We start from the raw sequence: 71,727 nt of genomic DNA, 5'->3' as shown, positions 1-71,727 counted from the left end.
GCAGCAGCTGGGAGAACCTTTTCATTCTGGCGGAGAATTATCCTCTGGGAGCTCACAGGGGGAAGGCTCAGAAGGCCAGTGACGTCAGGTGCACCTGTGCGCAGAGAGGCAGTGTCATCTTTATGCCAGTTACCATACCCCGGGGTGGAGGCCAGCACTGACATCTCCAACTTACAGATGGAGAAACAGAAAATTCATGGTATGGCCAAGGTTTCACACTGGCAAGTGGCAGAATGACATAAAGAGAGTATGAGAAACGGTCTGGAATTTTACAAGAGCCACAGCTATAGGTCTGGGGCTCGACATGCATCTGCCACGGCAATCTGAAGGTTCCACAAGACACGCACTTCTTTCAGCCCCACTTTACAGATGAGAAGATGCGGTTCAGTGAGTGAAGGGCCCCTCTAGGCGGGGCAAGTTGGCTCCACAGTCAGGCGCGGGCATCAAAGCACAGGAGCCGACCATTGTGCAATACTGCCTCTCTTAGGATGCCAGCCATTCTGCCTGGGGAATCCGGAGCAGCGCCAGAGGGCGGAGGCTTGGGGCTTCCTGGCTGTGTAGCACGGCTGCGAAAGGCTCTGGATGGGGGTCTACGGGCCCCCGCCCCTGACCCTGACTCCCCGCTCCGCGCCGCAGCTGCCCGGGCTCCGCCACCAGATGGCAGCAGACGCTTTACGATCGCTCCGCCGGGAGCCAGCGCCCGGCGGGGCCGGGGCGCTGGCCAGCGGAGGCCACCTGCGGCGCGCCCTGTGGAGCGGGGCCGCCTCCTCCCGCCGCCCGCCGGGCCTGCGCCGTCCGCGACCCGTAGTTCTGGTCGCTGGGGAGTCGGCCCCAACCCCTGCCCGGTCCTCTGGCAGCGGCCTTACGCGTTCAGGCGCAGGCGTGCTGATTGTCTTGGTCGAGGCCGGAGAAGCTCAACGAGCCAGCAACTCCCGCGGGGAGGACGCCGGGACAGGCAGTGAACGGGAGGCTGGAGGACAGGCCCGGCCAGAGCAACGCCCCTCGCAGCGCTCCCTCTGGACGGTCAGTTCACACTGCTGGTTCTGCTGCCGCCTGGACCCTGTGGGAGGGGGCCGTCACCCCACTCGACCCTCGAGGAAACTGTGGCTCGGACAGGACCGTGGTAGGCGGCAGGGCAGGACCCTGAGCCATCCTGCCCAAGCAGGGCCCCACACCGACGGCGCCCACAGCCTGGAGATGAACCGGAAATGACGCATTCGGCCATTTGGTCAAGAGTGGGTGCAGGCCCCCTGGGGAAGCCACAGGCACTTTCTGAGCCGCTCAAGGCAGCGTGAGGTGGGGCAGAGGGGTGGAAGACAGAAGGAGGGACGGAGGAAGGGAGGAAGGGACGGAGGGAGGGAGGGACAGGCCCCCACCTGGAGAGCGGTAGCAGTTTGCCCTGTGAGCCGTGCACATTGGCACAGAAGGGCGATGATCCGGCATTGTGAAGGGTCCGAGGACCCACCATTGTGCTCTTTGGCCTCAGACCCCCAACAGGCTCTTGCCCCAGAGCATCACTGCCTTTTATTTTGTTTTGTTTTGTTTTATCACTTCACTTGTATTGTATTTTTCCATTGTATTTTATTGTACCCATTTCATTGTTTTTACTCTTTCTTTTTTTACGGACCCGACCATGATGCTGGCACACCCCACAGCCTGCTCGCTCCTGCTGTCCTCTCCACAGGCCTGTAAATGCTGTGAATATGTGGGATGGGGGCTCCTGAGCCCCTGCATCTTTCTCTCAGGCAATCTGGTCTGCCCTTTGAAGAACCCAACAGCTCAGCCTTCAGTGATTTGTCCCTGCTGACATGGTCGACTTCACTTCCCAGACCTACCTGACCTCTAGTAAACAATAAACTCCTACAGATTGCTAAGAAAAAGGCAAATGACCCAATACAAAAATGGGCCAAGGTAGAACCAGACAATTCACAGAAGAGGAGCTGCAGATGTTGAGGAGACTCTCAACATGTCTAAGTGTCAGGAACATTCAAATGAGAACAGCACCCCTGCGGGTGACAAAAATTCAAAAGAACTATATAGCGTTTGGAGCTGGTGAGTTTGTAGGAAATAGACACCTCTAGAGGTCATTACTGGTGGGAGGGTGAATTGCTATGTCTTTTGAATTGTGCATTACTTAGTGCAGTTTTAAAATGTCTATGGCAGGATATATTTTACATATTGTCCCATGTTTTATTTCTCTCTACCTGATATTTCCTCCCTCCCCTCCTCCCTGTGTCCCTCCTTCACCCCCATCAAATGCGGGCAGCGGGGCCATTCTTTGCTCTTCATCTCAGGAGAGGAGTGGGAGGGTGAAGACTGCAAGCATTTTTCTAGCTTTCTTTTCTAAAATTAAGCCCTTAAGTAAACAGAGAAGACACTGGGTCCAGAGAGAATATTTGGAGAAATATTAGGAGAGCAGGGAGAGATTTAAGGAAGCGCTTCTCCCTACCCCCCGCTCCGCCCTTCAGAAAAGCTTTCTCTGGGCTGGGGTCCAGATGGGTGAACTGCACGAGGACAGAGAAAATGGCAGAGGATGACAAGAGCCAAGACGTTGGGCTGGAGAGAGCAGGGAAGGGCCACTGGGTGGTTGTACCTTCCTGCGGTGGACAGGCCCTCTCCTGAGATGCTGGGCTATGGCAGTAGGGTGGCAAAAAGGCCCCCCAGCAACCTCAAGCCCACCCCACACCCCATAATACAGAACCGTGAGAGAAAGGTGTCTGGATTGAAGGGTCCATGATGTCACTGAAGCCAGAATGGACCCATGACAGAGAATCACACATTCCTCACCACACCCCAAGGCCTGGGCATTTGGGGGGACCAGAACTTAGATTCAAACCCAGAAGAAGGGAAACCCCAAATTAATATTAGTTGTCTGCATGAAATTGAAATAAGGTTTTAGTAAAAAGATATTTTCCTTTCTTCTGCACCCAAGGGTCCCATCTCTAGCATAGATGTCTCCTTGACCCAGCAACGCCACTCTCCAGACTCCCTTGAAAATCTCAGCATATATTTGGGCAAGGATATTTCCTGCAGCATTGTGTGTAAGGCAACAAAACTAGAAATAACTCGAATGTCCATCAACATAGGGAAATAAATTATGGCGCCATAAGAATTATCTTTACATGCAGATGCCAAAAAATAAATAAAATTTAAGAGATTTTGCTAGGTTCTTAGATTTCAGATAAATATACCAAAATCAGTGGTTTTCTCCATGCCTAATATAATTGATTAGGAATAGAAATGGGGGGAAATTCCTGGACAATGTTCGCAAAATCAAGAAAACAATCAAGAATAAATTTAACAAGAAAAGTTCAGCATTTATAATGACAGCTTTTAGATATTATTAAAAGAAGATTAAAGGAATTATTTGCAAGATATACCGTATTTCTGCATAGGAAGACTTAGAATAATAACACATCAATTTTTCCCAAAATTATATTTCAAAGTAATTGGAATTACATTGGTCTCTTCTGTCTTTTATATATGCCATTTGTTTCATTTTCTTCTCTGAAACAATGTGGAAAATAAACCACTTGCTAATGGCAGAACTTTGGTTGCTACAACTCTTCCCTGATCTTTGGTCTGCTTAACTTTCTTTCTACCCATTATTGAATAATCGTTGGTAATCTGTCTTTTTCTAGAAATTATCCATTTTCCTCTAGATTATAAAATTTACTGCCGTAAAGGTACATACCATGGGGTCTGTGCTTGTAACTATCGATACTTTCCCATTTCTAATATTTTTGCCTTTTTTTCTTCTTTTTTTTCAAGATCACATATGAAGGGAGTCTATTTAATTGTTTGTTTGTTTTTCTTTTTCAGACGCACTTTTGGGTTGACCTTTATATTATTTTCAGTTTTCTGTCTCATTATTTGCAACTTTTACCTTTATTAATTCCCTCCTACTATGTGCATGTGTGTGGTGTGGCCTTTTTCTAATTCCTAAATTGAATACTTAAATGGGTTTTTTCACTTTATTTTTTAATATTAGAAGATTTTATTGACTATAATTTTCCTGTGATTTTTTTCTGTCCTTTAGGTTTTGGTGTGAAATGTTCTTCTTAATTCCGTTTTGGATCCAGATAATTCAGAAGAGATTGTTTAGTTTCCAAATATTACAGGTTTGTTTTGCTCAATGATTTTTTGAAAGGATTTTTAAAAAAATTATTGCTTTCTGTTTTCACTAGGATATGATCAGAGAATGTGACGTGTAAAATCTTGATTTCATTGAGATTGCCTAAGGTTTTGCTTGTGGGCAAGAAGTGCTTGATGTTTGGGACTGTCCAGGAGACATAAGAGGACAGTGTACACTCTCCATTTATAGAAGAAAACCTACAACAATTAACTATATTATTCAAATATTCTACATCTTTATCTACTCAGATCTACCCCTTTCTGGAAGAGATACAGGACATCATTATTCAAGAACAAGTGTACAAGGGAAAAAAAAGAAAAAACACTTTGAAGTGAATCCACTTAGGGGAAGGCAAAATTTCATGCAAAAAGTAAAAAGGTGTTATTGGCACTGTATGGTGACAAATGAAACAAAATATTGTGAAAAAAACATTTATCCAATATTTACTAAAATTTAGGTTATTATTGGAAGGATGTAATTATGTTTTACAACAAACAACTATAAATCTTGTGTGTACCTTTCCATATGTATGTTGTAGTTAAATGAAAAGTTTGCTTAAAAACATTAAATCTAATGTTGACTTTTTGGAAGTATAATGTTTTCAGTAAAACTGTGTGATAGCATGACAAGACACCCTTCATGTTTGTTTACAAAAAGTAATTGATGGCTTCAGCTATCGTCCTAAGGGCCTCCTTTAATCCTTTGCTATTTGTATCAGTCAGGACTGCATTTGACAGAAACCCAATTTAGCAACTTAAACAATCTACGAGTTTATTTTTCTCATATAACAGAAACACCAAGGGCAAATAGCTGGGCTGGGGCGCCACTGCCCGCAGGGAGCATCGCAGACACGGCTTCTCTGGCTTACTGTTCCGGCATCCTCTGGGTACTGCTTCCTTGCTTGCATTCTCAAGGTGGCTAATGCACCTCCACGCATCATATCCATGTCCCAGCTCAAAGAGGGGGCAGGACTTGTCAAAAATGTTCACGCCAGCTTAGGCTATTCCTTATTTATCAGGAAAACAATCACTTTCACAGAAACCCCACAAGCAGACTTTTATATCTGATCAGCCAAAATGTCATCACATGGCTACTCCTAGCTGCAAAGGAGGCTGAGATGTGAGATGTTTTAACTGAGCACATCACCACCTTGAACAGAATCGGGTGTTGTCAGTGAGAAGGGAATAAATATTGGCTAGCAGTTAAGTTTCTGTCACAATAATCAAACCATCTTCTTTTTTTTTTTTTTTTTTTTTTGCGGTACGTGGGCCTCTCACTGTTGTGGCCTCTCCCGTTGCGGTGGCTCACAGGCCCAGCCGCTCCGCAGCATGTGGGATCTTCCCAGACCGGGGCACAAACCCATGTCCCCTGCATCGGCAGGCGGACTCTCAACCACTGCGCCACCAGGGAAGCCCCAAACCATCTTCTTTTGAAGTACATTTTTATTTTTGGTAAAATTTCTCCTTTGCTTACTGCTCTTATTCAGTCAGTGGTTCTGCATGTGATTCTAGCAATTCTCCAATATCACTTTTTAAAATAAAATCCAAATATGATTCTTTAAAAAGGCCAATTAAAATTCTACATATTTTTTCTACTTCATAAAATCCTACTTTTAAAGAAAGATTTGTAGTTTCACTTTGCAATTGACTTGCATTATATTCTATTAAGGGACATTTCTAAGACCATCAAAAATGTTGATGCGTTTGTCTAGGATAGATGCTAACTGCAAACTGAGAGGAATGTTTGAGTGCAGATTAATTTTATAAAAGCTTGGTTCATTGGTACCTAGATTCAAATCATGGCTTAATCTCTTACTACCTGTGAAAATTTGGGCAAATTACTCAACCTTTTTGTGCCTCTGTTTTTTCATTTGCAAAGTGGGGATGATTTATCAGTTATCTATTTCTGTAAAAGAAACCACTTCAAAAAATTTGTTAACAACAACCATTTCCTTTTCTCATGGTTCTGTCGGTCAATAATTTGGGCTGGGCTCAGCTGTACTTGCATGGGGTTACTCATGCAGCTACAGTCACCTGGTAACTCAATTGGGTCTGGTTGTTCTAGGATGGGCTCACTCACATGTCTGGTGATTAAGGCTTGGCCACAAGTCCTCAGCAGGCTAGCCCGCTTCCACATGATGGTGGAAGTTTTCCAAAAGAGCAAGAGTGAAAGCTGCAAGGCCTTTTGACACCCAACTCAGAAGCCACGAAAAATAACTTCTGTAACATTCTATTGTCAAAGCAGATTTGCCAGACCAGATTCAACGAAGGGAAAAATGGACTCTACCTCTTAAACAGCAGAATGGTAGAGCCACATTTCAAGGGTTATGTGTACAGGATGGGAGGAATCATTACAGCCATCTTGGCAAACAGATAGTAATAATCATGTCACGTAGTTTGTGGGAGGGACTAATACATGCAAAGTGCTTAGAACCTTAGCTGGCACATAGTAAGTGCTCAATGTCTGTTGCTTTTTAGTAGTAGTAGTAATAGTGTTGGTATTATTTGTTTTATATGTGTCTTATATAAATAATACCTACTTGGATTTTATTTATTCTTCCCAACTTGATCGGAAAATTCATAATTATTGTGATAGATGATACAAATTGGTTTTAACTTCTTCAGATATATATATGTGTATATATATATATATATACATATATATATATATAAACTTCTTCAAATATATATATATATGCTGGTAAGAGGGGAATGATGGTAGGAGAAACTCAGGGAGGACTTCTTGGAGGAGATTATGCATGAACTGAGTCCTGAAGGGTGAGTGTATTAGTTTTCTAGGTCTGGCATAGCAAATTACCATAAACTTAGTAGCTTAAAACAATGGAAATTTATTTTTTCACAGTTTTAGAGGCTAGAAGTTCAAAAATCAAGCAGGCCAAAGTGTGCTCTGAAGGCTCTAGGGGAGATTTCCTCCTTGTCTCTTCCACCTTTTGGTTGCCCCAGACGTCCCTTGGTTTGTGGCAGCACAGCTGCAGTCTCCACCTCCAGCTTCACAGGGTTGTCTATGTTTCCTCCATTTCCTATAAGGACATTTGTTATTGGCTCTACAGCCCACCTGGAAAATCCAGGATGATCTCATCTCAAGAGCCTTAACTTAATTATATGTGCAAAGACCCTTTTTCCAAATAAGATCACATTCTCAGGCTCCAAATGGACATATATTTTAGGGGAAGGCCATTCAACCCACTACAGTGAGTAAGAGGTAGCCAAGCAAAGAAAAATGGGAAGGGTGCTCTCAGTAAAGGGATTGGCATAAGGAAGGGCACAAGGGCATGGCATGGCTTTCTGATTTGGGGAAACCACAATGCACTCTTACTAGATCATGAATTGTGAGGAGAAGTGTGGTAGAAAATGAGTGGAGAGGCAGTCTTGGGGGGCAGACTTAGCACCAGGGAGTTTAAATTGTATCACAGTGGTTCAGGTAAAGATGTTGAGGTCCTAAATGAGGATTGTAGGTGGGATGGGCATGTCTGAGAGATGAAATCAGCAAGGCCTGGGGAAAAATTAAACATGGTGGGAAAAAAATAGGAATGATTGCTGGATTTCTGGTTTGGGAATTGACTAGATGGTGACCCCATTAACCGAATTAGCAATAAGAAAGAAGATAAGGTCTTTTGGGGGGGTATATGTATGCACGCAGGAGGTGTAGGAGATTTATTTAATTTTGGACGTATCAGTTTTAAAATTCATATGGACACCCCATAAGTGAATGCCCAAATAAGAGCTGAGATGTGAAACTGAAGGTCAGAGAAAAAAAGGCCGGTGTAAGCCTGCAAGGACCGATAGACCATGACCATGGATGAAGTCACTTAAGAAGAGCTCAGAGGATAAGGGCCGGGGACCAAGGACAGAATTTTGGGGGATGCTGATGGTCAAAGATTGGGTGAAGTACATCAACCAGGAAAGGGTCATCAGAAGGGAAAGAGGGGAGCTCAGAGGACTCTTAGGATTTCTAGGAGCAAAGGTGCAGATGATTCAAGGAAGAAATGCTCAACAGAATCTGATGTAGGAGAGATCCAGAAAATGGCTATAGGACTCAGAAGGTCCACTTGACTGGACATGGAGATCATCGTCAAACTCTGCAAGTTCCTGAACAGTGGTAGAAACAGAAAGGCAGGCTCAGACTCTTTCCCTGACCTGAACTATGAGGATGTGAGGGCTTCTCAGGTGACAAATTCAGACTGCATGCTAGAAAAGACAGTCCTCTTGGTAAACTACCAGCTGGAGTTGATGAGGTGTATCTTGTGATGTAGATCTGCTGACAGCTCCAGCCACTGATGCCTGCAGGGGGGCCGTGGTGACCTGTCCTGCTCTTCTTTCTCATATGCTAATAATGGGCAACACGTAGACAGTGCCTTACCTCCAAGGCACTGTCCTCCTGTAGGCACTAAGTGCTTTGCAGATCTTTGCTCATTTAATCCCTACAACAATGAGATGAGTATTATGTTTATTTTACAGAGAACTGCGGCTTGGGAAATTCAACGACACACAACTCAAGGGCACATAACCATTAGGTAGTAGATCCAGCAGGATGCCAGTCAGTGCTGTTACTTTCATTCCACTGAGATTAGAAGTCATGAGAGAGTTCTAGCCAAGAGACTCACCCTTACCTTCCAACAAACAAAGGTAGCTGCTCTATCACAAAGCAGGGGGGCAATTCTCAATATGTCCAGTGACCTTGCAGATTCTCCCTCCTATAGCCCCCAAAGGTGCAAGTTACATAAGTCATCAGATATTTGAATTTAATTCTCTCACTCTTTTTTTTTTAGAATGTAATATATGTTCCAAATGGAAAGATATACCATGTTTTTGAATGAATACATCTAACATAAAACATATAATATCCCAAATTAATAAATGAATTTCATGAAATCCCAAATCATTCCCAGAGTTTTGTGTTTATATGATTTTTTAATTTGAGTAAAACAAAATAATCTAGACACTAATGGAAAACAAGTCTGAGAAAATGTAGAAAGTGTGAAATAGAGCAGCATTGAGGAGCTGGGACAGTGAAGTTGTCTTAATAGCTAAAAAAAAACTATTGTATCACACTAATATAGTCTTACATAGGAATACACAAATTCATACAACAAAGAAGATAAACCAGAAAATGGCTTAGAGACTTAAACATAAGATATGACACCATAAAACTCCTAGAAGAGAGCATAGGCAAAACATTCTCTGACATAAATTGTACCAATGTTTTCTTAGGTCAGTCTCCTAAAGCAATAGAAATAAAAACAAAAATAAACAAATGGGACCTCATCGAACTTGCAAGCTTTTGCACAGCAAAGGAAACCATAAAAAAGAAAAAAGAAAAAAAAGAAAAGACAACCTATGGAATGGGAGAAAATAATTTTGCAAATGATGAGGCAGACAAGGGCTTAATCTCCAAAATATACAAACAGCTCATACAACTCAACAACGAAAAAACAAACAACCCAACTGAAAAATGGGCAGAAGACCTTAATAGATATATCTCCAAAGAAGACATACTGATGGACAGTAAGCACATGGAAAGATGCTCAACATCACTAATTATTAGAGAAATGCAAATCAAAACTAAAATGAGGTACCACCTCACACCAGTCAGAATGGCCATCATTAAAAATTCTACAAATAACAAATGCTGGAGAGGGTGTGGAGAAAATGGAACCCTCCTACACTGTTGGTGGGAATGTATGTTGGTTCAGCCACTAATGGAAAACAGTGTGGAGGTTCCTCAGAAAGCTAAAAATAGAAATACCATATGATCCAGCAATCCCACTCCTGGGCATATACCCAGACAAAACTATAATTCAAAAAGATATATGCACCCCTATGCTCATGGCAGCACTATTTACAATAGCCAAGACATGGAAACAACCTAAATGTCCCTCGACAGATGAATGGATAAAGAAGATGTAGTACATATATACAATGGAATACTACTCAGCCATAAAAAAACAATGAAATAATGCCATTTGCAGCAACATGGGTGCAACTAGAGATTATCATACTAATTGAAGTCAGAAAGAGAAAGGCAAATACTATATGATATTCACTTAGATGTGGAATCTAAAATATGGCACAAATGAACCTATCTACAAAACAGAAGCAGACTCACAGACATAGAGAACAGACTTGTGGTTGCCAAGGGGGAGAGGGGTGGGAGAGGGAAGGACTGGAAGTGTGGGATTAACAGATGTAAACTATTACATATAGGATGGTTAAACAACAACGTCCTTCTGTATAGCACAGGGAACTATATTCAATCCTGTGATAAACCATAATGGAAAAGAATATTTTAAAAAGAATGTCAAAAAAAGAAGGTAAACCAGAAATCGATCCTAATACATATGAGAATTTAATATATAATAAAGTTGGTCTTCAAGTCATTGTAACAGAATGAAATATTAAATGGTGCTGCTGTTTCTGTATCTCCATCAGAAAGAAATAAAATATGACCTTTCAAACTATATTACAAAGTGAAAGTAATCAAAACAGTATGGTATTAGCATAGAGGCAGACACATAGATCAATGGAACAGAATAGAGAACCCATAAATAAACCCATGCATATATGGTCAATTAGCCTACAACAAAGGAGCCAAGAATATACAATGGAGAAAAGACAGTCTCTTCAATAAATAGTATTGGGAAAACTGGACAGCCACAATTCCATTTCTGCGTATTTTTCCAAAGAAAATGAAAGCATTAATTCAAAAAGATACATGTACCCCATGTTCATTGTAGCATTATTTACAATAACCAAGATATGGAAGCAACATGTCCACCAATGGATGAATAGATAAAGAAAATGTGATATATATGAAAGGAAATCCTGCCATTTGTGCATTTGTGACATGGATGGACTTTGAGGGCATTATGTGAAATGAAATGTCAGACAGGGACTTACTATACATTTGTATACTAAGGGCTTGATCCTCTGTTAAAACAAAGATCTCTTTGTATATAACCTTTTAATTATTATTTTTCTATTAAGTCTGCTTAAGAGTTTTTCCTAGACAAAATAATTTTATGTAATGAAATATGATTATCTTTTTTGTGTGTAGTTTTGGTTGGTAAAGTATGCCTAGGTTTCCCTTAGATTGCATGTGAAGCCTTTGCTCCATCAAGAACTGAATTTTGAATATCATGTAATTTAGAGGTCTAATTTTATGTTCTTCAACTTTATAATGTATTTACTTGTTTTGTTCATTTTTCTTGTGTTCACTACATTATTGTCACTTTGCTGCTTGCTCAGGTTCCTCATCATTGCTTCCACTATTAATTTGGAAATTCTCTGATGGTTCCCTTCCCATCCCTAGTAACCACAGAAAGCTGTATTTCTTTACAGATTGTATTAGTTATCTATGGCTGTGTAACAAATTACCACAAAACCTAGCAGCTTAAAACAACAAACAATGATTATCTCACAGTTCGGAAGATCAGGAGTCCAGGGGCAGCTTAGCTCATGGTCTCTCAGGAAGCTGTAATCAAGTGTCAGCCAAGGTGTGACTGGATCTGGAGGATCCTCTTCCAAGCTCACTCCTGGTGCTATTGGCTTCTGTCCCTTGTCACACCAACCTCCGTAGGGCTGCTCATAACAGAAAGAGTCAGGGAGGGAGTCCCAGCATATTTTTTGGGTTAGTCTCAGAGTCACAACCTCTCACTCTGTTATATTCTATTGGTTAGAAGTGAGTCACTGAGTCCATCCCACACTCCCTGGAAGGGGAATTAAGCTCCACCTCTTGAAGGGAAGATCATTGAATAATTTGTGGGCATAGTTTTTTTAAACTCCCCCATAGACCAATTAAATTCAAACAACTTGCCCTCCCATCAGAAGGTTTTCCCGGCCTGCTGAGATGAAAGCCCTCGGTCACCCCTCCTTCTTTCTTCCTCTCGCTGTTCTCCACTTCTCTCCCACCTCCAATGTCTAGATTTTGCTGAGATCATTCTGAATTCAATTCCAGGTCATCATTTTTGGTTTTCCTTGCTGTACACCAGTCCATCTCTCCAGCAGCTTCCTCAGATGTGGTACGACATGTAGCGTGCTCTGAAGCCTCGTGTCATCGCCCTGATGTGTGAATCATACCTTGAGTGGATATGGGATTCTTGGGTTATTGTCCTTGCTCTCAAGAGTCTGAAACAAATGTTGTGATTGGGTGGCAGGGTGGCAACAAGAAAGCTAATACTAACCTGATTTTCCTTTTCTTTCCTTTCTTTTTGTCTGGAAGTTTATTATTCAGGAATTACACCAGGGTCTGTCTAAGTATATGTCTTTTTAATTAATCTTTCCTGGAACTCTACAAGCCCTTTTAATCAAGGCTTTTCTTCAGCTCAGAAAATGTTCTTTAATTAATTGTTCAATTATTGTTTTCCCTTTATATGGTTTTTTTTTTTTTTTTCTTTTTCTGAAACCCCTCTCCTTTGAATGTTAGATTGCCTGGATTTGTCCTCCAAATCTCTTTCTCGTTTTGCACTGAGATGAGCTTTTCTTCCACTTGAACTCCCAGGACACTGACTTATTTCTCTGCAGTGATCACCCGTTTTCTGAGCTCATAAGTTGACTGTTTAAACTGAGAAGTCATTTTATTTTTTTGTTCCTGACAGTCCTCCTCCACCCCCATGCCATCCCCAGTTCATCTCTTTAAGGATTCTCACTTTTTTTGTTGATGTTCTCTTTCCTCCTCAGTGGGACCGCTGCCCTGGTTTCTCAGTGTGGACGTCCTCTCTCAGGTCCTTGCCTTCGCATAAAGGGAGTGCTTGTTTTCCTGGCTCTGCATGGCTGGCGGTTCCCTGGACACTGACAAAGATTCTCTCCTCAACCAAACTCGACTCAGGCTCCCCTGAACGCTTTTTCAACCAGGCTTTGGCTTTTGGACTTTGGTGTTTGTCTCTGCATTGGCCTATTTTAGCAAGAATCCTGCTAAGTCAGTTTAACCAGAACCCCCTGCCCTTGATATCTGATCACCCTCGAAATCTGGTTCTTCATCCCCCACCATCCCCCAGGTGATGTCTGGTCACCCTGGCTGCCTTCAGCAAGAATCCTGTTAGGTCAGTTTAGCCCAAATCCCCCTCACCCCTGATGTTTGCTTAGTAATTTTCCATCCACTGACCTCCTCACCCTGCTCCTTGGCTATCAATTCCCACTTTTTGTCATTGTATTCAGAGTAGAAGCCAATCTCTCTCCTCCAGTTCAAGACCCCATTGCAGTTGTCCCTACATCTATCTCGATGCCCTCCTTGAGTAAAATCTGCCTTATCATCTTCAACAAGTGTCACGCGTGGTTTCTTCTTTAACAACACCCGGCGGGGGGCGGGGGGGCATGCTGCTGGCATCTTCTGGGCAGTGGCGAACCCACCCTGCAGCTTCAGCCCTGGTGGGCAGCTTTGTGTGAACTGGTACATTGTTACCCTTCCCTGAGTGCTGGCAGTGTCCTCCCAGGCCACGCGGGTACACTGCCCACCAGGTTCCTGGAGGCCAGCAAAGATACACAGACTGCCAGGGTCCCATTTAGGGGGGCTGGGAGGGACTCAGGGCAGGGAGGGCCAGCGGTGTCAACCTGCCCCCTTGTGCTCCACTGCAGGCTGGCCTCTTGCAGCGCTTCCAAGGTGTGTGTTGGACGGTGGGGGGGGGGGGGGTACTTGGGGTGGGAAGTTAAGGAGAAAGACAGGCAGGGCCCTGCTTTTTTTTAATTTATTTATTTATTATTTATTTATTATTTATTTTTGGCTGTGTTGGGTCTTTGTTTCTGTGTGAGGGCTTTCTCTAGTTGCGGCAAGCGGGGGCCACTCTTCATCGCGATGTGCAGGCCTCTCACTATAGCGGCCTCTCTTGTTGCGGTGCACAGGCTCCAGACGCGCAGGCTCAGTAGTTGTGGCTCACGGGCCTAGTTGCTCCGCGGCATGTGGGATCTTCCCAGACCAGAGCTCGAACCCATGCCCCCTGCATTGGCAGGCAGATTCTCAACCACTGTGCTACCAGGGAAGCCCAGGGCCCTGCCTTTGAGTGTGTGCTGGGGCGTAGCCAAGAGGCAACTGGGAATCCAGGCTGGAAATCTGAACCAGAGGGCCTGGGGCATATTAGAATTGCCTGGGGAATCTTCTAATTTAGATGAAATCCCAGGCCGCACTTCAGACCAATGAATCAAATCTCTAGGAACGGGGGCTTCAGCATCAGCATTTAGAAACTCTATGCAGGAGGTTTCTGCTGGTCAGCCAGGAAGAGAAGCACTGGCCTAAGAAGGTCATTTGAACCATTCTTACCTAGATCTTGAGGGTGATGTGCCCGTCCCCCTTCTAATATACTGGTCACATTTACTTGTCTGTTTATATGTCAGAGAAGTCACCAACTGTGTCATATCTTTTCTGTGTCCCAGCACCTAGCACAGTGCCTGACACATCAATAAATAAACAAATGAATAAATCTGTATTTTAATATGACCAGAAAACTACAGCACTAAAAAGGCCCCTCAGGCCCATTTAGTCAATAGGTCCCATGCACACACTTTACAGATGGAGAAACCAAGGGCCTGAGTGGAACAGGGACTCCCAGACTCTCTCCAAGCCTAGAATCGGGGCTGGAAGGCTGCTATAGCTATGAAGCCAGTCTTCCCACCATTCTGCTTCCCTTACTTTTGGTCTCTTTTACATCCTTTATAAACCTGTAGGTATGTGAGAAGAGGTGCAGACAGACCATCATGCTACAGGCTGGGAGGCAAGGTCATCGCACCCCAATCCTCTCTTGTGATCTAGGAACAGGTCTGGGTATAAACTAAATATGGGCAACTTGAGTCCAATTCTGTCAACAGCTATGTGTTGAAAAAGTACTTTGTACCAGGACTGTTCCAGTGTCTATGTTTGGGATGTGGTAGATGGTCTCCAAAGATGGCAGCCAACGATTCCACTGTACCTGCGTGCATACACCACTCCTTCCATCAAGAGGAGTCTAATTCCCTTCTTGAATCTGGGCTGGCCATGGGACTTGCTTTGACAACAGGATGTAACAAAAGTGAGGCTATGCCAGTTCTGGGTCTAGCCATTAAGAGAACTGGCAGCTTCTGATTTGGGTCTCTTAGAGCCCAGAATACAATATAAAAATTCTAGCTACCCCGCCCAGAAAGGAGCTGAGCCAGCTCTTTGCCATTCCAGCCACCCCAGCTGAGGCACCAGACACAATCAATGCCATCTTGATGTTCCCCTTCCAGCCAAGCTCCAAGCTGAATGCTGGCATCAGAACAATGCCAGTCAACGACGCCTGGAACAGAACTGCTCACTGAGCCTAGTCACCCACGTGGTCACTAAAATAATAAATTGCTGTTGCTTTAAGCCACTAATTCATACTGTAGTTGTACCAATAGATAACGAAAGCATGAGGGGAGAAAAATAATAAACAATAAGCATAATAAATATAATTTATTCTCAATTATCCTATTTATTATCAGTGACTCCAATTCTTTGGCTTTAGGTAACTGAATACCCACCTTCCCTTCTCTTGGGGGTGACATCCCCATACTCAGAACCTTCCCTACCCAGCTCTCCCTCTTGTGGGCCTGGTCAGGTGGCTGAACAGTCCCCCAGCAGCACAGCCCCCAGACCTGGCCCAAATCTCTCTAGGTGTCTGGTATACAGTAGGTGCTTTCTCAATGCATTAGGCTGGCTCTGTCAGAAACTCCCCATCATCATCTTCACTTCACACTGTACCTACCCTTTCTCTCCACCAGGGGAAAGAATAAGTGGCGATAACCCCAACATTTCTCCAAACTGTGGGACACGATTTGCTCATGCTCTCTCCCTCCTGTGCCAGCCTTGCCTCCACTCCCCACACTTGGAGGACATTCTCTGCAGGGTAAGGTCTCAGGGCAGGAAGGCCAACAAGCAGCGTGTTACCCTAGTCTAGCAGCCTCCTGTTCCTCTTTTCTGCCCATATCCACTCACTCTTTTTGTGGTAGCAGCACTGCATTTTTCTTGGAGACCCACCCTCCCTCTCTGGGTCCATCTGACTCCATTCCCCACTCTGGGGCCGGCGCATTACTCAGCTGAGCCAATTAGTGTATTCTAACTGTGGCCTCAGTGATTGGTTCAGGAATGGGCACATAACCAAAGCCCATCCAATCAGAGCTACTCCCAGAAATGTTGTGTTTGTATCCAGAAGAAAGATTCCCTCTTCCACTGGGACTTCTCTTTGTAAGGATAATGTAAGCCTGGAGCTCCTTCCAACAGGAAGAAAGATTGCTGGAGAATGAAACCAACATGATAGGATGCACAGGGGAGAGAGACAGAGGCAGAGAGATGGACAGAGACACAGACAGGGAGGAAGGTGATGACACTATTTGAGCCCCTGGATCCAGCCGTTCTAGAAGCATGCTGATCTTATCAGCAGGAGTAACAGTTGCCTGAGGGACTCATCTTTCAGGCCTAGATGCCTCCCTTCATTATCAAGAGCATAGGACATATTCAAGGAAACCCAACATACTTTGCTGCCAGGTATATGCACATATTAACAAATATCATTTACAGTTGAACTAGTAAAGTCATTTTATCTGCACAGAAGTGATATGTTGGTAATGGGGTAGTGGGTGGTTGGTATTGGTCAAGCCTGTTCTGATTACAGCAGAAGAGACAAAACTGATTTCAATTGGCTTAAACAAGCGGGTCACTTACTGACCCACCTATCCTGCCATAGAAAGAACAAGGGTGGTTCAGTCTTCAGGACAGCTGGCTCTAGAGAACAGGACACTGTCGAGACTGTCTTAGGCTTTCTCTTTTCTCTTTGCATGTCAGATTATTCTTTCTCTGGATGTCAGGGAACATGGCCTTAGGCAGTCCACAGCTTACTTCCTCAGAGCACTATAGCCAGAGAGAACAAAAATCTTTTTCCTCTAACTCCAGTTAGAAAAATCCTGGGGAAGGATTCTGATTGGGTCAGCCTGGGTCATTCATCCATCGTGTGGCCAAGGTCAGAATCTGTTATCACAGTGGGGAGTCCAGGAGCCAGTCTTAATCACGTGTGCTTGGGGAGGAGGGGAGAACAGGGGAGAGGAGAGGAACGGAATTCCTTGGGTGGAGGTGGGGAGACTGTTTACAACACAACCAGCCTGAGGTCTAATCAAACAATAATGTTCAGGGCACGGTGACCTGAGTCTCAGAACTGGGTCCTGGAGTGGGTGTCCTTCCCCCCAGGCAGGGAGATGACAGCTCGATTAGGAGGGGGTGGCAAATCTGGAGAGGAGGCTGGCTGCCTTTGAGTTATGCAGAGTACAGTGTCATGGTATTTAAATACTTGCCACATTTAATTAATTAAATATTTCAACATTAAATAGGGAATCAGATGTGACTTAGTGGACATTATATCTCAATAGCCATTAGCCATTCAACAGCCCTCTGAATGGAACCTCTGCAGCCTTGGCCTCCCCTCTCCTGCATGAGAAAGGCCTCCAAGAGACACTTGGGGAGCATCATTAATTAATTAGTGATTGAGGCTGTAGTGGGCTTTGCTGTTTCAGAATGTCATGCTCACTTAGGCCGGGGTCTTTCTTCTGTTGGGTCTCAAGGCCAACTTTTAGGGAGGTGGAATAGGCAGGAGCCCAGTTCCGGGGCTCACACACACCTACACACATCTGACACCTCCTCTGTCCAAAAATAGTTCCGATGCCCCAAATTCCACTGTTAGAGATTGCTTCCTTGGTTTCAGGCCATGTCCCCTCCCCTTGACCTGCTGTTATCCCAGGGGTTAGGAGCTCCTTGACAGCCTCAAAAGGGGAGAAGTGCTTCCTTCAAATGGCGCAGCATGAAATGTGGTGACCTTCAGCTCCCCTTTGTTTAGTGCTCAAGGACCCTCTGATGCACCCACCCCCATCAGCTAGGGCGGGAGGGCATCCTGAAGACAGCGTTTTCTGGCCCATCTTGCAGGGACTGCAAGGCAGGCCAGCTCCTAGTTATCCTTGGGATTGGAGGTGTGCAGCTCTTCCCCACCCAGGCAGGGTAGGAGGCTCAGATGTGTCAGTGCCCTGGGTGAGGAGAGGGGCGGTATAACGAGGTCTCAGGCAGCTGCAGCCTCGGTGATCTTTCCAAAGGACAAATCTGATGGTTTGAGTGGGCTGGGGAATTCCCCACTGCCCTCAAGATAAAGTCCAGACTCTTCACTCTGACTGCCCTGACACTGCTACCCCTACCAGTGTCAAGCATCATCTTGACTCCCCAGACCCCATCCCAATATTCTATGTTCCAGCCACACCAGTCTTCTGTCAGTTCCTGGAAGCACCAGGGTCTGTGTTCTCTGGATCTTGGCATATTTTATTCCCTCTGCCTTGAATCCTTTACTGCCTTTAAGATTTTACCTAAGATGTCATCTCCTCCAGGAAGTCCACTTGCCTTGAGCATGGACGTAGGGATGGGGGTGGGGGAGGTCAGTCCCAGGCAGGGGCAGCTAGCTGGCCAGTCAACTGCCCCATTTAGCTTCCCTGTACATCCTTGGATCCCTCTGCTATGTGGACTGAAAATCTTAGGGACCCCAGACTGGAGGAAGGCTGGTGGCCAGGAGGAAGGCTCAGAACTGCCACGTACTGGCCTAAGAGGGCTGCCAGGGAAGCACAGAGGGTCCTTGAGCCCCTCCTCACCCCTTCTAGCCTCTACCTGGGCTCCTTTGAAAGGTATGGAAAGAGTGGAAGCCAGACCACTCAGAGGCTGCCAAGGACATTCTTTGAAGAGTCAGAAAGAAATGTCATGGGAAAAGAATCTGAAAAAGAAGAGATATATGTAAATGTATAGCTGAACCACTTTGCTGTACACCTGAAACTAGCACAGCATTGTAAATCAGCTATACCCCAATATAAAATTTAAAAATTAAATTAAAAAAATAAACAAATTTAAAAAAAGAAAGAAATGCCACAATGAGGTTTCAAGAGCCATAGCCTATTTAAAATATTTACAGTGAACAATCTAATACTTTTTAACACCGAAATACATGGGATGAATGATAACTGAAGAATGTATCTAAAAAATATTTGCTCGCAGAGCACTACGGGTGTTGGACAGATGTCAGCGTCTCGCCCGCCATCCTCTGACTCTACTTGTAAGCTCATTTGGAAATGACAGTCCCTGATGCCTACGTCAAGTGGCCCACACGCTCCTTGTATGGATGGAAAACTGAGGCTCAGAGCAGGGAAGAAGACAGCCCAAATGGGGCCTGGCAAACCAGGCTTCCACCGACCCCCAGCAGCTCCTCTCCTCCCCGCTCCACAGAGCTCTGCACTTTCCTGCAGCGCCAGCCCTGGCATGAGTCTGCCTCCCAGGGTTCTGGGTGCAGCCACCCCTCCCCCGTCCCTGGGGTGCCAGGCCATCCAGCCTCCTCTGCCTTGTATCCCTGCCCTTTATAAATATGCAGTGGGCCAGAGAGATGGGGGGGCTCTTTCTGAGGGAAAATTAACCACAATGACAAACTTAGTTATTCATGCAGACCATCAGCCTGTTATCCCTGATTATGCAGGACACAAACTGTGAGGATCTGAGTGACTGAGCTTGCTCATCAAAGGCACCATCGGGCAGCAGCCCAGCCCACCTTGCCCGCTGCCTTTGTACTCTCTTCTCAGCCCTGTGCAGGCCAGTGGGCCACCTCCCTCTGACAGCGCCTGTTCCTGACGCAGGGACCCCTCCTCACTGTATTTTAAAGGATTAATTAACCTTGTGAGATTGGCGGGGAAAGCTCCACCTGGCTATCTGCTGCATGAAAGCATCCGCTCACCAGAGTATTTTAAGCTCACAGTGCAGACCATATGGTATTTCAAAGAACAGAAGTTGAAAGTACAGTACATATTTATTCCTTCCACAGAGAGCATTAAAGGGGTTTAAGTATTTTATTAAAGTCTATATGTGTGGCATGTGTGTGCGCGTCTGTATGTGTGTGCGTGCGTCTGTGTGTGTGTGTACATGTGCTAAGCAAGCGGAAATATACTTGACGCATAGAAAAAATAAATTACACAGATTTATTTTCATCTCTCTGCCCCATAGCAACAGTGAAAATTTGGTCTATGTAAACTTGAGAAAACAAGAAATATTTTATCATGTCTTCTCAGCTCGTGGTCATTGCCAATTTTTCCTGTCTTTTCTGAAACAGGAACAGCTTCCTTGGTGTCAGGACTGCAGGCAGAGGGGAGGCAGGTCTAAGACAATAAAGGGGGCCAGGTGACACAGGCAGCCTGAGGTCCTGCCTTCCACAAGCAGGAAGTTCAAACACAGGGCCGCCCCACTTCTGCCCCAGGTACTTAAGCTCCCTGAACCTGTTTCCTTATCTCAAGCAACACTGCTCTCACAGGGTTGGTGTGAGAATAAAAAGAGAAATATGTGTAGAGGGCAAGCAGCACAGGCAGCCCTGCTTTGAAGAGTCTTGGATCTGGAATGTTGAGAAAATCTTACTGCAGAAATCTGTTGATTATATCCTATCCAGCATCCTGTCTCCCTTCTCTTGGGAACAGTCTCACCATTTTTCCTGAGGCAGCCCCCTGTCTGTCTCCCAGTCCAAATGGTTAGGTTGGAATTAACCTCATCCCTGACTATAGGGATTGCCAGCGGCCAAGGGTGGCCAGTCAGAGCCCTGCATCTCCCAGCCTCAGTGACTGGTTCAGGGGTGGTCATGTAACCCAAGAGAGACCAATGAGGCTCAATTCTGAGATTTTTGCTGGAATTACTGGGAAAGAGGCTCTCTTTTCCCAACAGACTTGCTAGGCTGGGAGCTTGGAGTTCACTGCCAACCTGGTCTAGGGCAAAAACCTAGTGATAGGAGAATCTAGGGCAGACGTAGACTCTGTCCAAAGGACAGCTCACTTCTCCTAGCAAAGGCAGAAATTAAAATTCTCTAAATAAATTAATAAAAGTTTTAAAGGAAAGAAATAAGATAGGGTTGGTGAGCAGGTCAGGTTTAGCTACATAAGGATCTATCCTCTCTTGACAAAGCTACAGACTTGATCCAATCTAGAAGGAGCTCTAGGAAATGCCAAGCTGCCCCACCTTTCAAACACCTCAGGCTCTTCCTGCAGTTCCAAATCTTCCCTGCTGGAAGCAGCAGTGAGTCAATGGGACCTGTGACCTGAGAGAAATGAGGCCTCAGGAACCAGAGTGAGACCTTCCACTCCCTGATACACATCACTTTTCCACAGAAAGAGACTCTCTCAAGGACAGTTTATGGTCTAAGAAGTTCATAAATAGCACGAGTATTGAAACATGAATAGCCTTTGAAATCTTCCAGGTCTCCCCTCCCCCACTATTCTACTAATGAATGAAACTGAATATTAAGAAGATAATAATTACTTTCCACCCAGTCTCCCCCCCAACCCATGTTTACCATCTTCAAGTCTTTCCCTTCATATATGTAGGAGAAAATATATTTTCAGACCACAAGATGTAAATGGGAAAATGCAATTTTCTCTAATATTCTATAAATGAGAATTGAACCTCCATTTTACTTGAAGGCAGAAAAGTTAATCTAGTCAGTTCCAGGTTTTCTCAGACACTTGGTGCTTTGTTCAGTCATTTCAGATTTAAACTTAGTTTAGAGAGCATGACAGTCCACTGAGAAGAAAAGCATTAGAGTTCAAGAAGACTGAAGCAGCTGGAATTTGCAAGACAGAGAAGCAGAGAGTAGGAACTGCACAGAGAAAGAGCTTCAGAAATCTGATTAGTGTCCCCTTAAGTCTGTGGTTGAATACTAAGCTATGGTTGAATAGTGTGAAACCTATTCCAGGTAAAGAATGACTAGGTTGCTGGAAGCTGGAAGCTGAACAATTTTTCAGAGCTCACATAGGGCTAGGAGAAATTTTACTTATGACGAGCCAGAGTAAATAAATAGAAAACCTTTAAAGCAGCCAGAAAAAAAAAAAGACACTGTGTGTACAGAGGAACAAAAATAGGAGTGAAAATTGACTTCTCGCTAGAAACAACATATTTTAGAAGACAATGAAATGACATATCTAAAATGGTTGGGGGGGAAACACTGCAACCTAGAATTCTACACTTAGCAAAATGATCCTTCAAAGATGAAGATGAAATAAAGATTTTTTTGAGACAAAAAAAAGCTGAGGGGATTTATTACCATCAGACCTGCACTGCAAGAATTATTAAAAGAAGTTTTTCAGAAGAAGGAAAATAATACCAGGTGGAAAGAGAATAAGGTAGAAATGGTAAACGTGTGGATAAATATAAGAGGCTTTGTTTTTCACTTAAACATTTAAAAAAAGACAATTTCACTGATTAAGCCTAAAATGTTAGCAATATATTGCAGGGTTTATAACATATGTAGAAATAAAACAGAAAAATTTCAAAAGGATGTGGGGAAGGGAGAGTATACTATTGTAAAGTTCTTAGGTTACTTGTGAAGTAGTAAAATATTCTTTGAACATAGATTACCATGATAATGTAAAATTGTAAACTCTTAAACAATGACTGAAAATAATGGACATTAAATAAAAATATATTTTAAATCCTCACTTAAGCCAAGAAGAAGGAAAAGAGGACCCAAAAATAGGTAGGACAAACAAAACCAGACAGCAATATGGTAAATTCCAACTCAAATTCATCAATAATTACACTAAATGTAAATGGTCTAAACTCTCTAAATTAAAAGAGTTTATCAGACTGGATGAAAAAGTAAAATCCAAATAAATGTCCAGGAAAAAAAAAAAACTTTAATCATTTGTTTGTTAAAATATAAGGATAGAAAAGGACATGCCACACAACACTTATCACAAGAAAGCTGGGATGGGTACATTAATATCAGACAAAGTAAAATTCAGGGTAAGGAATATTGTCAGGGCTAATCATCACACACAGTTAATCATGATAAAAGGATCATTTTATCATATAAAAATTATAAATATATATGCATCTAATAAGAGAGCTACAAAGTACATAAAAACAAAACTGAAAAAACTTTCAGGAGAAATAGAAAAATCCACTTACAGTTGTAGACTTCAATACTCCTCTCTCAGTGGTTAATAGAATAAGTAGAAAATAAGAATATAGAAGACTCGAATAATACCATCAAATAACTTGAACTAATTGACGTTTATAGAAAAATGCACACAACAGCAGAATACACATTCCTTTTAATTGCACATAGAATGTTCAATAAGATAGACAATGTGATGAGCCATAAAGCAACTCTCAACAAGTTTAAAAGGATTGAAAGCAAGAGTATATTCACTGACCACACAAAATTAAATTAGAAATCAGTAACAGAAACATATCTTAAAAATGTCCAAATATTTGGAAATTAAATAAAATACTTCTGAATAAATAAAATATTTCTAACAGATCAAGAAGAAATCACAAGAGATATTGAAAAAATTTTTGAACTGAACACAAAACCCAAACCTTGATTCTTACTTTATATCACACAAAATTAAATCAAAGTAGTTCATAGACCTGAAGATAAAAACTATAAAACCACTAGAAGAAAATATAGAATAAAATATTTGTGACTTTGGGGCAGGCAAAAATATTTTTAATGTCTCAAAAAAGCATGAACCATTAAAGAAAAAAATGGTAAACTTACACTTCATGAAAATTAAAACCTACCCTTTGAAACTTATTTTTAAGAAAATGAAAAAGCAAGGCACAGACTGACAGAAAATATTGTCAATACATATATCTGATGTAGGACTTTGTCCCAAATACATAAGAACTTTTACAACTCAATAATAAGAGGACAAATCACCCAATTTAAAACTAGGGGTGGGGATGTAATGTGCAGCATAGGAAATACAGTCAATAATATTGTAATAATTTTGTATGATGATAGTAACTAAATTTATCATGGCGATCATTTTGTAATGTACTAAAATATTGAATCACAATTCAGTACACCTGAAATTAATATAATATTATAAGTCAATTATACTTCAATTAATTATAACTAGGGAAAGATTTAAACAGCCAGTTCACAAAAGAAAGTATAAAAATGGCCATGGCCACAAAGCACATGAAAAGGTGTTCTGCTTACAAAGGAAATGCAAATGAAATCCATAATAGCAAACTACTACACACTCACTAGAATGGCTAAAATTAAAAAGACTGCCAATACCAAGTGTTGGTGAGGATATGAAGGAGCTGGAACTCTCATATACTGCTGGTGGGAGTGCAAAATGGTACAACTACTTTGGAAAACAGTGTCAGTTAAACATGAGATTAAATATATACTTACAATACAATCCAGCAGTCCCATTCCAGAAATTTCCAAGAGAAATGAAAACACAAACTTCTACATGAATGCCCATAGCAGTTTTATTCACAATAGCCCCAAACTGAATACAACCAAACGTCCATCAGTGGGTGAGCAGATAAACAAATTGTAATATAACCATACAATGGCATAACGTTCAGCGAGACAAAGGAAAGAACTACTGCTACATGCAACAGCACAGATGAATCTCACAGATTTTTTGCTGAGTGAAAGAAGCCAGACACAAAGTACGTAGTGTAGGTGATTTACATAAAACTAAAAAAGACAAAGCTGACTTACAAGGGCACAAAATGAATCAGTGATTGCCTGGAGTTGGAGACTCTGACTGCAAAGGAGCAAGAAGAAAATTTTTGTGGTGATGGAAACATTCTGTACCTTGATTGTGGTAGTGGTTACACTGATGTAACCCTTTTAAAAAACTTACTCAAAATGGGTGCATCTTGTTATAAATTATACCTCAATAAATTTGATTTTAAAACATACATATGTCGGGGATTTCCCTGGTGGCGCAGTGGTTAAGAATCCGTGCTTCTGGGACTTCCCTGGCAGTCCAGTGGTTAAGACTTCGCCTTCCAATGCAAGGCGTGCAGGTTTGATCCCTGGCCAGGGAGCTAAGATCCCACATACCTCAGGGCCAGAAAACCAAAACATAAAACAGAAGCAATATTTTAACAAATTCAATGGAGAGTTTAAAAATGGTCCACATTTAAAAAAAAAAAAAAAAAAAGAATCCGTGCTTCCACCGCAGAGGGCATGGGTTCGATCATCCCTCGTCAGGGAACTAAGATCCTGCATGCGGCGTGGTGCGGGCAAAAACAGACAAACAAACAAAAAACATACATATGTTACTCTATTTTTTAAAATAAATAGAGTTGAAAATGAAGAGAGAAAAAAAAACAGCCTAAGGGCCCATTCTTGGTTAAATCAAATCAACTTTCTGCACATATATAGCATGGAGCTCCATGCAACAGTTAAAGCAAACTAAAAGCACAGCTGTGCATAAGGAAGGGAGGTCCTTGTACCTATGGCTTTTCTTTAGGACTGACTATGAAGGGCACAGACAGATGGGCTGAAACTTGAGGGGGATGTGGAGTTGAGCTACAAGCTGAGCTCAAAGAACTTTTAAAGGCTTCTGGGCTTAGGTACTGTCCAGAGTCTCTGGGAGTCTGCAATCCCATCAAGAATCAGGATTGTCATTTGTCTGGTGCCAAGAAGGTTCACAGGTGCTTGCCGAAGGCTGCCTAAATGAGCACCCAAATGGTGAAGACAGGGTTCCAGGCCCCATTCTGCACTAACTTGCTGACTTCCCTTCTCTGGGCCTCAATTTCTCTATTTGTGACACGAGGAGGTTGGACTAGATGAAAGCTTCCTGCTGTGACACTAAACATTTCCAGGGGCTGTCTGCCCCTTCACTCGAAGCTCAAGGGCTGTACTCACACACCACCACCCTCCCAGACCAAGCCCCACAGGGAGTTTGTGTCCAAGGCTGTAAATGGCTGGCTGTCCCTATCCTGCAGCACCCCCTCCCACCTGGGCTGTTGCAAAAATTCCAAATCCTAGTGAAACTTCATAATTATGTAGGGTCGAAATGAAAAGGCATATCATATCACATCAAAAATGTTCTCCCCAAACTACATGCATTGTGATGTGTATCACAAAAGTATTTTTAAAAGCACCAACCTATAAACAATACAGCCTATGAATACTGTAATAACACCAGGAAAGTTCATGGTATAATGTAACTTTTGAAAAGCATATAACATTACATGTGCTTTATGATTACAACTTAGTGAATATACATAAAGACAGAGTGAAATGCTCCAGGAATCTTAATTCTTAGATGTACCTCAAACGAGTTGAAGCCTAAGACAGAATGAAATGACTTGTGCTTCTGAGAGCTGTAGCTCAACATCTCACATTATATTACCGGAAGTCCATCTCTTCCTGGACTATGTTTTCCCAGCAAGGGCTCTCCCCGTGGTGAGACGAGGATGGCAGTCAACAACTCCAGGCTTATCTTTTTACTGATCTAGTAATCTAAGCAAAAAGTGAGAGCCTCTTTCTGGCAAAAGTTTTGAATTTCATTGGCAAAACCTGAGTCATGCACCCACCCAGGGCTGGTTTCAAGGGTGCAGCCTCATAGGGCCCTTACCTTGGTTTAATGCTCTGCTGTAGCATCTTGAAATTCTTAATAATTTTTGAACAAGTGGCCTTGCATTTTCATTTTGTAATGGATCCTGCAGAGCTGATCTGGACTGAACCCAACTCAAATCCCACAATCTGAGAACAGGAGGATTGGTTCCCCAGTGGAAGATAGGAAACTGTTACCAGGAGGAAAGGAGGCTAAATGGAGGAACAGCAGACCTACACCACAGATGCTAACAACAGTTGGGATAGGGTGGTGCTGATTATTACAGTTTTCACTGATATTATTATTTTTCAATGTGGCTCTATTTCTCATTTAAATACAAAATAATTTAACATTGAATAAAGAAAATGCAGTTCTCTCTCTTTGAAATGAGAGTTGTCAGAGTTGTGGACTGGGGTAAGGAGACCACCTCCCACAGGGGGCTGTTCCGAAGCTTCCAGAGCTGAGCAATATCCAAAACAGTGTTGGTTCTAACCTACAGCCTGAAGTCTGGAAAGGTTGGGATGGAAATATCTGAATCTGACGGATGATCCCATTTGCCACCCACTGAGCTGCATTCCCTGGCCCCGAGCTTCTCCTGAAAGACCTCCAGACTGCTATCTGAAGATTAGAAAAGTGTGCAAAAATTCCTAAAGAATCCTTACTTGTCCATGCTGTTTGAGAAACAGACAGGGAAGGAGAGAACTGGTTTCAGATATCTTCTCTCCTTTGACTCCTCATGTTAACTCTCTGTGTTAAGCCTTATTTTTACTCCCATCTCACTGCAAAGAAAACTGAAGTTCACTGTTCTGGGTTTCCTGCCCAAATTCACATCTATAGGAAGTTAAAAAGGGATTAGACCCTATGTGTGTAAACTCCGGAGTCCAAGCTTTACTCTCTAAATCCTTTCTGCCTTGACACGGGAGCCAGATCTTGAAACTTCTGGCCTCTGTTTCTTTATGTGACAGTGAAAATATGCCTAATCCTTCACAGGTAACCTCAGGGCACCTTCCAACTTTCTCTCTTCCCTGCCAAGTCCAAATGCACCTCTTGGCGGAGGGCGCAGGAGGATCAGTGACAAAGGCTCAGAAACCTACAAACCCTCCCAGACAAAATGTGGATGGAAGTCCTTTTGCCTTGCTCTCAGTTTTATTCACCAGGTTTCCACCCTCCTCCCCAGAGGCCAAGAGCTGGGCAATCCTTGTTCACCACGAAAGACCCTGTCATTATCTTCACATACCAAATATTACTTGTCCAGTTCCCTTGTGGGAGATACGTACATAGCTGCTGTCATAAACGAACTGGAATGCCTTTGCCTGTGGGCCTCTGAGGAAGTTTCTCTAGGTACATATGCAAGAGCGGAACTGTTGAGTCCCCAGGTACAAGGCCAGGACCAGAGGGAGGCAGTGAGGCGCCCAGAGTGCATATGGACCTCCACGCGAGTGGAGGTCTGCCCTGACGGTGAGGGCCTCACTTCCGTCACCGTAGTCTGAGCTCTGCAAATGTACATGCATATTTAATTTCACTGCACCTGTCACACGCTCTCCCATCCCTCCATGGCAGCACTTCATACCATCTGACCCGCTGAGTCGTGTCAGTTGACTGGGGTAATGTGGCACCTCATTCCTTTACTTTGCATTTCTCTGATCACCAGTGAGGATACCTCTCCTCTTTTGTATACCTTAGTCATTCTGATTTCTCCTGGGAACAGCCTATACATATCTTTTGCCCAGTTTTTAAAAATTAGGTTTCCTTTATTTTTATTTTTTTGGACTGATTTTCAGGAGTTCCTTAATTATTCTAGTTATAGCCTAGAATATAGATATGTTGGTTTAAGGCATGAAGAATACCTTCTCCTAGCTTGTCACCTGTATGTTGATTTTATCTATAGTAGAGCAACATTTTCCATGTTGTTTCCATTTGGTGTCATCAAATCCATCATTTTCCTCCTCATGGATTAAGCTTCTGAGGTAATGATAAATCCTTTCTTATCACAGAGACTTTATCCTATGTTCTAGTTTATTAGCATTATATTCTCACCTTTAATAATTATTTAATCGATTTAGAGTTTACGTATAAGGTCTGAGGTAGGGATCCAATTTTATTTTTTTCTCCATTATAGAAAAATCAATATTCCCAGAGCCACTTACTAAATAATCTAGACTTTCTCTAATCATTTGTAATTTTTTCTCTATCACATACCAACTTTTATAAATGAATTTATTCTGGGCTTTCCAAACTATTCGATTCATTTATTTGTTTCTGTACCAATATCCCAATATTTTAATTACTATGGTCTTGTAATCTGTTTTAATGCCTATAGAGCAAGACCTTCCCTTTGTTCTTCTTTTTCAAAATTGTTTTAGCATATCATGGACATTAATTCTTCCATATACATTGTAGAATCAGTTTCCCAAGTTCCAATACAATCAGGTTGGAATTTTTTACTGGAATTGTATTGAATATATAGATCACTTGGTGGGGGGTTTACATTCTTTCAAGGTTAAGATGTTATCCCATTATTTATCTGTGTATTCAAGTCCCTTTAAAAAATCGATATATTTGAATTTTAGAGTTAGCCCCCTAAAGATCTTGCACATTTTTTGTTAGGTGAATTCCTATACTTCAGTATCATGCAAGTTGTCTTATTTTGATTACTTTTTCAAGAAACGTATTATTATTGTCAAGGTTCCCATTACTGACTTTATATTCTGATCTTATAAAGTTGCCTTTGTTCAATTCTTTTATTAGGTTAATTAGCCTGTTCATTCTCTAGTTTTCTATGTTGAGGATGATTTCACAATAATATTTGACAGAATGGATGGACCTTAAGGACATTAGGCTAAGTGAGATGTCAGACAGAGAATGACAAATACTGTATGAGATCCCTTATAGGTGAAATCTAAGTAAAAGAAAAAAGGAAAAACCGAACTCAAGCCCTGTTTGGTGGCTGGGGTAATGGTGATGTTATTCACCGAGGGGGAGATCTGGGGAGAAACAGATTTGGGGCAAGGTGGGTTCCACTTCAGATTTGCTTGCTCAGAGGGGCCTGTGGAACATCTAGTGAGGGGTCCAGCGGGCATCTGGATGGAAAGATATGGAGCTGAGGGCAGTAGTCTGGACTGGGAGACAAAGATTTAGGTGTAATGTGTCCAAGTGGTATTAGTGAATGTTCACAAAGCGCGTAGAAAAGTGCCCTAGCACATATGTGTTAGCTACTGGTAGAACTATCAGGATTATGCGCACAGAGACGGGAGTTAATACCAGAGAGCGGACCAGATCTCCCAGGATCAGCCTAGAAGCCAAGGGTTCTGAGGCCAGAGCCCTGTGCAACATCAACACTTAGAGGGGCAGAGGACGCCGAGGAGACAGCAGGAAGGGCGGCTGAGAAAGTCAAGGGGACAAAACCAGGGAAGAGGGAGCGGCTCTGCTGAAATTGTAGAGGAATGCGGGACTGAATGTGCCCTTCCGCGAATGACCGAGCTTCATCAGGTTCTGTCTCTCGGTAGCACGGTCTAGCAAACAGCGAACACACAAGGGCCCGCAGCAGTTCCGGCACACTGTGGCTGCACAGCACCGAAAACGCCCGCCACGCCCCCGGGACGGCCACGCCCCGGGCCCGACCTTGCGGAGCGCCTGCGCAGGAAGGGCCCCGCCCACAATCCCGCCCCGGGCCCGCCCCTTCCGCTGGGTGCACTCTGAAGGGCCCCCGCCCATGGACCCGCCCCCAGCCGCTCCGGCCCCGCCCCTTCCGCGGGCGCACCCCGCAGAGCCTCTGCGTTGGACCAGACCCCTTGCTCGCCCCGTTGAGGCGCGGATCCAGCGCAGTGCCCGAGCCTAGCCTGCCTAAGGAGTGAACGACCTGCTCAGTCTGCTGGGCAGGCGTCGGGGTGGCGCGAGGTCGCGCTCCGTGCAGCCAGCGCCGAACAGCCGCAGCCGACAGCTTTCAGCCGAGAGCCAATAGCCGCAGAGCGGCGAGGCGAGGAGAGGCGAGGCGGGGCGGGGCGGGGGCGGGGCCCTGGAACGGTGGGCGTGTCGGAATCACGTGGGTAAACACGCCGCACGTGGAGAGCAGCCTGATCCGTGAAGGCGGTGTTAGCTAGCTGTTCGCAGAGGGAGACTCGTCGGCTGCGGCAGCGCGCGGCCTGCGGGCTGGGAGGCAGCGGCCAGGGCCAGTCCTGCGTGCGCCCCACTGATGCTCAGTTCCTCGCATTTAGCTAAAACCCTGCTAGCAATGGCCAACACTGAGTCGGCTCGGCAGTGTCAGGCTCTGGCCTAAGGGACGTAATAAACCTTTGATAACTCGGTGAGGTGGGCGCCATCCTATTTCACAGATGGGGAAAGCGGAGCCGTCAGAGGCTAAGAAACTTTTCCAAAGACGTGTGGCCAGAGTCCCGACGCAGGCAGCCTGGCTCTTTTGTGTAGCGGTCGGGCTCCTGCTCCTGGCGTCCTGTTCCCGCCCCTTGGGGCTGGGCCTGGCCTGGGACACTCAGCGAAGCCGAAGATTCCCAGTTTGTACAATGAGGTAGTAGTGGTGCCCGCCTCCAGAGGACGCTCAAGAGGCGGCGCGCAGCATGTCGTCATGGTAGCTTCCGCCAGGGTGTCGGGGTCGGGGGATGGACCTGGTCGGGACCTCTGGCCCGCCTCCCGGCCCACCCGTCTCTTCCCGGAGCCGGGGGTCGTCAGCACCCCCTGCAGCGGCGCGCAGAGCACTCAGCGCTCCTACCCGGAGCCGACTTCCACTCAGGCATTCCTCCGTCCTCTCTCCTCCTCTTCCTCCTCGGCTTCCTTCACCTCTCTTCCTGCTCCTCCGTCGGCGCAGCGTGACCTGGAAGCGCAGCACTCGGAGTCGGCGGCCGCCTGGGGCCGGGGTGCCAGGGAGGGGCGAGCAGAGTGCACAGGATTCCTAGCAGAGCGTGTCCCGGGCACAGAAGCTAGGCTGCCCGGCTCCAGGGGGCTAACGATTGCTCTTCCGAGGTACATGCGGCCGGGGCCGCCACAGGGCCCGCAGTCCTCGCAGTCCCCGAGAGCAGATACCTGGGCCCCAACCCTTAACCAGGCCCGGGCTTCTCATGCAGTGCAGCCACGGACCCTGAAACCAGCCGTTGACCCCGAAACCAGCCCCTGACCCCCCCCTCCACCTCCCCCCCATGACCTTGGGCAAGTTGCTGAATCTCCCTGTAACTGTTTGCTCTTCTCTGAAATGGGGTTGTGGGAGAACTAAATGACTAAACCAGAGCCTTTACAACAGTGCCGTGCACACTGCTGGGAGCCCTCAGGACAAGACTGAGAACTTTGCTTTCCTGCTGTTTGAATCCGAGCCCAATCAATCCCTGAAGCCAGTTCTTCCCTAAAGATCTGTTTTAAGGAAGTTACTGTGAATGCACCGTCAAACGACTTGCCCAGGTTCATTCCCTGAGACACGTGGGGACAATGACACAAGGCTGTGTGGTGGCCCAGAAGCTGAACCCTTCTATTTGCCTCCTCCCAGCTTACTTACCTACTAGCCAGTCTCAGCATGTCTTTTTCCGATAATGCCACTTGCTTTGCCCAACCCCCATCCTTGGACCAAGGGCCACACGTTTGGCTGTACCTGTTCTGACAGAGCCTCCCTGAACTGCAGTGGGATGTTGGACTCAGACCCTTATTCTAATAAGGAGAGCAAATCTATGCACAGTGGTCTTCTGGGTGACAAATAGAGGCTTTGTGCGTGAGAGGCCTAGGCTTGGGGCTTTGGCTAGCGAGGACCCTCCTGATCTCTGTCTTTTTTCCTCCAGGCCAGATGGGAGATCTCACGAGCTGGTCTAAGGAAAAGGAAGATGGAAGCAAAACACAAGAAAACCTAGCAGACACCAGAGAGGAAAATTGCAGGGTTTGAGGGTGAAGCAGACTTCAGTGTTGGGCTGCTCCTACCCCTGAGGCCAGGTGTTGGGGCAGGCTTCCCTACCGGGGTGTCCAGAACCTTCCCTGCATCCCGGGCCTGGCACAGACGCCAGCACTGTGGAGTCAGGGATGCTGAAGGGATGAATGACAGTGGCCACACACCTGCAGTAAGAAGAACCTTGTTGGAAGCAGGATTTTTGCAGCTGTCTCAGAGCATGCTCACATCTTTGCTGTCAACCATCTTTTGGGAGGGTTTCATTGTTGTTTGTTTCTGTATTTGCTGCTTTCTCCAGACCAGCATCCCTTCACGCTTTCTGTGAAACCAGGTAGTTCAGATGGGACTGATTCCAACCCGGCTGGCTCCTGCCTGGCTAGTCAGAGCACTGCATCCTCCTGGCAGTGCATCCTCCTCCAGTGATTAGAGAAGGCACAGACATGTGACCCACACTGGACCAATGAGAATCATCCCCAGGACCTTGGCTAGGGATTGAGGAGGGGCTTACTGGTAGGAATATCAGCTTGGAGATACCAGCAGATGCCACATGGAGGATGAGGTCGGCAAAGAACAAAGCTGAGCTGAGCAAGGGAGATAGATTCTTGAGGACAGCATGCAAACACCCAGATCCAGCCGTGCCTGAGGCTAGATATGTCCCTGGGCTGTCCAGACGCCTGTATCCAAGAATTTCTTTTTTCTCCTGGCAGTTTGAATTGTGTTTCACTTGCCACTGAATATCTTTCTGTCATATGACCCTCTGGTGGAGCCAAGACCGCAGCCACCATTTCTGAATGAGAAAGAAGTGTGAGCCTTTGGGGTGCTGGGTCACACTGGACCCAGTCTACAAGTGTCTCTCATAGTCTCTGGCAGGGGCTCCTACCTCCTCTGTCTCTCTCCTGGCCTCCTGCTCTGGCCTTCCTGACTAGTGGGTCTATGGCCACCCAGCCCACAGATTACCTTGACTGTGTGTTCTCTGGGCTTGTGCCCTCTGGGTCTGTCTTGTCTATAACTGTATCCTCAGGACCTAGCATAGATGCTCTCAGCAAACATTGGTGGAAAGAATTAATGGGTCATCGAAGCTCCTGTGGCCTGCTGGGGTGTGGAGGTGGGGGTTTCAGTAAATCAGGAGCCCCAGAGCTTCCTGTCTCCCACCATGCCACCTGCCTTCGGCATGCATGGCAGCCTCTTGCCCCCACTGTTACTGACTACCTTACCTGAGGCCTTACTCCAAACCCTCCACCATTTCCCCACACTGTCTCATGGATGGCAATATGGCCAGTCTTGGGTAGTTGGGTGAGGGATGAATTTTCACTCTAACTCCCAGCCTTGGACCTCCCTGCCCCACTCCAAAGGCTCGGACACCCCAGAAACACTTCCAAGAACACACCCCGAGGGGGCATGACTGCTCCCCACCAGCGCGCCAGAAGGGGCGAGTGAGAGTGTCCAGGAGGGGAGGGCTTGCTGCCGTACACAGGCTGCATGCCTCCTGAAACGTGCAGCAGCACATCTTCCCAGAGAAAAAGGTAGGCCCAGAATTACAAGCTTTGTTATTTTTACTTTTTGGTGTGAGGGGCCATGTGTGCAGGTTTGAGCTTGTCTGGAGGAAACCACGATTTGTAGATGAAATTCAAAAGTAGGATTTCTTTGCAGGCTGTCACGCTGAGACTTTCTCCAGGAGCTGGGGCGGCAGTGCTGATATTTTTATAGCATCAGAGTGTGCCAGAGTCCAGCAGCTGCTCGGGCTGAGTGAGCACATGGGGCCCTCCAGCAGAGCATCAGCAAGCCCTCAGCAATGGTCTTCTCAGCGTGGGCTCCACTGAGGGTGCCAGGAGGGGCCTGGGTCACCAGCTGTGAGAATTGGCCCCCACTGCCTGGGAGGAGGGGTCCTGGAGGGTAGAAAGTCAGGTGCGGGGAGGAGGTTGGCAGTGCTGGAGCGTGGGAGCGGGAGCAGCTCTGGCCCCTCCATTGTCACCATCAGTTCCTCTCAAACTACCTCACCAAACATGCAGTTTGCGGACCCGTCCTCAGGATATGCCAATGCCCCCACCTTCAGCTGCAGGTCACCCTCAAGCCCCCAGCGTGGAAATTCCACAACTGCCTTGTCCAAGGTACAGGTGGATATGGCCACATTGGGACCCCTTCTAGGATATTCCCACAAACCAGGGCTACCTGCAGTGGGGATGGGGGGCGCATGCCAATGTGAAGTGAGGGCAGGAGAGTCATCCAAACCCCATTCTGAAAGCCCTTTGGGGGTATTCCAGGTGAGGGTCTGGTACGGGGATCTCGCTTTAACTAACAGCTGCCCACAGTCCGTGCACCACCCCACGCATCCGGGCTAATGAAGTTTACGTTCAGACAGTGGCAGAGGTGTCAGGTGTGCACACTTGTCTCATTCATTTGTAACAGGAAACATTGTTTATCGCCTGCACGCTTTCCTTGGGCCTCTTTCCTGGGCCAGATGCGCAGCAGCCCATTACGGGGCAGCACAGGAAGGAGAAGGAGAGAAGGACACTGAGGTTTATTACCCTGAAGACTGGAAACGCTTCGAGGCCATTGCTCACAACTCCTCCCGGGTTCCAAGGTGAAAGGATGACAACAGAGGTGGGCAAATAAATGATTCATGACACTTTCAGTCACTGCCGTGCCCCAAGCACACATACCCTTTCTAACTTATGCTAAATAACAAAATTTAGTAATAAGATACAGGGAGTGTGGGAGGAAAGCAATCCATAACCTCCTTTTTATTTTTCCTTTCTTCAAAAAGAACGCTTAAGTGAGGAATGTGATTTGAGGACCCCCAGAGGGGTCCTTGGCTCAGAGATACTGCTACACACACACACACACACACACACACACACACACACACACACACACACACACACACACACACACACACACACACACCCTACACACACACACACACACACCCTGCCTGTCTCTCCACCCAGAGGACTTATTACCCGTGTCAGAGTACCTGTATGTAGGGTTATGGCAAAGCAGAATGGAGGAGGGTGGGAGCAAGGCCTGGCCATTGCCGGGTGGGACTGCTGTTGGCATTGCCAGGGAGAGCCAGGGTACACAAATGACAGGGAGAGAGGCCCAGATGAGGGCTTCTAAGGCCTTGCTGGGCTCAGGCTCATGCTGGGCCTGAGTAGCTGGGCAGACAGAGCTTTTTTTCTTTTCTTAACAGAAACAAAAGGATGAAATCATTAGTGTCAATTGGGCACATTCAGCGTAGAATACTGACGTACCATTGTTGTGAGGATAAAAGAAATATAATTAATAAAACCCACCCAGACTGCCTTTTGTGCTTCCTTTGAATACTTTATTGGCTTCTGCATCTATCTCATCCACAGACGAGCCATCTCTTTCCACTGCCCTGGACATTGCTAAAATGAACTGTGTAGAAAATCACCCCTGGGATCTGGAAACTCATCTTGTTCAGTTATAATTTGTCTTCTCATGCCTCAGTTTTCCCCATTACAGAGGCAAATTTAGAGCATTTTCCAGTTGCATAGAGCAGAGTTCCATTCAAGAAAGAACAAAGCCCACCCCAAGGCTGAGGTTTCTGAGGGAGGCCTAAGGTCCCTCCCACTCAAGGTCATGTTCAAGCCACCTGGTAGAGCCAGTAACTTTTCAGGCACCAGCCTTTGGTTGGGGGTCCGTTTTCTGACAGCAGCCCTGGAATCACACCTGCCCCACCTCTGGCCTTGACATGCCCTAGCTGGGGGTCAAAGGTCACACGGAGAGTCACCGGGAGGCCTGGAGGCCCAGGGAGAGGTGAGGCAACTCTCAGCTCCTGACAGGCTTCCAGCTACCTGCTTGCCAGGCTGACGTCTGCCCTGCACACTGTTGCCCTCCTGACATCTAGAGAAATGAAACTCCTTTGCATGACAGGAAGTGGGGGGGGTCCCTAAAGTATGACTGCAAACCTGAAGCACCTCAAACTCATGTTTTATCACCACCTGGAAGACTAGAGTCTGAACAGAAACAGAAAGCAACTCAGCCCCTGAGAGGCACGTGCTTGTGGCCACACCGCCTTCTGGGTGGGTAAGGAACCGGAGGCCCGGAGCAGGCAAGTGATGAGCTGAAAGCCCCACAGGCCTTGGGGTGAGAGCCAGCTGAGACTCTCCCATACATCCAGGAGTCTGAAACTCAGCTGCCTGTGGGAGCCAGGCAGGTAAAGAACATGCCTTTGGACACCAAGACACTTTGTCCTGAATATTAAACATGTTCAAATATTCTGCGCTTCCAGGGAGAAATATGCTCTCTCTGCCACTTTTCTTGAGACGTTCCACTTTCTTGATCTATACTGTTTTCTTGCTTTTGATGGAGTCACAGGTCACCAAGTGAAGATCAACAGCAGTGGGCCCTGCAAGGCAGCAGGGAATGGTGGGGATTCTGGTTCTCTGCAGACTGACCGTGCTGCCCAGAGCTGGGGAGCCATATCTGTATGTGAGCTTTCCCAAGTTTCAAACGTTGACTCAAATGTTTTAAACCCCCATTTGCAGCCCAAACACAATAAAGCCCTCATGCCAGCACAGGACCTACAGCCCTGAGGTTCAGCCTCTAACCTCCGTCCTGTCTGCTGCAGGGACCCTCACAGCTTCGGTTGGGGAAGGATGGAGGACACAGAACTCCAGGGGAATCGCTTCTGACCAAGTCTTTACCTCACACAGATTGAATGTTCGCTGCTTGTCTCTAACAAGAGATAATTTGGTTAGGTGCTTAGCAAGAGAGACACAGAGAACTTTCTGGATGATTCAGGCTGTGACTGCTGGAATATATTAACTTTTTATTTTTTCTATTAAGAAAGGCACTGCTAGGCTGGTTCATCACAGTCCTGGGGAATGGATGGGTCTGTCTAGCTCTCTGATGATGCATTGGTGCCTGGGCGCTTGCTTGTATATCATCCCACCCTTGCAACGCTCCCAAAGACTCTTTCCTATTAATATCTTGGTTTTCAATCTTAATGTTGGTCTTTTGCAAGTAGAAGGTAGCCTATGGGGACTTCCCTGGTGGTGCAGTGGTTAAGAATCCGCCTGCCAACGCAGGAGACACGGGTTCGAGCCCTGGTCCGGGAAGATCGCACATGCCACGGAGCAACTAAGCCTGTGCACCACGACTACTGAGCTTGCGTGTCACAATTACTGAAGCCCGTGCACCTAGAGCCTGTGCTCCTCAATAAGAGAAGCCACCGCAGTGAGAAGCCTGCACACCGCAACAAAGAGTAGCTCCCACTCGACAAAACTGGAGAAAGCCCACACACAGCAAAGAAGACACAACGCAGCCAAATATAAATAAATAAATGAAAGAAAGAAAGAAGAAAAGAAAGAAAGAAAAGAAAAGAAAGAAAGGAAGAAAGAAAGAAGATAGCCTATGTTCTTCTGGGCATGGAAAAGAAGAAACTTAATGAAAGTGATTATACATGTAAGGATCAATCCATCTACACATGGAGAAAATGTTTAATGTGCCAGGCCCTGAAATTATGTGCTAAGTAATGAAATCAATTGGCAGGCCACCACTGAAAAATAAAAATAAAAAAGGAGCAAGTTTGTATGTGTATGTGCATTTTAAACTACTTAGAGATGATACAGTTGAATGAAACAACCCTGTAGAAAAACAGCAAACGTTTTCATTTATTTATATGCTAGTGTATGAACAGAAAACATTCTGGGATTTTCACTTTTTATTTTGTACGTGTTTGTACTATTCTAACTTATTATAACAAACATGCTCCACTTTTGTAATCATAGAAAAACCAATAAAGTTAAATAATAGCAATTTTACTGGGAAGAAAAGATAGCATTACCAAGTGCAGATGTGGGAAGACAGGAACTCTCACACTCCCCACCTGGGAATATAAATTGGCACAATTTGGGGGAGTAACTGACCACATCTAGCAAAATTACAAAAGCACATGCCCTTTGACATGGCAATACCACATCTAGGAATGTGCCCTAAGGAATTAACACACGTGACACACGTGTGCACAAGATGTTGACTACAGCACTGTCTATGATGGTGAAAAAATTGGAAACCTATATGTGGATCAGCATGGGAGAGAATGTATACGTTATGGTATATTCGCTCAAGAGAAAACTCTATCACAGTTAAAAATGAATAAACCCAACCCTACATGTGTCAACGTGGGTAAATCTTGAAACTAATGTTGAAAAAAATAGCAAGTGGTATTATGATGTGTGAGGCTTGGTTCCATTTATGTGAATTTTAAAAACACCCAAAGCAATGTTTTCTGTAAATCTATTGCTTGTGAATCCAACTATAAATGACAAAATTCCCAAAATATGTGTGGAAATCATCCATACTGACCTCAGGGTGGTGGTTTGCTCTGAGGAGGAGAGAAAAACTATGGGATTAGGGAGGGTTACCGGGGGCATCGAGTGTGTCTGTGTGAGAAGTCAGGGAGGGCAAAAGTTTTCTGAGGGAAGGTGGGGTCAGCAGTGCTAACTGTGGCAAAGATGCCCTGTGAGATGAAGGTTAAAGGGTGCCACGTGGCCATCATGGGTGGCCTCGGCAAGGTTAGTGTGTGGTGCGTGGGGACAGAAGCCCCACTGGAGGAGCCTGAGGGAGGAGGGACAGCAGGTGGACATGATACTTTCAAGGAGGCTGTCCAGGAAGGGCAGGAGAGAGATGGAGTTGAAGTCTGGGGAGGGCCAGGGGCAGACCTCGGGGGAGGAGCCTAGGGAGGCTAAGGGCACCTCAGAGCAAGTGCCATGTGTTCTTGGAGTCCCCATTGCAGGGCTACTCCCCTCCAGGGCCTCAGTCTGACAGCCTACCTTGGTATCACCAGCAGCATCAGCGGCAATAATAGCAGCGGCAACCATCTTTTATTGTTTCTTTTTAATGTGCTAGGTGCTATGCTAAGCATTTTTTATGCATTCTCCCATTGAATCTCCCTCTTAACTTCATGGGGCAAATACTGTTATCATCCCCATTTCACAGCTGAGAATTACTAGGCTTGGAGAAGTTAAGCATGGTGCCCAAAATCACATTGTGAAATGGCAGGGCCAGGTCCCAGCTCCAGGTAACTGCCTCCAGAGCTCAACGAAGAAATGACATCAGTGTGGGCCCCAGACAGGGTCCATCTCCTGCAGGAGGTGAGGTTCCAGCTGGCTGAGGATGCAGAGGTGCAGGGCCCGAGATCACTGTGGCCTGGGAGTGATGCATGGCAGTCCCTCAAGCAGGGCCATTTGGAAGTTACTTTCATTGATGCCCCTTCGTCTTCCTTTGTGCCCCTCGCGGCCTGCACGGTCACTTTTCTGTGGCACAGAAGCATGACTCTGGGCTTGTTTCCTCAACCTCTGTGTCCACATGTCGCTTTGAGCTCTCACTCTCCTCTTATACCCCAGCTCTGCTGCCAGGGATATCAGGCCCGTCTTGAGCTTGACGTGCAAAAGCCCTTTGTGATGTAGGCTTTGTCACCTCTTCTGCCTCGCCTCCCTCCTTCCACTCCACTTTTCCAGGCCTGCTGGGGAGGACTCAACAGCCTCCCTCTCAAGCACAGGTACGGCTCCCACTCCATGCTCACCTTTCACACCGCTGCCCTCTGGAGGATTCCAGCTGTTCTTCTGTCTCCCAGGCTCTCATGAGCTCTCGGCGGTCTGTGCCCTGCATGCTTTTGTCTCCAGGGCTGGTAGCGCCAACACACAGCAGGGGCTCCCAGGAAAGGCCAGCTCACACATCATGCCAGGGACACCAGCATCAGACATGAACCTCACCGCAGTCAGATGCTACACAATTTTTGGAATTGGCATTGATCAGTAAAATGATTTAAAAGGGGGGCAGAGGGAGTGTTTATTGAATAAAGGAGAGCATTGCCCTCCTGTCTGAGGCTCCTGGGAAATAGTACCTGTTAGCCTGTGAAGCTGAGCACATTAGAGTCTTCTGACTCTAAATTTGGAATTGGGATGAGGTAGGAAAAATCTATGCTCATTGAATACAAAATGCAATTGTCTGTCAGCGCAAGAACTAAAGAATCTGCCACAAATTATATTTAAGACTCTATTGTCACAGGCAGATTAGCTCATGCTTGATTTTAAGTATAGGCTTCTAATGCTATTACTCCTGGTTAGCTCTGCCTGGCAGGTAACCTTGTGGAACAAATGACTGCATTGCTTGAATAACATATTTGATCAAACAGGACAATTCTTTCAAAAATTGAGTTCTCTGTGGCAATTTGAGACCTGTAATCAGCAAATTAGATGATTACAGCAGGGATAAAAATAGTCTTCTAACAATGTCCAAGGTATAATTGTGATTTGAATTTCAAAATGCTGAACATGTGGTAGGAAAATGCACGGTTGGGTAAATATGACTAGACGTTATCAGATTTGATTTCTCTTTCCATCCTTGCTCTGAGGTACAGCCTAATTTTGCCCAAATAAACTCCAATCTCCTTTGTGTCTGAGTTGGAGAAGTGTAGCCTCACACTAAGCTCCAAATCTTAAAGGACCTCACAGTTTTGCTTACCGGCCTCAGGAACATGAACCTCAGCATCATTTATTCACCCACTGGTATGAAATGACCTCCGTGAAACAACGAGCTGTCCAAGTTCCATATGGGGGACCTCGGAAAACCTTCAACACCCACCACCTGAAGACCAGTGTTTTCTTTCTTGGGCATGGGGGACAGAGACCTGACAGCAGCTCTGATGAGAGCCAGTGAGTGAATTCTGTGAGCTGGGGTGGGATGTGAGGGTGTGGTGTGCTCTACCACAATCCAATCAGTCTTCATGGTTGCTTTTGATAAATTACTGTTTCTCTAGCTCTAACACAAGTTAAGTTAGACCGAGGGCCCACACTCCTGTTGCTTTTCTGGGTCCTTCCTGCTGACGCATCTCTGCCTCAGAGCATTTGTTCACCAGAGGTGACTAGAGCTGCCACTTCCACCCCTGCTATCTGTTTGGTATCACCTCGCCTCAGCTGGTTTCAGATGAATTGCAGAACAAACGTGATCTGGCAAATGGGTATAGAGCTGACCAGTGAGGGGCCAAAGTTTATACTGACTGCTAGCAAATGGAAGACGCTCCTTTAAGAGGGGAAACTTGATTTTACTTACTAGTGGCATTTAGGGTTTCTGACAGAGCCACAGAAAATACTGGCTACTATGGATTTCACTTACCCTTCTGGGATTTATCCTTTATTAGCACAGATTATTAAGAGCTGCCTGTGGCAACAGGGCCATTTAAAAAAATACTGAGTCTCCAGAAATGCTGCCCTCTGACAATTTACACGTAAGGCAGCCTCATCTCAGCATACTCAGTAACTAACACTCTCTGCAGTACAACAGCTTGCCAAACGGTCCATGAAGCATTTACCTCAAACATGCTTTCAAACCAGTGTTTCCTCACATTTGCCAAGCTCTCAAACTTATATAAAACTTTGAAAATAGAAATGTTTTCAGTGCCACATTTTTGCACAGAATGTCAAATATAAATTAACCACTTTTAGGATTTTTCAAGTCACAAATGATCACCATTAAAAATTCACTACTTATAAGGCAAGAGCATTTCTGAGATGAAGAAATAATTAGCTAGGAGTATCATTTGACTAAATACCATTACATGTAGATTTATAATGCATTTATTAAGAAAACTGTATTAGAACTGCCAGAACTATAACATCACAATGTGAAAAAGTAGGATCTCTCAAATTTCATATAAATATGGTAGATTAAAAGTGGCTGTTTTTCTTTCTACTTCAGATAGATTTTTGCAAAATAATAAAATACCAAGTTGAAATAAATGATATTTATTTGCTCATTCACCCTCCCTTAATGAACCCATACATACACCAAAGCATTGTGAGAAAATGAAACACAAGACTTGACAAGGCCATCACTTTGGGAATGTTCCACAAAACACGATGTGAACTGTACACACTGGGCCTTAAAGTGGTCAGTAACCTCCTCTGTTAGCAAGGCACTTGGTGATTCCATAAATGGTCAGGGAACAGACTATATACGAATATCACGGCCTTGAACTACATATAATTTTACTTTGCATTTTCTTGTTCAAAGTGTAGTTTTAGGCTACTATGTTAACAAGTTCTCCGAACAAAAAAATACTTTAGGTTAAGCTTTGGGTAAGGATGAAAAGAGTATTAAATAACACTAATTACAGATACTTTATGACCCTTGTCCTGTGCTCGGGAAGGAATCATACCTAAGAATCCTCTCGATGCAGACGTGACTTCACTACTATCACCACAGCCAGCCAGTGAGGCCGCCGGGAGCCACCACTTCACAGGGCACTGTTGGAAGATGCCAATCAGAGCCTCATTCTAGCTCAGGGGCCCTGAGGAGGCCTGTGAGGCTGCACCTGAAGCTCACTTCAAAAGTTTTCTTTTAATATATTTGCTTGAGAGGCTTGAGCTTTGAGAAGCATGAAGTTAAAAAAGAGAACCTGATATAGCCACATTCAAAGTTGACTCCTAACTTAAATTACCAGACATAGCTCATAAAACCAGCTGTCTCAAAGACAGTGTTCTATCTTTATTAAAAAACGGATAAACATAGCAGCACTTACAAAAAAACAGTTCATAAAAGGCATTGTACACTGTCAACTGATAGTATGGAAAGGGGAGGCCCCCAGCATAGCTGGTTGTGGGCTGCGCACCGTTAACGCTCACAACCACCTGTTCCACTTAATACGACTCGACCCAGAACAGCCAGGGGGAGACCAACAGCAACATGGCACTCCTCAACTTCAAGCCTTTGTTATTTGTGTGAACAGTCAATCAAGTCAAGTATCACCCTCCTTAGCAGCATCTGGAGCACTCATTGGTGTTCTGGAGGTGGCTGGTGTACTTGACCCACTTATTAAAAAAATCTAAGCATTCAATAAGAAACACTTCTCCCTGTCCAATGCCATCCACAGAAACCTTCTGTTGCGGAAGAGACATGCTCTTCCATTTAAATATCTGTAAAAGCAAATGCACGCCTCTGCTGCAGTAGACGGGAGAGAACTGGGGGCAGGCACTTCCGCACAGCTGTCTTTGGTGAGGATGCTGGTGTGGTCATGCTGTTCCTTGCCCACTGCTCTGCTTCTTACTGCTCTGTGGGGGGGTGAGGACCCCAGTGGGGAGAGGAGAAATCCTATTTTCTTCAGACAATATGGCTTTCTTTACTTGGGCTTTGTCCTGATGATAAGAATAAAAGCCAGAAATGTTAACATGGAAGAATGTATCCTTTGGGCTTCACTTACTTTGTGCTTTTTTCTACAGAGATGAGTGAAGGAAAAAAATAGCAAAGAACAATCTAAAGTCTCTGGGCTACATGATACTTAGAGAGAGGATCTGTTGACCACCATTTTTCTTTGCCATGGAATTAAAAGAATCAGAGTCTTTTGGGGATATCTGGAGCCTGTGGGAAAGAAAGTGAAGAGGCTGCTCGGGCAGTTTTAAGAATTTGTCTGGGAAACAAGGAACAGTACTGACCAGCAAATCCAAGCTGTTTATATGGGTCTGGATGTTGTGTGCATCTTCAGCAGGAACTCCCCTGAAGTGCTTAAGTTTTGAACTTCCTGTTTCCCTTATAACCATGGCAAATGGAACCATCCACTTGACACACTTCTCTATATCACACCACTGATACCCTGCAATGAAAATACATGTTAGGCTCAAATGAGGCCAACAACTGGTTTATAAGTTCAATACACCTATGAATGGACTGGAAAGCCAACGTACCTGAAACCTTTTGCATCAATTCAGATGAAGAGAAATGATACAAGGCAGAAGCAGCAAGTACCCCATAAGAAAATTCTAAGCAGCCGACATCCAGGACACAGAGATCTAAAAGCTATGGAGAAGAAAAGAACACTGAGGGACACGGCCAACACACATCCCTTCTAAAGTTACTCCATCTAGTGGTGGGGTAGGTCGCCCCACAGAGGTAATAAAGCCACTTACCTCTGCAATCTGTATGAAGATTTGCTGAGGATACTGCGGCAGGAGCACTTCATAAAAATCATTTAGATATGCGACCTGCATGTATACATTCAGCCAGGACACAATGGTCAGGGGACTTAAATGCCACTTAAGGGCCTAAGGGAAAACAGAGAGAAAAGAGACCAATGGTTGAAAAAAGAAAAAGACATTACTACTCCCTTTGGTCCTCTAAAGGAGTTCAAAATGCAGCCATTTCCCATGCCACAGTGTGTCCACCTAGAGAACACCTAGCCAGATGCACTCATGCTGAATATAGAAAAGATATTATGTAGGAATTTTTAAAAAGGACTGAAAAACTAACTTGTAACCAACCTTCATAATGATTAACTCCATGGTAAGAATTTCATCTCCTGAACAAGCCCCATCTGTAACATAAGCAAACTGGTGCAACTTTGGAGGATAGATTTCCTGAAAGGAAATAAAAGGAAGATACTACTGGCAAAAAGTCCATCTCTGATAGTTTTAACTTATAATGTACCTCCCAATTTATTCTTTTTAATATGCTGATATAGAAAGAAGGAAAGGGTACATTGATGGGATAAATACAAGAGCCACTCCAGTGGTTCAAAATGCATTAATTGTGAAAGAAATGAAACACTTACCCACATCAATCAATCAATAAATCAATCAAACTTTTACTCAATGGGGAGCTTTGAAATTTTCACCTTTTCAACATGTTTGAAAGCTGTGCCTATTCACCCTTCTAATCACACCAAAATTTTAATCCTCTCAGGTCAAAGTTCAATTTTTTTGATTAAAGGAATTATATTAACCTAAGCATTTTATATACTCATACTTTTCTTGGTTAATTTCTAGCTTTTTTGTGTGTGTGGCTGAACTTCAGAAGGCCTCAAATTAGAAAAATTTAGACAAATAGTTGACCTCTTCCCCTAATCTCAGTGGAGCTCAAGCATGTACTACATAACAAATATTTGAAAATTATTTACCTCAAGTTTGGCAGCAATAAATAAAGACGAAATCCCAATAAGCTGTAAAAGCGTTTTTACAATATTTTGTTGTGTTGCCATATACCGATCAAAGAAATCCTGTGCCAAGTAAAATGTCTCTCTGTGAAGTTTATAAACTTCACACACCTGAAAAAATAGTAAGTTTTAGAACAGTTACTTGAGAAAAAAGAAAGACAAAAAACTTGTCATGAGTTTGGTGAAGGATAATATAACCAAATCAAGAGAGAGAACCTGGCTTCTCTGAAAGGATGGTTACCTTGCTTGTCCCTAAGCACATGCACAATGAAAAACTGGAACTCAGGTATAAGGATGAAGTGTTCTGTGATCTATAATATAACAGCAAACATTCATAGGCTGCGAAAGAAGGTACATTCACAGCCTGTTAAAAGCAGCATTTCAAGGAAAAATGGAATTTTCTCAAAGAAAGGTGTCCCCCTTTATAAGTTTCATTATGACATGAGGAAAGAACTACCATATTTCTTCATAATGGGCACTATCAGTATGAAAGTTTGAAAGCTGGAACATACATTTATTTAAAGACTACAACACTAAAACACTGTTAATCTGTTAATCACAAGAGGCAAATGGTTTTTTAAAAACATTAAACAAAAGACTCGGAGATCTAGGTTCCAGCATAGGCTCCCCTTTAGACAAACCCATTTATCTTGGATTATCTCAGACTATAAAATTAGGACAATATCTGTTTTGCCTACCTCACAGGATTGCTGTGAGGCATGGTGAAATAGTGTACATGATGGAGTTGAAAAGGACCAAGGAAGTATTAGACCTCAATTCATTACTGTCATCAAGTGTCTGATTGTGCATTTAAAACTGCTGTTCCTAAACAGTATATCCCATGTAAGTACACTTCATGGGGTTAATAAGTAGAAAAGGTACCAAAGGAAACAACAAACAGAACATTAGTAGAAAACTCCATCAATCACCAAAGAGTGTTTCTGAAGTCCAGGTGGAGCCATATTTAGAGTTAGTTTTTATAAAATAACACAACTACAATAGGATTAGAAGTAAAACTAGAGCTTCTGTTCTCTAAGGAACAAACTTTCAGACTACTTTACCCAGCTCACCATTGGGCACACAGCATAAGCACTGCCTTTCTTATGTACAGACTTCTTGGCTGGGCTAGGGGCTGGGAAACTTAACATCGCTGCAGATGAGACTGCCTGTGAACTGTGGACTCTAGTCTTGTCCCACTGAAGACATAAAGGTTACCATTCTTTTCTATCCTTTCAATAGTATTACATGACTTTTTTCATTGACTTGCAGGGAAAATCATTTCTTTAAAGCATCAATTGCATCAATGGCATCAATTGCATTATATAAAACAGAACCTCTCAGTCACATCATCTTATGAGCTGAAGCCTGAGAGCTTAAAGCATACCACATCTAATGCTTCAAGGAACTATAAAATGTTCCAAAAGGCCCCTAAGGGCTATGTGCCATGGTGGGTCTGTGGACAACAGCAAGGCCAAAGAATCTGTACATTTGTACATTTTCTATGTTGACATTTTCAGGGACCAATAAAGAAAAGCAAATTAAGAATGATAAATATAGCTATCTTTTCTTGCCTACCATGTAAACTGTACTTATTTCTAATCCACACAAACTCTGCAAGCAAATATTGCTAGAAAACATTACAGATGAGAAAACCAAGACTCACAGTTAAGTGACTTGCCTGACTGAAGCACACAGACGTAAAATGGCAGCAGGGGATTTGACTCTAGGACAAGCACAACAGGGGTACACATACCCCTGCTAATACAGACTTCCTAAAGGGTACGTGGCACAGTTCAGTTTTAGGGAATACTTAGACACTCAACTTCCATATGTGCTTTCATAAAACAGATCTGCCTGAGATGTCCTTCCACATCACAGAAGAAAGCCCACTTCTCACCCACCCAAGGCTTACAGAGGTGTCCAGGAAGTGTCCTTAATTGAGCCACTACTGAGTCACCCACACTTCCTCCCAGAAGGAGGTGCACTGCCTATACAATATTACTTTTTATGTTTAACAATTATTCATCACAATTTGTAATACTTGTTATTTTGATCAATTATTGTAGAGAAGTATGATAGTGTGATCAATAAAAGATTTGAACAAAATATTTTGTTAGGATAAAATTCTGTGGGTAAAGAGAAATGAATCCCAAGGAGTTAAAAAGAAACAATGTAAATTTTCTGACTCAAAGATAAATTTGTTCATATATTTTTAAAACATTTGGTAGTGGCTATCAAATAGCTGTTATCCACATTCCACTGTGTACACTCAAAAGCAATTTGAGGGGCTTCCCTGGTAGCGCAGTGGTTGAGAGTCCGCCTGCCAATGCAGGGGACACGGGTTTGTGCCCTGGTCCGGGAAGATCTCACATGCCGCAGAGCGGCTGGGCCTGTAAGCCATGGCCACTGAGCCTGCGCGTCCAGAGCCTGTGCTCCGCAATGGGAGAGGCCACAACAGTGAGAGGCCCACGTACCACACACACAAAAAATAAAAAGCAATTTGAGTGTACAAATTGAAAGATCAAATATCAATATTTATAATTAATTGGAAAATACAACCTTTGCAACTACTTAAACTTTGAGAAAAAAATTAGATGCCAACTTAAAAATATCTAAGGGGTAAAGATACTTCAGAAATTCTTTTAAGGAAGTACATAAGCAAAAAAGTTAGGCCACTGTAGTATATATACCACAGTTCAGAGACACAGAACGTGTCAATGGAATCAAACACTTGAAGAAATTATAACAGCACAGAAGAAACTAGAAATGGCCAATGCTTCTAGTTAACAGGAAGGCTCCAGCTCACCTCCATTAACCAATCTAGAAGAATCGCTCGCATTTTAGGCTGCAGAAGAGGGTGCCGCTGCATAAAGTGCTTATCCCTCAAGTATGTCTTTTCCTTGTTTAACATGATTTTCCATACTTCCTCTCTATTTGCCCAGCTACAAAAAACAAAAGCAAGCAAAAGACAGGTGTCAGTATGCATCCATACTAGTGAGGCGGGAGTGCACACAGGGAGTGAGAGATCCAGAAGGCACTCAGCAGTCAGCTTACTTCAGTACAGGCAGTGGCGAGGCTCTAGATGGTGTGCAACTCTGAGGCTTATATGCAGAATTCGGGTATACGAGCTCATCCTCTTCTTTGTCAGGTGTGGGAATCAAGGAACAGGGGTTTTCACAGACTGTATTACTGTCCCAAGGCTGTAAAGAAAGACACATTAAAAAAATGTTTGATGTAAACCAGCTGTTTTTACATTCATTGATTTGTCAAACAGCCAGTAAAACAGAAAATGTCTTCACGCTGGAGAGAAACCTCTAGGCCTAAGTCAATATTCTGGCCTAAATTAAGATGGAGATAGCACGGAAGACACAGAAATGACTCCAAGCTTTCATTTCATTTTGTCATTAGCTTAGGAGTCTATGCAGTAAAATCTAAGAAAACTACAGTCAGTAGCATTTTACCCTCCACATCATCATCCTCATATGAAGTGATTGAGCAGCAAAATAGACGCAGGAAGGGTAAGACAAAATGCAAACAGCTCTTACGTTACCAAAAAAACAAAAGAATAAAATCTATTGGCAGCTCAGTAAGACACTGAGCATGACTCCTAAAGTGTGTTGTGAGATTATTTGGTCACAATTCAAAGATTTGTTTTTTTTAATAAGTACAACTAACCTAATGAAATGTCTTAAAAGTGAAAGACAATTTCCAGTAAAAGCATTTACATAAGCACTCCACAATCACAAGTATAAAAAATGTAAACTGATTGCCATCTATATTTAAAGTCTCCCCATTTTAAAACAAAACCCACCAAATATGACATCTTCCTTTGGTTGCAGGTCAAGCCAAAATTATTACAAAACGGGGACCTTTCCTTTTCCTTAACTCAAAATGAAACAAAAGGAGCATCTGCCTAGTTAAAACCGAATCAAGCAATAGTCACAGGATATATTAAAAAGTCTGTAGAGATAAAGCCTAGATATTCCTGAAGACCTCTGAGACCCACCCCAAAGCCTTGCAGAGTGATAAATGCTAATTGAATAAACCATCATTAAAAACCCAAACAAGGCTTCCCTGGTGGTGCAGTGGTTGAGAATTTGCCTGCCAATGTAGGGGACACGGGTTCGAGCCCTGGTCTGGGAGGATCCCATATGCCGCGGAGCAACTAGGCCCGTGAACCACAACTACTGAGCCTGCGCGGCTGGAGCCTGTGCTCCTCAACAAGAGAGGCCGCGATAGTGAGAGGCCCGCGTACCGTGATGAAGAGTGGCCCCCACTTGCCACAACTAGAGAAAGCCCTCGCACAGAAACGAAGACCCAACACAGCAAAAATAAATAAAATAATAAACTCCTACCCCCAACATCTAAAAAAAATATATATACCTATTAAAAAAACCCAAACAATGCTTCTTTTAAAGATTCCAGATACTTAATTTAAGTCAATTTTTAATATTTGGAAAATAATGTCATTTTGCCATTTAACATTTTTCCTTTTAAAGCTACTCTATTATCTTACTCTAAAGGACTATTATTGATTTTTAAAATTATAAAATAGTAATTTTATTGAAGACAGGGCATGTTAACAATCCTGCCAGTATGGAAGCTCTATAAAAAGTCTGAGACTCTTGGCTTTTTTTTTTTTTTAAAGCAGAGAGATCATTAATATTGACTAGAAAAGAGACAACGGAGAAGACTATATATGAACATAGAAACTTGGGCTCTAAGTGCTGCCTGGAAGATATGGGACAGGGTGGCTATCACAGCACACCGGTCACTTTCAGAGGAAGCCAGAGCACTTTCAGGGTACTGAGAAGAGCAAAGCAGGATAAAGCTCTTCTCCATCCAATGTGCAAAGAATTGGGCATGCAAATTAACCATGACAGCTCTTGCCAACAGCTGTTGGAGAAGGGCAACATCCCCTTCCAGTTCTAGTATCATGTGCTGGTAGTATTTCCTTGACTCAAAAAGGGTCACATTACAACTGCTTTAAGTTGCTCTTCATTCAACAATGAATTCTAGTTTTGAAAGCAGAAGCTGGTTGTCACCCTCTACAGCCACATGGCTGAAATAGCTGAGAGGAGGCTTTTGGAGATAAAATGGTAACATTTCCCTACCTGTAGTTCACAGAAAAATTGGGTGAACCACAAGCAGACAAATGGTTCCCAAAGTTGGCCTTTTAGGAACCAGTGGATGAAGCAGAATAATGAAGTCTGTATCATTTAACTTGAGTGTATACCATGTCTCAAAGAAAGCAAGATCAGTCTGACTTTAGGAAGGAACTGGGTAACAGCAAGACACCAACTTTTAACTGAGAATAAAACTACCTTATGCAAAATTATGTTCTGAGAAGTAACTAATAGAAATTCCAGGACTCCACTTCAGTAAAAAAGTTGGGTCTCATGCAAAAAATTGAACAACAAAAATGGATATATTAAATAGACTTTAGATAAAAGAGTATTATCTTCATTGAGAAAAACCTAAGGTAAGAATCAAAGGTTCCATGTGGTCTTGACGAAGCAGTTTCATGGAGTTGAGCATGAGGGCTACAAGTAGCTCAGAGCTGTTGAACAGGGCTGAACTATGATAACTCCAGAGAAAAATTCTGTGTAATTAATTGGCAAAAAGGTTGTTACCCCAAAATTCTAGCTTCATGAATCTACACAGAGAAATAAGACATTGATTGCTCCATAAATGATGGGTAATTTTCAAGCTATCTACTTTGCAAAATGTGTAGAAACCTGTTGTCATTAATCTCTGAAAAACCATGAAAACGCCTTCTAGTGGGAAATAATATGGCTATCACACATCTATCAACTCTCTGCAGTCCAAGGATAGGACCAAAGCCCCACCTTAGGCACCCTAGGCACAGCTCAGGTTATCTTTGAGAACAGAAACTACCCTAAAACTCCAAGAAGTCAACAGGGACAGCTTTGCTTCATCCTAAGTTAAAAACTTCAATTCTGGGCTTCCCTGGTGGCACAGTGGTTGAGAATCTGCCTGCCAATGCAGGAGACATGGGTTCGAGCCCTGGTCTGGGAAGATCCCACATGCCGCGGAGCAACTAGGCCCGTGAGCCACAACTACTGAGCCTGCGTGTCTGGAGCCTGTGCTCCACAACAAGAGAGGCCGCGATAGTGAGAGGCCTGCGCTCCGCGATGAAGAGTGGCCCCCACATGCCCCAACTAGAGAAAGCCCTCGCACAGAAACAAAGACCCAACATGGCCATAAGTAAATAAATATATATTTTTAAAAACTTCAATTCAAAACACAGGTGGGAAAATAACCAATCTTGAATTTCACAAAGTAGAGGTCCATTTTAGTAGAAATCCACAAAAATTAACTTGCTTGGTTTGAAGTCTTTACAGGGAGAAAAAAGGAAAAAAAGGAAAGAACTTGGAATGCACTGTCTTATTTCCTTTCCTAAAGTAAAGTATTTCTTCTTCTAATACAGTAAGGAAATCATCAAGCCATTGTTCAATATTCAGTGGAACCTCCCCAGAAATACTAATTACTAGGGTCTTATGTGCAGTAACAACTTTTTACAAATAATGTGCCCCTAGACTTTGAAGCCCTTCACTCTTCCAAACCCAGTTGCTATGGCTGTTGCTCACTGCCCTACAAAGTGATGTGCTTCCACTGCTAACCTAATCAGGACCAGTATCCTCAGCTCAAATACTATTCCTGCTCAGCTTTTATCTGCTATAGCGTCAGAAAGCCTAATCAGCTAGTTTGGAGATAGGCTGCTTCCCCTACTAGAGCCATAACTACAGTCTCCAGCCATTTCTGGAGGCAGAGAGATAATACAAGCTTTTTCTGCTAGGAACTTCTGATATTATGATGATACCATGAGCATGTAAGAAATATGGCGGGAACTCCATGAAGGAGGGGCAAGAGAAATGGACTAGTCAATTTTAAAAATGTGTTGAGATGCACATATCATTACACAGAATGTCCTCCTAATACTCTGGTGGAGGACAAATCAAGCTCCAGGTGACAGTGACCACTGTAGGTAATTGCTGGATGGGCTAGAAGAACTTTCAGAAAGGGGGAAAAAGTTTGAAACATGACCTAAAGGGGGTGGGAGCAGGGACGGGAAGTCCTTAAGCACCATGATGAAGAAACACAAGTGTGGATGTGTGCTTATGTGTGTACACACAAACCCCCATCCTCACAGTTACCCAAAGAGCTCTGTCTCAGGAGCCCTCCCCGCAGTTCACCAGCCCACAGAGAGGCTGTAGGACAGACTCCGCCCCTGGCTTGCATAGGACTCTGGGTTACTTTCTTCCTCTAACTGAGTCTCAGTTTCCTCAAGGGCAAAAGGAGAGGACTGAGTTATGTGAGGTCCATTCTGGTTCTTCCAGACATCAGCGCATATTTGTCATCTCAGGGATGTCAGTCAGGAACACAGACCTTCCTGGAATCTCAAGGCTGGCAGAGGTCAGTGCCCACTGACAGGCACAGCGCTCAGTTGTATGGACTGTGGCCACAGTTAGAGAAAAAGCCTTCAGCAGAAGGCAAGGAAATATGAGACTTAATGTGACCCCAAAAAAGGAGACCCTCAACTTAGACATAATCAGAAAATGTACCTACCTGACTGCCACACTGGTGTCTCACGGTCCTGTCAATTTTGGCAACTTCTTCATCTGGATCCTGCAAAAACTAACATAAAACAACCCACACCCCAAGGAAACACACCAAACAGCCCAAAGACAAAAACACAGAGAGAGAGAAAAAAAAGAAAGCTGGTAAGGTTATGAGCACCATTTCTGCCAAACGCACCCCCCTTGACCCCCTATCAATAAATATGTGGTCAGAACCCAGCCTGGTACCCAGGTAAGAAGGGGGGTGGGGGGGAATCCTCCCCCACCTGTCTCCTTTGTACTCACAACGGCCACATTTGCCTTCCTTTTCCTGGAGCGAACAGAGACATCGGTGCCGCTTTCCTCTTTCATGGTGCCGGGTTCCTTCCCATCCCTGAAAAGCCAGGATGGCACAGAGGTAAGAGTTCTCCCCAAATCTCGGCCCACCCCTCCCCCACCACTGCACACCTTCCCCTTCCCCGCAGCGGCCAGGCCACTCACCTCTCCTTCTTTTCCCTCGGCATGGCGCTGGGCGCAGGATCAGACCTCAGGCCTGGGGGCACGAAGCGGCAGTGGGGTGAGGACGGCCGGCGGAGGGGACCAGGGCCCGCCGGTCCGTCCCGGGCACCCCTCCCCCTCCCGCGCGGGCGGCAGCAGCGGCGGGAGCCTCCCGGGCCGGTCGGGAAAATGGCCGATGGGCCCGGGGTGGCCTGTCACCCGCGGCGCCGCCAGCGGCCCGCGATGCCGGGTCGGAACCCGGGGTGGGGGGGGGCCCTCGACGCCCCCCGAAACCCTCGCCGGCCCATCGCCTCCCTCGGGGCCCCGGCTGCCTCAGTCTTCCCCTCAACACCTCCCCGTAGCCTGTCCCTGAGTCACCCTACCGGGGCACCCCGCGCTGACGCCTCCAGGGACCCGGCGACCTGGCCTCGCCCCACCCCCACCCCGGCCCGGCCCGACCCGGGCGCTCCAGGAGTCCCAGCCTGCCGCGCCGTCCGGCAGCCCGCGGCGGGGTCCTTACCCGAAGCCGTCTCCGCGGCAGGCAGGCGGGCTGCACGAGCCGAGGCCGGAGGCAGGAGGCAGAGGCGAGCGGGAAGCCGGGAGGCGGGAGGCTGCGGAGGGCCGAGCGCGCGGCGGTGGCGGGATCCGCGCCTGCCCCCTACACCGCGCTGGCGGCCGAGCCGGCTGCTCCTGCGCCCGGCTAAGAGCGGGACATTTAAAAATCCCAGCGCGCGGAACGGGCCCCCGGCCCGCCCCCGCGCCCTCCCGCCACCCTCCGCCCCGCCCCGACCGGCTGGGAGCCCCTCAGCGGCCGCCCGAGGGCCCGGGCCCGCCCAGCCACCGCCCTCAGGACCGCCCCGTGTGGCGCTGGCCGGCCCCGGCGCTCCGGACCGCCAGGGGCGGGGCCAGCGCGGGGCGGGGCTAAGTGACAGGGCCTGCGCGCCGGAGAGGCGAGGCCCGGAGGCCGGGCGGGGCCTGCGCGGCTAGAGCTGCGGAGCCCGCGCGGGGCCGGACTCGTGGGCTGGCCCGCGCGCGCGGTGGGGCGGGGCCGCGCAGGCGGGACGCGGGGGAGCTCTGGCGCGAGCGCGGCAGAGGGGCGGGTCGCCGGGCTCCGGGGGCGGAGCCGAGCGGCGCTGGAGCGGCAAAAAGCCGCGTGGCCTGCGCGGGTGGAATGTAAACACGGCTGACGGCTGGGGTTCGGGCCCCGGCTGGGGTCTGCCAGAAGACCCGACGTCCGTTGGCCTCAGGCGCGCGCCCTGTCCCTCCTTGTACGTCCTCCCCGCCCCCGAGACGCAGAGTTCCGGGCCCTCAGTCGGGGCGGGGATGTGCCCAAGGTCACAAGGCCTGGTCACAGAGCCTAGAACCAGGGCCTCAGGCCGCCTGATCTGGGGCCCCCCGGGGAACAGCTGTTACTCCTGGACGCGCGTCCATCCCTCTGTCCATGCGTGCTTGCGTTCATTCAGCTGATAGTAGAGCACCTTCCGTGTGTGCCCCTTCCCCCAAAATTCTTCAGAAGACCTTTCTGATTCTGGGATTTCACGCAGACCTCTCTAGCTTAAGTGTTTACATTGACGGGCCGTAAAATCAAATCTACACTCCTTGTCCTACAGGACTCCGCGTGGACCGGCCCTCAACCCCTCTCAGACCATTCCTTCAACCCCCTCCCCTCACAACTCTTTTGGCCACCCTGTGTCTTTTCTCATGTCAGGGCCTTGGAGTTTGTTGTCCCCAGCTCTAGCCCCTTCTGGCTGCTCATCCTTCCCGAGAACTTCAAGGTCTTCAGTGACCACTTAATTTAGAGCACCCCTCTCCCCAGGAGTTCCTGTTCACCTCATTGCCCTGCTGTGGTTCCTTCACAGCCCTTGCCACCATATGTCTCTTGCTCCTGTCCATGTTTGGTGCTCCGCTCCCTACCTTGTCTGTCTTGTTCACTGCTGTATCCTCCAGCTCTTGGCAAAGTCCCTGGAGGAAGGGAGGCACTTAAATCTTACTTGTGAAGGAATGCTTGAAAAACACAATGACCAAGCCCCTGTGGAGTTTACAGGCTAAGAAGAGAGACAGGTATTGAACAATCATCACTTGAAAGTACCTACTGTACTAAGCTTCTAGAAGAAGCATGTAGCAGAGGGCTCCTAAACACTCCTCAGCCCCTTCCTGATTTACAGTCCCAGTCTTGGACCTCCTCCCTCCATGACTGTCTTCTTGAAGTTAGAGACTAGACCTTATTGGAGGGCCTGACTTGTGTCATCCTCAGAGGTCCCTGCTAGCAGATTGTTGACCTTCCAGGGGCTCTGAGGTCAAGGCTGCTGAGATGACTTGCTCAGATTGGCTTAGGTAGGCATGGGAACCCAGGCTCCTGAATTCCCAGCCCTTAGGTAGTAACAATAACAGGTATCACAGACATTTCCAAAATAGCAGATTGCCCTAAATCCTTCAACGTATTATCTCAACTAAACTTCACAATAATCCTGTGATGTTGATACCATGATTGTCTTATTTCACATATGGCATCTATCTACTTCTTAGGGTCATTGTAAGGATTAAGTGAAATAATGCAGATGAATTGCTGAGTACAGAGCCTGGCACATAATAACTACCAAATAAATGACAATTGTTTAACAATGATAGACAAGACAGTTTTCCATAGTGGTTGTAGCAATTTATACTCCTACCAGCAAAGAATAAGAATTCCTGATGTTCTATACCCTAGCCGATATTTTCGTCAGTGGTAAAATGGATAAGTAAATTTTGGTATATTCATTCAGTGGAATACTACACAACAATAAAAAGGACAAACCACTGAAATATACAGCAATATGGATGAATCTCACAGACATAATGGTAAGCACAAGAAGCCAGATACAAAACAGTATTCCTGTGTGATGCCAGTTATTAGAAGTTTAAGAAAAGACAAAAACTGTGGTGACAGCAATAAGACCCCTCTGGGGTGGGGGTTCTGGGTACCACCATACACATGTTTCATATCTTGATCTGAGTGGTGGTTACATGGCTGTGTACATATATAAAAGTTGAATCACATTTGTGATTTGTGCACTTTACTGAGCATATGTAATACCTAAAAAATAAAATAGTTATTTTTTTTTTAAATAATTTAAAACAAAGTAAAGCAAGACTTTAACAATCCCTGCCCACTCGGGAACTTCCAGTCTGGAAGGGAGGCAGTCATGTAGGTTGGCAGTTACAGTACAGAGTGATAAGGGCTAGGATGGGAAAATTCTGGGGGCTACGAATTCACGTGGAGTTAGGGGCAAGGGCATCCAATCTACTCCTGGACACTAAGAAGGCTGCTTGGAGGAAGCAGCCTCTAGGTCGGAAAGATGAATGGATTTGGCAGGAACAATGGAAAAGTTATGTCTGAGGCAGCAGAAACAGCCTGTACAAAGACTTGGAGTCTTCAGAAATCAGTGATGGCTACTCGTCTGGAGCAGTTCACCTTTGGCTCTTTGAGTTCATTTCATTCTGTGTCCAAACATTGACACAGCCTTGAGGGAGACTGTGCATTACACTAGAGGTGGTGGAACAGCTGCTGTGTAGGGAGGACAGCACCTGCCCTCTCCCATGAGACTTTGGGAAATTCCTTAACCTCTTGGTGCCTCAATTTCCTCATCTGTAAACTGGGTGTGATTTTAATTATTCCAACCTCCAGAGTTGCTGTGAGGAATAAATGTATTAATACTTATAATGCATTTGCTATAGTATCTGGCATAGAGTAAGTGTTCAATATGTATCAACAATTATTATTATTATTCATTAAAAAATTGGGGGCATTGGCTTACCTTCATATGTGCTTTAGGCCCTGATGATGGTGGAGGGTAAGGAACCAGGATACAAGCATTAAGAAGTAATCCCATGGGGGGTGCACGGGGAAAGTTCTTCCCAGATACGATTCCTTAACCCAGGGCCCCCAGGCAGCCTTCAGGGTCCCAGGAAACTGCCTGCTGACAGTGCCGGCCTATCAGGTGCACTTTCCTGGGCAGCTGGTGCATAACTGTTACCAGCTCCGTGCAGGCACCTCACAAAAATTAAGGAGCACTGGAGAGGGCTGATGAGGGAAGGTGTGGGCTGTGACTGGGAGTGGAGCTGGCCCAGGCTTTGCTCTCAGGCAGAGCTGGACAACTGTGGCTGCCTGGCTGAGCCAAAGCTGGGGGGTCTTGTGAGGCTACACACAGGAAAACCAGAGGAAGAGGGGTCAGACTAGCTGCACCACTGCACCGGTGTGGGCTGTGGCATCGGGGCCAGGCAGGATGAGCAGGACCCAGGGCCAAGCAACTGAGTGTGGGAAGGCCTCAGAGGCTTGGCTCCTGTCCTCCCACAGCCCTGGGGATCTGTCTGCACAGCCTGCCAGGTCAGCCGGAGTCCCAGGCCCAGCCCACTCCCCAAAACTTGATTACTGTTCAGATCAAGCTCACACTGCTGTGGATTCCGAGGGGGGAGATTAGCAAACCAATAGGTGGCCCAGCCCTGGCCTAACCCTCTCTTACACGGGAAAGCAAGTCCAGTCAACACTTTAGACAGAGGCTCTGGTTAATTAAAAACTCCAGTGAAAACTAAAACCTTTAAACTGAGTATATGATAGAATAACGATGGCAGCTGACAGTTATGGATTCTGTCCTAAGCTGGGGGTTGCCAGGAACAGAGTCAAATCTGAAGACACTTCAAGGAGTGGGAGTGTGTGACCAGGTTGCTGGGGGAGGGGCAGTTATGCGGCAACAAGCAACCCCCCAGCATGGGCTAAGACACAAGAGTGCTTTGTTCTGTGTCTGACCACCATATTCCCAGCTTTCAGCTAAATCGCCTCATCTTGGGTTTTCTGAAGGCAGGCACAGCTGCAGGACACAGAGCAGGGGCTTGGAAAGAGGAAGCCCTGGAATCTTTTTTCTGATCAGGGACTCACATTTTCCTTGCAGCACCACACTCTTGAACTTGATGGGGGAGGGGGACTTGGCCAATCAGGGCACTGCATTCCTGACTGTGTCATTGGTTCAGGGGTAGGCACGTGACCCAGTCTGGGCCAGTGAAAATCCTCTGGAGTTGCTAAGCTGATGGGAAGAGGTCTGGAACTAGGAGGCCATCTTGCCACTCAGGGCGACCTTCCTTAGAGGGAGGTCCTCTGGGGGGGGGGGGCGGGGTGCACAGGGAAGCAGAGCCAGAGGAGAGGGGAGGCAGCCTTCTGATTTGTTGAGCTCCTGGATCCAATCAAGCCCAAGACCAGATTACTAGGAACTTTCTGGATGCTGGAGCCAATTATTTTCATGTTTATTTAGACAGTAGGGCTTGGATTTCTCATAACTTGCAGTCAAGAGAGTTATGGGTGTCACTTGTGCCCATCAGAGGGCCTCTGGTGGTCCCCTAGACCCGTGCAGGCCCTTCTTGATAAGGTCTGTAAATCCACAGTGGCATGGCTGGCTGGCTGGCATGTGGTTCTGGTGGTGCCAGACCTGGGCCATGGTCTCAGTTCCCCAGGAATCCTGACTTCCATGGTATCTCCCTCCATCACTCGCTGACATCAGGCACCTAGAAATCTACTTGTTAATCAGTCTGGCAGCCTCGGGACCCCCAAGAGTAGGTGGGCCTGGGGTGGACTGGCTTGACTCTGCCCTCTAGGAGTTCCCAAGAGCACCTCACACCCTCTGGGGGCAAGCGGACACTAACTGAACAGGACTCACTCCTAACATGACCAGATAGAGGTCACAAACTGATGCTGGTGGGCCACAGAATACTAGCAAAAAGTTGAATTCTTGTACACGTGAGGGTTTCCGACTCGTTGAGCAACAGGATTATTTGGCAAAGTTGGGCTCACATCTGTGCAGGGGAACGGCACGCTGCTGACCTCTTTGGGTGGGGCAGCTTCGCCCTATGTCCATAATCCTTTAGGTATCAACATCGGCCACGTAGTTGCCTGACCTTGAGACCCTGCTAGGAATTCAGAGCTGAGCCAGAGCCTGCATAGCAGGGTCTTGGATGAGAGAGGTCAGGATTAAATAAACAAGAAGAAAAGAAGGAAGAAGGCATGGAGGAGGGGGTAGACTGGGATGAACCCAGGCCTAGAGGCCTGAGCATTCCCCAGAGCCCAGCACAGAGTCTGGACAGCCAGGTTTGCTGAATAAATAAATGGATGGATGAATGGATAGGGGGCAAAGGTGAGAGGTACAGAAAGCCTTTTCCAGATGGTGACGGGAAGCTGAAGAGGCCGGGTGCATGGAATAGGGAGCACATTCTTTTGCCGCAGCCCACGTGGGGCTGGTATCAGGGTCAAAGAGGGCTCGGCACAAGTAACCTCCACGATCAAGGCTGGAGCTTCCCCACCTCCCACCCTCCCACACTCTCTTCTCTGTCTGAGAGCCTCTCTACCTTCAACCTTTCACTATGAATTATTTTTCCCACTTAAATCTGTTTATATGAAAAGGGAAACCTACTGTCCCTACCCTAAATGGAAAACCAGCATCACCAGCCACAAAGAGAAGGGAAGCATCGAAGTGTTGATAACCACAGACAGGACAATGTGAGGCAGGCCATGAGCCTGCGGCCTGATCTCTTTCTGTTTAAAACAGGAGATGACAGTATGGGTATGATTCCATTAATACCAGGTACTAGGGTGGTCAAATTCGGAGAGACAGAAAGTAGGAGGGCAGTTGCCAGGGCTGGGGAGGGGGGATGGGAGTTATTATTTAACGGGTACAGGGTTTCAGTTCTGCAAGATGAAAAAGTTCTGAGGATGGCTGGTGGTGGTGGTTGCACAATATTGTGAATGTAATTAATGCCACCAAATTAAACATTTAAAAATGGACAAGACAGTAAGTTTTATGTTATGTGTATTTTACCACATTTTTTTTACAGGAGCTGAGCAGACATTAGAGAGGTTTCAAAGCCATCTCCTTCAAACTGAGCCTTTCTCCTGATTAAGCAGAACACGTGAAGGAGAATTGAAACGAGAGTGACTCACCATGTGACGTGGTATTATTTCAAATTAATATGTAAAACTGTGGTCAGAGGAAGAAAAGGGATAAGTAATGGGCCAGGGGTATAGGAAGGTGTGTGGAGGGACAGCCCCTCTGCAGTGCGAGCACTCTTGTGTCCTGCAGGAGGATGCCCTCGGTGGCTGCAGGCTGGCGTGTGCCCGTGCTGGGGAGACAGGGGTTGCAGCTGCGGGGTTCCTAGCTCAGCGTGATCTTGGGGAAAGCACTTCACCTCCTGCTGCCTCAACTTCCTCCTCTGGCCAAGAGGAGGTAAAAGGGTGGCCATGAGGCTGCAGCGAGGCACTGTGTGGGAGAGCACCCTGCAGGCTCTGTCACCCGGCTTCCACAAGCACCCCCCTTCGGCTCTCTCTGATCAGTTTTGGTGAGGAGATCTATGAATTTGGTTCCAGTGTCTGGGACGGTTAGTTGATCAAACTCCCTGTTTTCACATCCTTCATGATGCTGGACAGCAGAGGAATTGGAGATTGTGCCATTGTACTGGGCCCATGAGGTGCCTCGTCCACAGTTAGTGCTCTTTAAGTGTCCGTTGACTGATTTCAGGGAGGAATTCTGTTCCAGGGGCATGTAGGTTGAACAGGCGTCCTGCCCTCAAGGTGCTCACCCCCAGTGGAGGAGAAGAACAACCCACCTGTCATCACACAGCAGCAAGAGAAATGCAGGGGAGGGAAGAACCTGGCAGGAGGGGTCCTGGTCCAGCTCAGGGAGAGGAGAGGGGCAGGAAATGGAGTCACTGATACTGCCTTTCTCAAGGTCAGCAATGCCCTCTATCTTGCCGACTCCAAAGGGCACTTTCCAGGCTTCGTTGCACAGCCCTCTCAGGACTGTTGGGCATGGTGGCCCACCCTCTCCCTCCTGCGAACACCACTGCCCTCTCCTGGTGTCCTTCCTCCTCCCTTGGCGCTCTTCCTCGGTGCCTTTGCTCCTCCTCTACTCAGGCAAAGGAGTTGTTCTCCCTCCCTGGGTAGTCTTACCATCTCCAGCTCACGTCTCTGCCCAGCCCACTGGACTTCTCCACTTGCCAGTCTCCCAGTCTCTCAGTGTAAGGTGCTCAAACGTGAACTCTGGTTATCCCCCCCTCACCTGTTCCTCCACCTGGTGCCGCCATTCACTCAGTTGCTTAAGCCACAAACCTGGTATTCGTCTTTGATTTTTCCCTTTCTCTCATCCTCTGCATTGCATGCATCAGCAAACCGCAACAGCTCTCTGCCCCCCAAATATTTCCAACCTGTCTACTTCTCCCCTTCTCTACCCCATCCTGGACTGAGCCACCGTCTGCTTTCTGGACAGCTGCAGAGTCTCCTGAACTGCTTTCCCATCGTCACTGCCTCTTCCATGGAAGAACTAGTCATCTCAAATTCACTTCCGGAAACCCGATCAAACATGCCCCTTCTGAAAACCATTTGTCAGCTCCCCACTGATTGCAGGAGCATCGGGCCCTGCCTGACTCAGCTCCTGATATTGCCCTCTCGTCCTGGGGCCCTGGGTCCTCTTCCCAGCTCTGCCTCTGCTCCAGCCTAGCAGGCTCACAGTCCCTTTCTCTGCCACGCCAAGATCTCAGCTTCTTTAGTGTGTTTGCACCTGTTCTTCACCCACTCCCCACTCTCCCTCGGTGACAGACTCCGTCTCCTTCAATATCCCCTCCTCAAGGAGGCCTTCCCCAGCGACCCCACTGAAATTAGGTTGTCTCCATCGCGGGAGAGCTACTTTCAGTTTTTTTAACTTTTTGACCACGCCGTGAGGCTTGCGGGATCTTAGTTCCCCAACCAAGGATCGAACCCGGGCACCTGGACTGAAAGTGCTGAGTCCTAACTACTGGACTGCCAGGGAATTCCCAGAACAGGTATTTTCTTTCTCACCTCTCGCCAGTTTTCTCTTGGCATCCTTTTTTGGTTTTGTTTTCTTAATTATAAAAATTTCACACATACACACAAGTAGAGAGATAATAGTACAATGAACCCTCATACACTTAGTCTACAGATTTAATAATTAAGATTTTGTCATATTTGCTTCAAGCCTTCAGCATTTTTTCTTTGCTGAAGTCTTTTAAGGCAAATTCTAAACATTATGTCGTTTCACTTTTTACATGCTTGAGTATGCATCTTTTAAAAGTATGGTCCTTTTCTTACATAACCACAATGCCAGTAACACACATATAGCAGAATGGACAATTCTTGGTGTCGTTCAATACTCAGTCTAAAATCAAGTTTCCCAGTTATCTCAAATATGTCTTTGAACCATTGGCGTGAATCATAGCCTAAACAGGATCCACATGCTGCATCTGGTTCCTGTGCTCTTTGTTCTCTCTGCTCTAGAGCAGCTCCTTCTTTTCCACATTTGCCACAGAAGCCAGGTCAGCCTCCTGCAGGATCATTTCATGTTCTGGTTTTGTCTGTTTGCTTCTCCATGGAGCCATCTAACGTGTTCCTCTCTTCTCTGTATTCCCTGTGGGTGGAAACCCACTTAAGTTCACATCTGTAGGTGATGCCACGTGCTTGCTGTGTCATCATCCCTGGAGGCCCACGGTGCCCTGCTATCACTTCTCGTGTTGCTGAGACTGACCAGTGGAGTCAGGTGGTGACAGCCTCCTCCCTCAGTTGTACAGCTTCCTGTCAGCCCTTCACCTGTTAGTTTCATCCACTGATAAGTGTTTCCTGAATCAGTTATTTGATAAGGGTTTGCCAAATGGTGATTTTCTATTTCTTTCATTTCTTCCAAACTAGAGGCACACCCAGAGGGGAAAGTATGTGGGAGCAGTCCACTCTGAGGCAGGCAACTGGGGTGGGGGCTGTTGTCTGTAAAGAACTTTAAAAATAATGAAATGGACTAAAAGTCCTCTGCTCTTATCAATACCATGGCCTTGCCATCCTGAATAATGTCAGTGGTGGACCGCTTCTCCTCGAAGGGGCAGAGTGCGCCTGCCCAGCCCCCCACGAGGTACATCACTGTTCCAAATTTACTCACTGGAGTCTTCTGTAAAGAAATTTTCCATATCAATTAGGGCTATTTGGTTGCCCTGAAAAAAAGCTCATATGGTGGAATAAATGCTGAATTCTCTCCTTTTTTAAAAAGTAATTAATTAATTAATTTTTATTTATTTTATTTTTGACTGTGTTGGGTCTTCATTGCTGCGTGCGGGCTTTCTCTAGTTGCGGCGAGCGGGGGCATTTTCATTGTGTTGCACAGGCTTCTCATTACGGTGGCTTCTCTCGTTGCGGAGCACGGGCTCTAGGCTCACAGGCTTCAGTAGTTGTGGCACATGGGCTCAGTAGTTGTGGCTTGCGGGCTCTAGAGCAGAGGCTCAGTAGTTGTGGCACACGGGCTTAGTTGCTCTGCGGCATGTGGGATCTTCCCAGGCCAAGTCTCAAACCCGTGTCCCCTGCAGTGGCAGGCGGATTCTTAACCACTGCGCCACCAGGGAAACCCTGAATTCTCTCCTTTTAATTAAGCCCCATATTTTCGTTCTTCATAGCACTTGAGACATTTCATAATTGTGCGTTTGTTTACTTGCTTGGGGCCCTTCATCCTTGAGGAGTAAGCTGCACAAAGGCTCATAGGAGGCACTCAGTATTGACACATTTGAGTGAAAGATTCATAAATGAAGGCCAGGAAGGGTGAGCAGACAGTGTTAGAGGTGGGGTGGCAGAGGAGAGTGTTTGGGGAGAAGACCCAGAGGCTACAGACATCAGGGCACATCCTGGGAGCGACAGATGTCAGGTGTGTCTGGGGTCAAGGGTGAGGTGGGAAATGGGGAGAGCTGAGGCTGAGGGGGGCCCAGGAACAGGAGCCAGAGGAGTGCCCTCTCTGCCATGCTTCATGAGCAGCTGGACTCTATTCGAGGGACGTGGCGCCATAGAATCTCTGTGGCCACCCCACCAGCACACACCTGCCCCATGGCCTCCCAGATGGAGCCCGCTCCACGGGAAGTACACCCAGTACAGAGATTTGGTTGTGCTCTACGCTAGCTAGTGCTCGCCTTGCTCCTCTCTAATTGCTCTGTTTTCCTTCCACTTCACAAGTGGGTTGGCTAGTAACACCAAAGTCTGTTTTATGTACATATAGATAGCAAACACAAAATGTGTGGTAACGAGAGAGACTATAAAAAAAAAAATGTGTGGTAAGCTGTGTTTCATCTTTACGTTACTAACACACAAAAGCAAGAAAGCTCCAAGTTAGACCATCTGCAATTCAGCCGAGTATGCAGCGAGCCATATGGTGAAAACATGAAATGGAAGACAACAGAAGCGCATCACCCTGCCTTCGTCTGAAGACTCCCTCGGCAAGCGCCCTGCTGTCCTCTCTGAGGCTGGCCAGCCTTCATCCATCCATCCATCCATCCATCCATGCATTAAAGCTTCACTGAACTCCTGTCACATGCCAAGCACTGTTCCTTCACTAGCAATAGAGGAAGCATGACAGCAGAGATCTGTCCTCAGTGGGGAGAGAGGATCAGGACAAAAGGAAGTAAACCAACATGTGAAAAAGATGTTTCCCACCGGTTATAAGAGCTCCTGAAGAAGTGACTGGGTGATGGGACAGAGTGAGCAGAGCAGAGGCATATCACCTCAGCTACGTGGCTTCAGGAAGGTCTTTCTCAAGAAGAGGTGTTTGAGCTAAGACCTGAAGCATAAGAAAAATGCAGCAAGTAGAGCTGTGGGGACAGTGTTCCCGGCAGAGGGAACAGTGTGTGCAAAGGCCTAGAAGTAGGAAAAAATTCAGTGCTTTAGTGGAACAGTAAGAAGGCTGGAGTATAGTGAGTGAGGGGGTGTGGGAGAGAGAAGGTGGAGGGAGAGAAGGCAAGGTGGCTGCTGTGGGGTCTTGCCAGATGCATGTAGGAGGAAATCTGGATTTTACTCTAACGTTGTTAGAAGCCCTTGAAGGGTTTTAAATAGGAGAGTGGTTCATTTGATTTACATGTTTAAAGGCCACTCCGCTGCTGAGGAGAGTGTGGACATGGGAAACAGGCATATCCTGGAGCACAGGGACCAGTGGTCCAAGACAGGCAAGATGGCAGCTTGACCAGAGTTGGCACAATGTGGTGTGGACACAGGGGTCAGATATGTTTGCAAATAGAGTGAGAGCAGGCTGCCCATCGCCTGCTGAGAATGCAGACCTATGGCCTTGGGACCCTGGAGGCTGACAAGGGCCAGACAGCGGTAGCTGGGCAGAGTGTGCTGTGAAAACAAAGCTCTCTGCAGGCAAGGTGCCCCATCTGTGTCATTCTTTGTGGAAGGCCTAGTTTTCTTTCCTGTCTCCTCACCTCTGTGGTCATAATCGTATGACCGCAGGCCATATGATTGACAGGCCATAAGAATGACAGGCCACTGTCATTCTTCTGGCAGGTGGAGATCTAGGGAGGGGAAGTGACTGCCTAAGACCACACAGTGACAGGGGCACCTCTGGAAGATCCTTCTTCAAGACTGCAGCTAGCCCTGGGGTGTCAGACTGCCCTTCTCAGGGCCCGCCTGGCTGTACTGCGCTCCAGTTGGTGAAGGAAGGCTGGTCCTGTCCATACCAGCAAGACCCCACATTCGTGCCTAGCCTGGAGCCGCAGGCTTTTCCGTCTTAGTTGTGTGAGTGCCCCTTTGCCTTATTCTAGGATAGAGGTAGATTGCATGCTGCAGTTTGGGTTCTACGGAAGCAGAGTTAAGTGTGCAGAGGTGTGTTAGGGAGGCATGTTAGGGAGTGCCCTGGGGACCAGCACCTGGGGACAGGAGGGAGCAGAAGCAGGAGTGGGCAGGGGGCTTTGAGCTCTGGAGCTGCCGGGTGCTGGGCCAAAGCATCTGGAGCTTGCTATCCCCGCCTCCATCGGTGATTGCCTGGCAGGTGGGGCTGCGGCAGTCCCAGCCGACTAGGGCTGGAGGCTGAAGGCCCGCAGCACTGCCAACAGCCTGGGCAACAGGACCTTCTTCAGAGGGGTCCTGAGCGGTGCAGCTATGTGTTCATCACGCTTCACTAACTCAGATGTGACTGATTTGTAAACCAGCAGTTGGGGTTGTGATGAAGTGTCATCTTCCTTTTCCTTAAGCAGGACTAGCCAGAGGTCCAAGGCCATGAGCAGCAGACTCAATGGGAGCCCCATTTACATGCCAGCAACTAAAAGAGCAAAGACAAATGCCCCTTCTCCTCCATCGAGCCAGGCCCTATTAGACACCCCTGGTCAATCTAATTCAGTGCTTCAGAAACATGCACTGTGCATCTCCCCAGTGTGCTCAGGGCTGTCCTTCCCTCGTGGAGTTGACAGGCTCGTGGTGCAGGGAGACATCAGTCAAATGACCATGCTGAGGACCACATCATGAATACTGGTAACAGCAAAAATTCCTGTTTTGGTGCATTGGTTGTACCATCTCAGCAAGTACGAGGTATAATGCAAGCACCATCAGCAACCTGATGCTGGTGTTAGCGTTAGCCTCTCTTCAGATCAGGTCACAGCAGCCCTCAAGGTCACCAGCTAGGATGCAGTAGAGCATAGATACCTGCTCTGAAAGCAGGAATGGAGTTATTTAGAACCTGATCTGGGCTGGGGAGGCAGGAGAAGGGAGGAGGTCAAGAATGGCTCCTCTGAGGAGCTGGTGCTTGAGCTGAGAGGTAAGGGGTGAGAAGGAATTGAGGAGAAGGGAGGAGCTCCAAGTGGAGGGAAGGACATGGAAAAGGCCCTAGGGCTGGCAAGACCAAGGATCGTTTCAGGAATGGGAGGCGGCAGGGGCCCTGGTGTACTCAGGCCGAGATGCCAGCCACGGTGAGTTCTTCCTTCTTCAAACTGAGAGCCATGGGAGGCAATCAGAGGTGTGTCCTAGAAAGACTCCTTGAGCCGCCATGTGGAGAATGAGCTGAGGGAGCTAGGTGCTGGAGACTACTGTGATCATCAGGGAGCTGGTGGCCACTGGGGTCTGGGTATAGCAGGGCGGGCAGGAAGAAGCTGGATTCAGTGCTGTTTGGAGTAAGATCAACTTGGCTTGGGTGGATTTGTGGCGGGGAGCAAGGGTCCAGAGATCTAGTGTTCCTGGTCTGCAGAGCTGGCCTCTAATGACACCCTTCACTGGGGTGGAGAACCCAGGACATTCAGTATCTTGGGAAGTAACACAAAGGCAAAAGTGACATTTTCCCCTGACTTTTATATATCAAGTATATTAAAACAACAGAGGAATAGTGTAACGAACACCTAACTTCCACTTAGAATCACCGGTTGTTAATATTTCGCTACATTTGCTTTTCCTCATTCTTTCTGCACACACACACACACACACACACACACACACACACACACACTTTTTTTGCTGTACAATTGCAGACAACATGACTCTTCACCCCTAGATATTTGTAACCCCTAAGATTAAGGACATTGTCCTCAATAAACCCAATGGCATTTTCGCATCTAAGAACATTAACAATTATCTCATGATACCATTTGATACCTAATCCATGTCAAAAAGCCCCAGTTGTCCCCAGATTTTGTTTTTAACCAAGATCCAGTCAAAGTCCCCGCACTGTGTTTAGTTGTCGGGTCTGCTCTTTGGTCTCTTTCAACACAGAGCAGCCCCTACCCCATGCTCACCCCTTTTCTCCCCATGACTTTGGCTCTTTGACAAGTCCAGGCCAGCTGTCTTGTAGGACATGGTGCACTCTGGATTTGTCCGATGGTTGCAAATGTTTTGCCTTTTCTTTATAAAAGAGCTTTATTGAGATACAGTTCACATAGCATATAGTTCACCCATTTAAAGTGGACAATTCAATGGCTTTTAGTACATTCACAGATATGTGCAAACACCACAGTCAATTTTATAAAATTTTCATCACCTCAAAAAGAAACCCATTAGCTATTACCCTCCTAAGCCCCTCTCATTAGCCCTAAGCAGCCACTAATTTACTTTCTGTCTCTAGGTTTTCCTAACCTGGCTTTTCATAGTCTGGAATCATATAGTATGTGGTATTTGTGTCTGCCTTCTTTCACTTAGCATGTTTTCATCGTTCATCCATGTTGTATCATTCCTTCTTATGACTGAATAATATTCCACTGTATGGATATACCAGATTTTGTTTTGCGTTGTTTCCACCTCTTGGCTAGTATAAATAATCCTACTATAAACATTTGGGTACAAGTTTTTGTAGGAACATACGTTTTCGTTTCTCTTGGGTATATACCTAGGAGTAGAATTGTTGGGTCATATGGTAACTCTATGCTTAATCATTTGAGGACCTACCAGACTTTTCCCAAAGCAATTGCACTATTTTATACTCCTGTCAGCAGTGTATGAGGGTTCTGATTTCTTTACATCATTTTCAGTGTTCCACAATGGAGGCTTTTCTCTAGGCCCACCTGACTGTCCCCTCCTGCAGCCCCACCTCCCCGGTCTAGCCCTCCTCAGCCCCAGACCATGGAGGATGCAAATGGCGCACTGGACTGGATGGCACTCTTTCTTATTTTTGTAGTTTGCCAGATCCTGTGCTTTCCTACCACAATGTCACTCCATGCCCCAAAAGATCCTCAGGAAGCAGCCAAGGCAGAAGTTCTTAAGTTGGGGAAACTGAGGCCTCAGAGAGGTAAAGGTTGTGCAAGTGAGCCAGTGCCGGTTCTAGGCCTGCCCTCTGGATGCTGAGGCTGCTGCCCTGAAAGCTGTAATGGGTGGCCCTGGGGAAGGTGGCAAGAAGGAGGAGTTTCCTGAGAGCAAGTGAGCCCATCTTCCAAACTGCATCCTAGAGCCCTTTCCCACAGAATGCCTACCAATGCTCCTCACTGCTGCTTACCAAGAAGGTGCTCATGCTGTGGGGAGCCTGGCATCTCTGAAAGTGGCCAGGGCAGGATGAAACAGCCCATGAGCCTGGCCCTGAAGGCCGAGGGCTCAGCTGGCTTGAGGAAGCTGGGTCCAGCATGTGGATCGCAGGACCTCTGCTGGCTTGTCCAAACTGCAGTCCGGCCCCTCCCCTCAAGATGGTGCTACATCAGACTAGGCTGCCTTCCTGAGATGTCTCTTCCCCTTGGGCGGCAGTGTTTAGGTGTTTGCTCGCCCCTGACCAGGTGAGGCTAGAGCAGGCAGATGTTGACCCTGGCAGGGTCAGGCCCTCCTAGGGCCCAGGTCTCCCAGCCCACCACTGCACCAACTCTGCTACTTGCGAGCCAGATGCCTCTGAGAGTCTAACCTCCTCTTCTTTTCTCCCGCTGCTTTCTTTCCTGATCTGTGCATCTGTCTGTCTTCAACTGTCAACACCAGATTCAAGACCCGTTCAAATGCCACCCTCCTCCAGGGAGCCAGCCTCTCTTTGCTCTCCTCTGAATGTCCTGTGTGGCAGTACATCTGTACCTCGTTTTGACGCCTAGTGCTCTGTGCTCTAGGTGGCCTGTAACTTCTGGTCCTAACAGATACCAAGGTTCTCCTTGAGGATAGGACCCCAGTCCCACTCACCTCTGCCTTCTTTTTTGATTTGGTTGGAATTATTTTGGTTGCCAGTAACAGAATCTTAGCGCAAATTGGCCTAAGGAAAAGGATTTACTGATTCATGTTACTGAAAGGCTGGGGGCTTCAAGTATAGCTGGGTTCAGGGCCCCATTTATCAGTACTGTGTCCATTTCTTGGTCCTGGTGTCTGGCAGGCTCTCCTTGGGTGGTGCCAGAGATGGCCAGCTTAGCTATCCCAGCAGAAGCCCCAGACTTGGTGTCCATTGATCTGGCTCAAATTATGTGCTCACCTTAGGATTGGGGGTGTTGCCGTGAACCAAGAGTGGGAGGAGGGGTGCTTCCCAAGGGAAATCCCAGCCATTGGCAGTCAAAACAACAGGAGCACCCTGGAGGTGATCCTCCCTGACTCCTTCCTCCCTCTCAGTGCCCCATTCAGGGGTCTGCACTTACTTACCTCCCTCCTGGCTGTTTCTCACACTTGTTCCTTGTTCTCACCAAGAACTTGCCCCCATCCCATCCCTTCCCCTGGCCCACCATTGTCCCTTCTCCCTAGAGCAGCCGAGTGGTTTTCCTAAAACATAAGTATATTGCATCCTGCTTAAAACCCTTGATGGCTCCTCATTGTCCTGGGATGAAGTCCATTCTTCTTAAGAAAGCATGCCTGGGCTTCCCTGGTGGCGCAGTGGTTGGGAGTCCACCTGCTGATGCAGGGGACACGGGTTCGTGCCCCGGTCCGGGAAGATTCCACATGCTGCGGAGCGGCTGGGCCCATGAGCCATGGCTGCTGAGCCTGCGCGTCAGGAGCCTGTGCTCTGCAACGGGAGAGGCCACAACAGTGAGAGGCCCGCGTACTGCAAAAAAAAAAAAAAAGAAAAAGAAAAAGAAAGCATGTCTAGCTCTTGATAATCTGGCTCTGTGCCCCTCCAGCCTCACCTCTCTCTGCTCCTTCCTCCCTCTGGGACTTATGCAACAGTGCCTTCAAACCACCTCAGATTGCCCCATGCCTCTGCCTGGGATGCCCTTTCCCAGCTTGTCTGACTGGCAAACTCTTCCTCTTCAATACCTAGCTCAGCCATCACCTCCTCCAGGAAGGCCTCCAGGACTTTCCTGAGCAGTTAAGAGCGCCCTCTGCTGGAGGCCCAGAGCCCTTCACCACTCTGAACTAGGCTGACTGTGGGGGTCACAGTCTCTGGTCCCAGCACTCCCTGAAGGTTCTTCTTCCCGTCCATCTCCCCAGTGCCCAGCCTGGTGCCAGGCCCAGCAATGACACCTGAGCAGTGTCTGCTTGACAGATCTGAGAACCTGAAGGAGAGAGGAACCTGGGTGGGCCCTGCCTGCTGTGGGGAAACAGAGTTTCAAGCTTCCTTCCTCGGCCCTGTCAGCCCTCAGCTGAGATGCCACCTCCTCCACATGGCCTTCCCTGCCTACCCTCGGACCTGTTGCCCTTCAGTCACCTTATCATAGTAGTGGTTTTATTTTCTTCCTAGCATTCAGCCCAGCTGTTGTTTCCCGTTTTTTTATTGTCTCTCGCCCAACCCTCACACCCATGACTTTGTCAGCTCCACGAGAGCAGATTTCAGTACCTGCCTTATCCAGTACTTGCACAGCACCCCACACCAAAGGGGCCCAAATAAATACTCATTAAATGAATGAACACCAGGTGGGGCATTTGACACACCTTTGGGGAAAATTGTCATGATTCCCAGGTACAGGGGGCTGGTACCAAACTGGGGGAAGTTCCAATAAGGTTGGTGATACCCACCCCCAACCTGGGGACCTCTGTCTACTCCAGAGCACAAGCCCTTAGGTGGCAGGTGCTATTCTAGAGAGACCAGAAATAGCTCATTCCAGGTTGGGCATCTCAAGACCTAATTCTCAGCAAAATCACCAATAATGCCAGTGCAGAAGCACCTGCAGGTGCCAGTAGGAAG

At 46.4% G+C, this 71,727-nt stretch overlaps 1 protein-coding gene and 1 long non-coding RNA gene across 2 annotated transcripts; one reads left to right on the top strand and one right to left on the bottom strand.

Annotated features, from left to right (window-relative positions):
• The first annotated feature begins 30,241 nt into the window (after positions 1–30,241).
• LOC117198426 (uncharacterized) lies at positions 30,242–36,129 on the top strand. Its single transcript, XR_004479586.2, has 3 exons — positions 30,242–34,485; positions 34,784–34,978; positions 35,568–36,129. It is a non-coding gene; the product is annotated as an uncharacterized LOC117198426 (long non-coding RNA).
• Positions 36,130–42,134: 6,005 nt separating this feature from the next.
• On the bottom strand, positions 42,135–54,175 carry CCNE1 (cyclin E1). The gene is made up of 12 exons (XM_004284863.4): positions 53,928–54,175; positions 53,411–53,462; positions 53,216–53,303; positions 52,920–52,988; positions 48,384–48,529; positions 48,136–48,271; positions 45,294–45,440; positions 44,659–44,754; positions 44,308–44,442; positions 44,086–44,197; positions 43,837–43,994; positions 42,135–43,539 (listed from the first exon to the last, which is right to left on the bottom strand). The coding sequence occupies exons 2-12, from the start codon at positions 53,431–53,433 to the stop codon at positions 43,417–43,419; spliced, it is 1,233 nt and encodes a 410-aa protein (XP_004284911.1). The 5' UTR covers positions 53,434–53,462; positions 53,928–54,175; the 3' UTR covers positions 42,135–43,416.
• Positions 54,176–71,727: the final 17,552 nt, after the last annotated feature.

This window comes from Orcinus orca, chromosome 20 (assembly GCF_937001465.1).
Source record: "Orcinus orca chromosome 20, mOrcOrc1.1, whole genome shotgun sequence".
NCBI lineage: Eukaryota > Metazoa > Chordata > Mammalia > Artiodactyla > Delphinidae > Orcinus > Orcinus orca.
The sequence above is the reverse complement of the archived record's forward strand: the minus strand, read 5'-3'. Positions and strand labels throughout refer to the sequence as shown.

What these genes read in the sequence shown, in the direction of transcription:
- CCNE1 (XM_004284863.4), bottom strand. Translation starts at nt 53,433, where the DNA reads ATGCCGAGGGAAAAGAAGGAGAG. An exon ending in TTATTGCTGCCAAACTTGAG is followed by an intron (nt 44,755 to 45,293) that starts GTAAATAATTTT and finishes ATTTCCTTTCAG; the next exon opens with GAAATCTATCCTCCAAAGTT. An exon ending in TCTTCATACAGATTGCAGAG is followed by an intron (nt 44,198 to 44,307) that starts GTAAGTGGCTTT and finishes TCTTCTCCATAG; the next exon opens with CTTTTAGATCTCTGTGTCCT.